General features: G+C 35.5%; 5 protein-coding genes and 2 long non-coding RNA genes across 8 annotated transcripts in view; 6 read left to right on the forward strand and 1 right to left on the reverse strand.

Annotated features, from left to right (window-relative positions):
• Nucleotides 1-12,744: 12,744 nt before the first annotated feature.
• LOC122417751 (protein 5NUC-like) lies at nucleotides 12,745-17,074 on the forward strand. Its single transcript, XM_043431547.1, has 8 exons — nucleotides 12,745-13,001; nucleotides 13,540-13,771; nucleotides 14,195-14,794; nucleotides 15,120-15,284; nucleotides 15,407-15,511; nucleotides 15,603-15,770; nucleotides 16,719-16,908; nucleotides 17,064-17,074. Exons 1-8 carry the CDS (start codon nucleotides 12,745-12,747, stop codon nucleotides 17,072-17,074), a joined length of 1,728 nt encoding a protein of 575 aa, XP_043287482.1.
• Nucleotides 17,075-29,941: 12,867 nt separating this feature from the next.
• On the forward strand, nucleotides 29,942-31,998 carry LOC122417961 (uncharacterized). Its single transcript, XR_006262410.1, has 3 exons — nucleotides 29,942-30,206; nucleotides 30,288-30,415; nucleotides 30,562-31,998. It is a non-coding gene; the product is annotated as an uncharacterized lncRNA (long non-coding RNA).
• Nucleotides 31,999-34,590: 2,592 nt separating this feature from the next.
• On the forward strand, nucleotides 34,591-39,294 carry LOC122418250 (venom allergen 5-like). The gene is made up of 5 exons (XM_043432376.1): nucleotides 34,591-34,774; nucleotides 34,985-35,155; nucleotides 36,641-36,722; nucleotides 37,101-37,233; nucleotides 38,718-39,294. Exons 1-5 carry the CDS (start codon nucleotides 34,649-34,651, stop codon nucleotides 38,887-38,889), a joined length of 684 nt encoding a protein of 227 aa, XP_043288311.1. The 5' UTR covers nucleotides 34,591-34,648; the 3' UTR covers nucleotides 38,890-39,294.
• An 8,249-nt stretch (nucleotides 39,295-47,543) lies between these two features.
• On the forward strand, nucleotides 47,544-52,408 carry LOC122418268 (uncharacterized). Its single transcript, XR_006262480.1, has 3 exons — nucleotides 47,544-48,110; nucleotides 50,466-50,706; nucleotides 50,787-52,408. It is a non-coding gene; the product is annotated as an uncharacterized lncRNA (long non-coding RNA).
• Nucleotides 52,371-54,654, reverse strand: LOC122418266 (odorant receptor 13a-like). Its single transcript, XM_043432400.1, has 9 exons — nucleotides 54,511-54,654; nucleotides 54,326-54,445; nucleotides 54,007-54,124; nucleotides 53,659-53,920; nucleotides 53,410-53,535; nucleotides 53,228-53,318; nucleotides 53,024-53,160; nucleotides 52,798-52,930; nucleotides 52,371-52,725 (listed from the first exon to the last, which is right to left on the reverse strand). Exons 1-9 carry the CDS (start codon nucleotides 54,652-54,654, stop codon nucleotides 52,675-52,677), a joined length of 1,182 nt encoding a protein of 393 aa, XP_043288335.1. The 3' UTR covers nucleotides 52,371-52,674.
• Nucleotides 54,655-59,063: 4,409 nt separating this feature from the next.
• On the forward strand, nucleotides 59,064-59,756 carry LOC122417752 (uncharacterized protein K02A2.6-like). The gene has a single exon (XM_043431548.1). It carries the CDS (start codon nucleotides 59,064-59,066, stop codon nucleotides 59,754-59,756), a length of 693 nt encoding a protein of 230 aa, XP_043287483.1.
• A 3,076-nt stretch (nucleotides 59,757-62,832) lies between these two features.
• Nucleotides 62,833-72,089, forward strand: part of Eogt (EGF-domain O-GlcNAc transferase) — a 13,105-nt gene continuing 3,848 nt past the window's right edge. For both annotated transcript variants that reach the window (XM_043432052.1, XM_043432053.1), the window contains exons 1-5: nucleotides 62,833-63,240; nucleotides 66,548-66,780; nucleotides 68,206-68,412; nucleotides 68,773-68,921; nucleotides 69,007-69,170. In XM_043432052.1, coding sequence (XP_043287987.1) covers nucleotides 63,237-63,240; nucleotides 66,548-66,780; nucleotides 68,206-68,412; nucleotides 68,773-68,921; nucleotides 69,007-69,170 — 757 coding nt within the window. In that variant the 5' untranslated portion in view covers nucleotides 62,833-63,236. The remainder of the gene's footprint in view (nucleotides 63,241-66,547; nucleotides 66,781-68,205; nucleotides 68,413-68,772; nucleotides 68,922-69,006; nucleotides 69,171-72,089) is intronic.

Here is a 72,089-nt window from a genome sequence, read left to right on the forward strand (position 1 = left end):
ACTCTATAATATTTATTACGGAGGTTTTCAAGTTCATGAATCTGTTCGTTGTCGGGGTCAAGAACGACGAGTTCATCATGTTTATCTTCGTACGCGTGGAACAAAACTGTCAATCTTTCCAAGCGAAGTTTCGCATTAACTTCATTAATTTCAGCACGATCGAGTCCACTGATTATCGAGTTTAATTGTTCTTCAAGGCCTTTGCCTTTTTGTATGATAAGAGCGATTTTTTTTACTTCTCGACTCATTTTGAATTAAGAAAAGAAATTACGAAATTGAAAGAAATTAACCGTGAAATGTGAAATAACACAACGAGAAAATAATGAACATATTAAATTCTTTAATACAAATAGTTTTCAAATGTGATGACTACTTATCTTTCTTCTTGAGCGATTCTATCCTTGTTGAGTGCTGCTGGTGGAAACTGAGCGGGTGTTGTTTTATGGTTGAATTCTTGACCAAATCCGTTGACGAGCAAAGTCGTATTTCCGATGGAAATGGTGATCAGCATTCTGACTAGACAAATCGTTGCGATTGCACTCACGTTTTTTTTTTTTGAGATTCACACCTCACAGGAGGCACCAAATGTTTTGTCGATAAACTTTCTTTTCTTTTTTCTACGTATGTTTTATCTAATAATAAATGAATCTACTGAAAAGAACCAATAACACGATTTTTTGGGAAAAAGCCTTTATGGCATAAAAAACCCAATTTATTTACAAATAAGTTTGAACAACAGTTTAACGAACTGAACAAAATTATGGTGTGAATCACAATAGAATGAAAAAGAATAACGACAATTAGGAGGATCATTTTCGACTCCTTGAATGATTGTGAGGAGGAATTAATTTCGACTCCTATTATGATTGTGAGGAGAAAATAATTTCGACTCCTATTATGGTTTGATAAATCGTTTCAATCGAGGGTCAGACCTCGGGCTTTGGATCGGCTGGCCAGACCGACCGCTGCCGTTTGTATTGTTTTTGTATGAAATGATTTTATGGAAACGTGTACTTATTTTTTACTGTGGACTTTACGTTGAAATGTTGCGTGTGTAAAGCTCGATATCTCGCGGAGAACTGACTTGTTTTTTCTTCTTGTTACTAAAACAAGATTATCTTCTTTTTCCAAAGCCTATAAGACCTTCTTTCTATAATGACAAAAGACTCTCATGGACTGTACGGATATCCTCATCTCTCCGACATATATATATATACTCTACTTCCTACGGAACAGTAGTCAATTTGAGATATAACTGGCATTTTTTTTATTATTCAACTATGCTCAGCCAAAAACCAGATTAACGTAACTAATATTCAGTACCGCGGCGGTGCCGCGACGACCAATCAATAACTTTCAAAAATGATGACAGGGGCATACGTCATTCTATGGAAAAGCATTACAGGTAAATTTGATATGAATGCCAACTAATGATTTATTGATTGGCAATATTACTAGAATATTTAGTCTAGAAATTCAGTCAAATGGACTAGTGTCCCTAGATGACAGGACTCAATCACCCACATTGCCGCAGAAATACTCAAAAAAATTTTAATTTATTTCTTCGGTGTTAGAGAAAAAAAAATATCTTTGAAACACATATTAGTTTCATAAATTACATCGAAAAATAATTTTTACTTTTAGTGGTTACAATTAATCCCAATGTTGTTGCATCGAAAATAATAGAGGTTGATCTTTCACAGTGAATCGTGAACTTTATAATGCGCAATCCCTCACTCCATTTGTTTTTGCAAAATGTCAAGTATGCGACTAGCTCGGAATATTGCACTCTACATTTTTATTTATTCTTATCTAGCTGTAAATGAGTCAGTTCATATTAATTTTAGTGATAATAGTCTCATTTAGAAACTGATGACATGAGCAACAGTTAAGGACACTACTGTTTTTGATTAGGTCATCAGATTAGGTGAAAACATGAAGGTATGGAACCGTGATATACATTGTCTCCTTAATAAATTTGCTAGTGCGTTGCATCTGTTGATATTAATTTCATTGCATGTATTGTCTGCGATTGTGAGTGAGCATTTGGACGACGGACGTAAGTAGGTCATGTCTGACATCGTACAAATACTCCAAAATCATTGAATATTCTCTTCCTCCAATTCCACCCAAAAATCCGAACATAGTGTCAAATACACTATCAATAACCATTTCATTCATCAAATCTCATTATGATTCGTATTCATAATTTTACTTTGATCAATCAATTAAGCATCTAGACCTCGTCATCTTACAATTAAGTAAATGCAAATCCCAAAAAGACGTAGCAACAAAACTCCTCGACATCTCTATGATCACAAGCATAAGCGTTAAGGACGAGTTGAAAACCGACACCAAATTCGGGTCTAGCAAACCCCTAAAACTAACGAACACAATCGAAATAAGAAATGCAATATTCAAACTCAAGAACGGCAAAGCTCCAGGCTCGGACGGCATCACAGCTAAACCACTAAAAAACGTACACTCCACCATTTATATAACACTCGAAAATATCTAGAATTTCTGCCTCGAAACAAATTACTTCCCACACGAATGGAAAATGGTAACATGCATATTCTTGCATAAGCACGGGAAACCACCCGAAAACCCATCATCCTACAGGACCATAACATTAATCAACCTGCTGAGAAAAACATTCGAACGCTTCATTCTCAACAGAATGGACGCAATAAAATCTCTAACTCCAAACTCCCAGCACGGCTTTCGCGAAAAACTGGGCACAGCAACTCAACTAACCAGAACAGTCAACCATACACAAAATGTAAAGTCTCAAGGTAGAACCGCATGCGTGGTGTCGCTAGATCTATCAAAAGCGTTTGATAGCATAGACCATCTCGCCCTAAACACAAAATCAATGAGAAAAGAAATAGACTCGGGACTTATTAAAATGCTACAAAGCTATCTGCAAGGCAGAACAATCCGTGACAAATACCTAAATGAACTCAGCGACCCAAAGACGCAAAAATGCGGCGTGCCTCAAGGCTCGGTTTTAGGCCCGGTAATCTTTCAGGTAAGAGTCGCGCGACTCTATGGTCAAATGACTATCGAAATAAAATAGGTTATAAGAAAGGTTTTCTGTATTGAATAAATCTTAGGGCAATTTAAACTGTATACGTATAAATGTATACAAGATCATATTTAATAATTTATTATTAGAATTATCTTATGATTGCTTATTTGACTCGGTTTTTCAATATATACGTATATAATACATATATCGGTTCTCTTCTTACCTAACAGTCGACAGATATCCAAGCCTCTAAACTCGCCTGCTATCACGAAAAGTATACATATATGTATGCATTCTTAACGTTGCCAAGTATATCGAGCCCCTTCATGCCAGTCGATTTCCTCCTGTTTTCTGAGTTTTCATCGAGATTATTTTAAAAATTCTCTTCGAATGAGTCGATGGCCCTATATTTTTATGGTCAGATTGGAATCTTTAATAATCTATGAGGAGCAATTTTAACATAAACTAATCGATAAGGAAATGAATTCTGCAATCATAATGTTGGCTGGATGGGTTTCTCATAAGATGCCGTGTTATATTTCTATTTTTCATCGTAAATTTCTTGATATAATCTTCGGTAACCTATTAAATCCTTTAGCCATGTGAAAGTTTATCACGTAAAAATTATATAATTTAAAAATCACTAGTTCGTCTAATATCGATTGTTGCACGACTCCTACCTTAACGCATACATATCCGATATACCCGAAGAATGCAGCATGCTAGCGCAGTTTGTCGACGACGCCTGCATAATATCAGAGTCAATAACCGCGGGACGAGCAAAATCGAAAGCCAAAAAAGCGACACAGTCTCTTTCAAAATACTACGAGACCTGGGGACTCAAATGTAACGCCAGCAAAATACAGGTGATGATAGTAGGACGAAAACAAAACCAACGTACTATAGAAATAGGCGACGAACACATATCCCGCTACGCAATTGTATCAGATACCTAGGCATCGAACTTCGCTGTATACTGAATATGGCACGTCACACTGAAATAATCATAGACAAGGCGCGCAAAACAATATATATGCTATCCAGAATTCTAGGCTGGAACAGTAAAATAGACGAATACATAAAATATAAACTCATCACAGCCTGTATACTGCCGATACTAGATTACGGCTTAGACTGCCTCTACCCACTGTACAGCGAAAACAACCTAAATAAGCTAGAAATAGCCTTTAAAAAAGCGATTAAAATAGCAGGAAACCTACCAAGAAGCTTCCCTATCGCTGACCTGTATGAAACGCTCGACGAAGTAAGTTTCAGAGAAAGAGCCATAACCAACTTCAAGTCACACTTAGAAAGAATAGCAACATTAAATAATAATCTAACCGGAATTGACAACGAGGTCCCTCGACCACGAAACTCCGTACTTACTCTAATACGCTAGTATCACTCATATCATATCATATGTAAATAAAACTTCATCCTATATAACATCACCATCAAAGTCGCGAAATACCGCACCAATAAAGCTAGTCACCAAAAACCATAAACAACGCAGCACTGTCGCAAGACAAATCTAACACAATTACCAGGGTTTCATCGCACTGTTTGATTAATGAAAGCCAAATTGGCACACTGTAAAATGTAACTGGGAAACACTGAATAAAATTATTTTCATCATCTTCAAGTAAATGCCAATAATTTGAAATCTACTCGTATTCCGTATTCATTATTTATTTCCCATCAATTCTTTGCGGTTTCATGTTAGCTTATCGGATTACTAACTGCACCCACGCGTTCTTGGTTTACCAATTCTCTTCAAATTAATAATTAGATAGTTTTTCGCTTACCTATGTGATTCTGATTACTGTTGCGTTTTCAAAATTTGAGGAATGAATAGAATGATTCTTTTTCTTTACTTCTATACGAATGTAAAATGACAAGCAGGATTTGAATCATGATCTTCAAGCTTGTAAAAAGTTAATTGAAATGAATTTTTATAGTAATTAAAAAACATAAAGACGAAAGGAGTTCAGCGGTTTTCAATTGAAGAAGTCGCAACGTAACTAGATGCTGGCTGTGATAATTATTATTCTTAGGCTGGTGTACGGACGTGCATGCGTGTGAACGCATTTTCAACTTTATCGAGTTATAAACTAATATTTATTTAGCAATAGTAAATTTAGTGTCTCGTACATCATGTTGCTTTTCCTCATTTTTGACATGATGCATTTATGTACCCTGTTTTTATTTCGAAATTTATCAAGCGAAATTCCTTATTTCGCTTGATAAGCGATTCAAGGAATTCAGATAGGGTTTATAATCGGCAACATTGGATGAGATAAAACTTTTCGGTAAACTTTTATCTTCTCCTGCTGAAGACAGTCATGCGTTATGATAGTTTTTTGATTGATATATACAAGAAACATATTCAAGGCTTCATACTATGGTTGATTTTATGGCCCTCAATCAAAAGACGTTAGGAATTTCATTGGCTATATAAATGAAATATTCTCTAGCGTGATAAATATTCAGTATCACCTATAATCGGCTTTAAAATTTTTTTGGAGATATGTTATGGCTATGACTAGAAATCACCAAAATTTCACGTATTATGATGACGCATGACCTTCACCGTAAAAAAAAAATACTAATTGAGATTCCAGAATGGAGAAATGAAAATTCTGTTCTTGCTAATTCTAAATTGCTTGGCTAGAGACGGATTTGTAGGTCACAATCTTAGGAGTAGGTGCTTGCAGGTTTCGAATTTTATATGAGGTCAGTTTTATGAAATTGTATTTTAATGAAATTCTTCTTTTTTGATGCTCAGTAAATGCCAAGAAAAATATCATAATATATACGCCAACATAACATGACTAGTTATGATGTTTTCAAGTCATAAAGATGTTTGAAATAAATTTACAAGCCGATTATACGCGATACCGTGATACTAGATATTAACCTTTGTCATGCCTGTGAAATATTTCTTATAACGAAAGGATATTTATATATAGTGTGACGTCCCGGTATAAATTGTTATTAACGATTAAACGAACTTACCTAAGTGAAGTTCTATCGTGATTGTATGAGCGCCTCTTCCTTCAGAGATCAATGTGTAGTACCCTTCACTTTCACAGTGTCGCCACAAGCTTTAAAGTAAAATTTTTTCTCTCCCTATGGGTTCCATAGCAACCCATAGTCTGCGATATTGTTTACTGTCATTCTTTTAAAGTTCTACTTGATAAGCCGTAACTGAAATACATTTTTGGGGATCGCGTACGAGATTAATGGGTGGGTGGGACTGATCTCTTCGGAAGAGGCGCTCATACAATCACGATAGAACTTCACTTAGGTAAGTTCGTTTAATCGTCAATTGTATTTCGCGCCTCTTCCTTCAGAGATTAATGTGTAGCTGTTTAAAGCTAGTTACGGCTGATGAAAAAACTGTTATATTTATTGATTTGTTCAAACATTTACAAATTTATGTAACAGTTGAAACAAAAAAAACGCAAGAGTACATGAATACGCATATAATATTATGCACTGCACATTCAAAGAACCAAACAAGTCCACAGACAGACAAAAAACCTTTAATCTCTATTACCGAGAATACCTTCAGCGAATTGCATTTCGTCCGGCAAAATCTCTCGATCGTAGAATCGACCGAAGGTTGCGGACTCCCGTGTCCAACCCGCTGTTTTTCGTATTAAATCGACGCTTACGCCAGCCCGTTTTGCTGCCGACGTAGCGGCGTGACGCGTACTATACGCGGAAAAAATGTTCACATCTGGGCCGCTTATGGACAAAGTCTTTTTTATCCATCGAGATAGCGTCTGCGACGAAACCGCCTTATGAGGTTTCTTGAAGGAAATAAAAAGGCTTAAAATTTGTTTACGTAAAACTTTTGTTTTGTCTAAGTAACTTTCAAGAGCCGACGCTAAACATAGAGCCCTGTCTTCAGTGAAAATTGGTAAACGCAATACCGGTTGCTTTTTATTTGGAGCCGAAGTTTTTATTCGGTCTGGAATTTTTATCTCATAAGATTTTTCGTCAACTTTTCGGATATTACGAATATCTATTAACGAAAAAGTTTGCAATCGATGACCTGTCATTAACGCTAGTAACGTAACGAGCTTCATCGAAAGTTGCTCCAACGAAATTTTTTCATTTAACCCCCAGCTCGAAAATAATCGTAACACGATTTTCGGGTCCCAAGTCGAATCGTACCGTGGTGCAGAAGGCCTTAATTTTGAAACCCCTTTAAAAAATCGTGTTATCCTCTCATCTTCTCCCAATTTTGAGCCAAGAATGAGTGAAAGCGCTGATCGATAACAGTTCAGCGATCCGTATGACGCGTTATTTTTAAATTCTCTTGTAAGAAAAGATAAAGCGTTTATTGGGGAGCCCTTTAATGGATTGAGACCGGTGGTTGCGCAGAAACATCACCATTTTTTCAGTCCACAATCATACTGCCGAATAGTTGCGTCTGCTAGAGACGCAATGAGAATGTCGATTGATTCCAGTGGGGCATGTCTCAAGATGAGCGCTTCCCTGATAGCCTGCCGGCAACCAATGTAAGTTGCTTCGACAACGGGTGAGGATCCCTGTTGGAAGAATGCAACAGATTATCATCTGGTTTGAAAAATACAAGATCGCCAATGACTAACGAGGAGAAAAGGGAGAACCAAGGTTGACCTTCCCAATATGGTACAACAACAATTCCCTCTGCGCGATCCTGGCAAATTTTTCGCAAAGCTCTCGAGATGATTGAGAATGGCGGAAAAGCGTAAAAAAACCATCGATCCCATTTCACGGTAAATGCATCAATCGCGAGTGACTCGGAATCTGGTCGCCAAGAAACATATTGTTCGCATTTCTTATTTGTTCGTGAGGCAAACAGGTCGATCCTTGGCTCACCAAATACCTTTACCATTTTTCGAAACGCATAATCCGCGAGTTCGAATTCCGTCTCGGGCTGTAATTTTCGCGACTCGTAATCTGCATCTATATTTTTTTCCGATGCAATGTATCCCGCAACGATCCAAATACCTCTAGCTTCGCACCAATCCCAAATTTGTTTCGTTATATTGCTAAGATTATCGAACCGACTGTCTCGCATACGATTTATGTATGCTATCGCGGTGGTGTTGTCGATACGAAGAAGTACGTTGCATTGATTTTCATGACTTAGAAAGCATTTTAGTCCGAAAAATGCGGCAACCAGCTCAAGATGATTAATGTGAAACTTTAAATCATCTGTACTCCAGTGTCCGTTTGCCCGCCGACCTTTACAAGCTGCTCCCCATTCTGTACGCGAAGCATCGGTAAAAATCTCGTAATCGAAAACTGGCTCATTCAAAGGAGCGCTGGCTGAGGCTATATTAACCGTCCACCACTCGATATCTTGTTTTAATTCCTCCGGAATAACCATAGTCATGTCGTAATTATTATTATTTTCTTCGAGGGCTAACAATCTGACTTTTTCGAATCGTCTATCGTCTCATATGAATCATACCATATTTCAGCGCTGGACAGCACGAACCGAGAGTACCAATGCAGGATGCAAACTCACGAATCGAACATTTTTTCATTTTTATAAATTTTTCCAATAATTTGAGACATCTTTGAATCTTGTCCTCGGGCAATTTGATCGTCATTTTCGCCGAGTCGAAAATAAGCCCTAGATATTTGCATCGCTTGGCAGAAATCGAACAACATTTTTTATGATTTATTATGAACCCGAGTTCTTCCAAAATAGCTGCCGTAACTCGAAAATTTTCAGCACACTCAACGTATGATTTTCCGATAAGCAAAATATCGTTCAAGTAGAAAACGGATCTAAAGCCTTGTCTTCTCAGATATGCTGCCACTGGTTTGAGTATTTTTGTAAAATCGAAAGGTGCGACATTTAAACCGAATGGTAAGCAATTAAATTCATAATATACGTCGCTATATTGGAATCGTAAGAACTTACGAGAACTCTTTTCTATCGATACGTGATAATACGCGTCCTTTATATCGATTGACGCCATAAAATAATCAGACTCAATTAATGACTTTACCACTCGCCAATCTTCTATCTTAAAATGTTCCGTATTTATGAAATCATTAAGTTTTTTCAGGTTCAAAATGAATCTTTGCGTACCGTCGGCCTTTAGTACTAGAAAAATATTCGATACAAACTGGTCCGGGGACGGCGTAACCGTCTGTATCGCACCCTTTTCTAATAATTTTCTGATTTCGCACGCGATTGCGAATTTTTCATTATTCGACCAATCCGTTTTTTCCCAGATTCGACCCTGGACAGGGAGTGATATGAAGGGAATTCTAAATCCTCTTATCCATTCCCGAATTACAGGATCGACCGATATTTTTAACCATGCGCGATAAAAAAACCGTAATCGGCCCGCAATGATACCTACGCTGGAAATTAACGGCGTCGATCCGGGAACCGCGTCTTTTGAGGATACGTTTTCTTCGTCCTCGAGCCGAATTTGTCGTTCGTCGGTCTCTTTGGCCCGCTCGACGTCCAACTTTTCTTGCGCATTAGCTGTCGCTGCGCCGGCGGGCCCCTCTGGTTTTTTGAGTCCTTGAATTTTGATGGTTTTTCCCGTTGAATAAGGTCCTTCGATACACGTTCAATCGTCTTTGCAGTCTTGATTTTTTCTTCTAGATTCGCCCCGAACAGGAAACCGTCGACTGTCGAACACTTCAAGATTTCTCTCACGGATGAACTGAGATTTGCGAGGATTAAACTCCTGCGAATTTCTGATTCCTCCCTTTGAAGAAACGCCAGGAGTCTTCCTGTGTCACTCAGAATTTCGAGCATCTCCAATCTTTCACGATTGTCCGATCTTAAAGTAATCGAAATGGCTTTTGCCATGGCTGCCATACAAGAAGCACGCGTTCCTGTTTTTCAATTATCCGCTTATCTCTCATCTTTACATTATCTTGTATTGCGGCAATAACCTCCGAGTTCAGCACCGGGGCAACTATGAATTTACAATTTTCCGGAATATTATATTTTTCCACGAGGTTCTTGCTTTCTTCCTTGGAAAGCCCTTTTTTAAAGATTTCCAACCATCGAATAACAACATCTTTGTGCAGTGATAAGGGCCCTTTTTCTGGTCCGGTTCCAAACGTGGTCTGATAACGTTTAATACGTCTTCGTGGAGATAAGCTTCATGCTCTGGCTGATTTTGATCATTCTTTCCGGTCATACTCGTCTGTTGTTTCGTGTTGACCGGAGGAGGTATCGTTTCAGGCGCCGATAAGCCCCCTAGCAACTGCTCATCGACGATTTCCACCTCGTCGTTTTTTTGAGCCAGTATTTGAGACCCATCTCGCTCTCCCTCCCAATCCTGCGGACTTCGTTGTGAGTCTAAGTCCAATTCTCGCGAGCGACTATGCCCTTGGCGACGAGAATGACCCGAGCGACTACGCTCTGAGCGGCGAGAGTAACCTGAGCGGCTACGCTCTGAGCGATAAGAGTGATCTGAGCGACTACGCTCTGAGCGACGAGAGTGACGTGAATGGCTGCTCGAACGTTGTGATCGACCGATAAACTGTCGTAAGCGACTTTGAGACCGACTGCGACGTTCGGATCTTCGTCTGCATTTTCCGTCCGTCCTGTGACGGGTCCGAGAGCGATCCCGACGATGCGGCGATCTTATTGCTCTATAACCTAAAAGGTGAACGAGCATAATGCCAACACCTGCTTTACATCGTTTTTTCAAACAAAAAAAATTTGTTCTATTTTTCATCAAATCAAAATATCCCTTTTCGAGGGTCAGACCCCTAGAGACTGAACAATGCGTGTTGTATCCCTTCGTCAAACGAAGGCGTGCGCCTCGATCAGACCGAAGGCACGATGCCGAGCAATCAAATCGCTAGCACAACAACCAGGTATAGAGACCAAAAAATCTTTACAGCAATTGATCTTTCAGAAAGAGTCAATCTGTTTCGCATCTCTTTTTGCCAAGTAAGCATAAGTTATGCTTTGAACTTACGTTTTTTATACCTCTGGTCGATGTTCGTCACTATTTCTTTTAATCTCTCTACCAAATCCTTATTTTCCTTCTTCTCCCTCGACGCTGAATGATCGTGACTCCTCTTCTTTCCCATTTTTTGCGTTTTTATTAATATTTGCGTATGACGATGCTGACACAAAGCGAAAGAATGACAGTAAACAATATCGCAGACTATGGGTTGCTATGGAACCCATAGGGAGAGAAAAAATTTTACTTTAAAGCTTGTGGCGGCACTGTGAAAGTGAGGGGTACTACACATTGATCTCTGAAGGAAGAGGCGCGAAATACAATTACCGTGGTCGTAAACGATGCTTCAGTTTCGGTCAGCTGGGAGAGACCGGGGATTGAAGCGATGTCGCTTGACAAGCGGATCCTTTTTGGTTATATTTTGAGTAAAACCCACTTACTTTTACGCTGATGCTTAGGGTTTACGTGGATTGTGCTCGACGTCTGCAAGACGGTCCGATCCCTTGTTCTCGGGTCACCCGATATGTAGCCGACGGCGATTAGAGAGAGATGAGTAGAGGATAACAAGTGGAACCGTTGTTCGCGGATATATTCGCGCGGGTGCAATAAAAACGGAACTCCGCGCGTTAAGTATTTAAAACAATAAAATTATATTCAAAATAATGAGTTGATGATGCGATACAATTTTGAATGGGTTTTAATATTTGTCAGTGCGACCAAAGCCGGAGGAGAACCGATCGGTTTCGTTCGTGAATGAAGAGACTCACTACTCTTTTGCATTTTTCTCACTGACTCCGGCTATCTTGTCCGAGTCAGTCGAAAATGCTTAGGCCGAGGTTCCCATGATCTTGGATTGATGCTTCAGCATTTTCTCATGGCAAACCGTCTCACGGCGTTCGTCGCTGCTGATTTGCGTTTTCTTATCGAAGAGACGGACCGCGAGCGGTTCGTCTCTTCGAATAATTATTCTATTAACGTAATTTACTACGTTAATTATTTATTATATTTCTATAGATTCCGTTAGGCAAAAATCAAAACGAATCTCCAGGACGTAACAATAGAGATCGATATACAGGAACATTTTATACGTAACCGGTGATTAACTAACCGTCGACTAACTTTTATGAAAAGTGAAGTTTTTGGAAATGAGACAAATAAATAAAAAGATACGTCTAATTTTTGAACATGTTGAAATGGATCACAGACCCAAGCCCGTACAAAAATCTTTCGCAGTAATTACGCTATGAGTTAAGCTGATTTTGGGTCCAATTTATAACACAAATTGTTATAATTTCAATATTTATGTCGGTCGATTCTGTATGTTTAGCTATGATGCACTGATTTCATAAAATTAATAATTCGAGAGACGCACACCCACGGTTTAATTCTTACCGGTGGCGGACTTCTAAAAATAAACGTATAACACAACTCATGGACAATCTCACGTAAATAACGAAGGCACAAAAAAATATAACAAATGCGGCGGCGGGAAAGCGAAGACACACGTGATACGGCATTTTGTTTATTTGCCCCAAACGATTTGAAGATAAAGATACAGATGTCAAACCATTAAATATTAAGCCACGCCCGAAGGTCGCACAATAAATCGCACGGGACGGGATAATGTTATAGTTTATATGAAAAACAATTGTTCGCCCTGCCTACCGTCAACGTTAGTATTTGATAGCGCGGTGAACTTTAACGAATCGTATTGCTGGAGAGATACAACCTCATAGGTGACCCCATTGGCGACGTCCACGTATGTCCCAGCCGACTGAGATTTCCATAAAAGTGAGCTGGACCCACAAAAACTGCGAATTATTTCTTCTACAAGACTCCAGGAGGGCGATGGAAGCCGAAATGTCCCCGGATTGCACGGCAGATGGTCTTTTTCTTCGTAGAGTAATAGTAGGTGGTGACGGCCAGTTCCGTTCACCGATGATAAAAGGTATATTTCTCGCTGTCGGGATGTCGTATCTCATAGCTTTCGCAGAGATCGCTCACTACCTTCGAAGAGCGTACAGGGCGAACTAATCGACTACCGAAAATCTACCTCGCCGTCTCGTTGAACCGTCAGATAAGTGGGGATGAGAGAAAGACCCAGACTCATTACAAATTGGAAGAGCTTCCTTGAATTAGCTTAAAGCTGGCTTTGTAGGTTATATACCCTGCGAACTCGATAGATGCATTAGCGATGGAACCGGCTCTGTAGTGTCCTCATCATGCAGCTACACCCATCGGTAAACAGTGCATAATGGGAAAAATTTTATCTATCGAAGCTGCTTCTATTGAGTTCGTAATGTAACGTCTCTTTGGCTCCACAGTTTGTTGAAACCGAGAAAAAAATGACCCCTACTACCGTGAATGGCTCTATTGAGAAAAAATATAGACTCGGCGAGTTTCAGGCGAGCAGATAACAGAACTGTCAATGTACCCGTCCCTGGACTCTACGGAGTTTCTGATACTATAAAACTTGTTTCACCGAATGAAATACTTGTTTTCTTTTCTTTTATTTCATAAATAATAATGTGTTTTGCTTTACTATTTCAAAATAAGATTCGAGGAGACACTTGCAGATTCTACGAAGTGCTCAAAAGGTGACTCTGCAGCAGGAAGATGTTACGGTGGTTTCGCAAGAATATCAACGGTCGTTAACCAAGCTCGAAATTCCTCAATGCCTACACTTTTCTTAGATGCTGGTGACACTTACGATGGTAGCATATGGTTTACCGTTTACAAGTGGGAGATCGTATCAAAGTTCTTAAATATATTAGCACCAAATGCGAGTGTAAGTTAATTAAATTTATATCACTAACAATTCTTTATGAGGCTTGGACGAATATCGGTCAGGATCAGAAGAATAATGTGATTGGGGAGACTTGTCTAAAATCCGCACCGTAAAGAACCAAACAAATATTGCGACATTTTAAGTCGTCGGCGATTTACACGATTTACGACTCCGAATGTCATGCCTCAGTTTCCTATTTTAGTTTATACAAATATGTCAGTTTTTAACAAAAAACAAATATGCATAATTATTCTTATTGATATTCTTATTTTTGGAACATTGGAAATGAGGCGTTGCAGGAGAAAAACGCCAAGCCTGTATGATATTGAAAGATAAACTGATTCCATCAAACCCTATTGCATAGAATTTTATTAATCTATTGATCATAAGAATAACTGGTTAATTATTCGTATCCTTATTTAGTCACTAGGCAATCACGAGTTCGACCAGGGGCTAGAGGGTTTAAAGCCATATCTAGCAAGGGCATCGTATCCCATAGTAGCGTCTAATGTGGATCTAAAAAACAACGCTTTATTACCCCGTTCGTCATTGTCAAATAGTACGATAGTGGAATTCAATGGAACGCGGATTGGTATTATCGGATATGTGACGCCAAACACAATGTACGAAGGAAATCCAGGAAATGTCGATTTTTTTGATGAAATAAAATCAATACAGCGTGAAGTTGATAAATTGCGCGCTAACGGCATTGAAATCTTCATTGCCCTTGGTCATTCGGGTATCGATATGGACCTACAAATTGCACGCGAAGTTGATGGTCTTGATATGATCGTCGGTGGCCATTCGCACACTTTTCTTTATACTGGCGAACCACCTGACAGTGAGAAAACTAATTACACATATCCTATAAAGGTCGAGAGGGAAGATGGCTCAATAGTTTATGTTGTTCAAGCCTACGCGTACACAAAATATTTGGGTAATATAACAGTAGGTTTTGACCGAACTGGTAATGTCACAAATATTGCCGGAAGACCTATACTCTTGAACAAAGAAATTGAACAGGTAATTTTTCAAAATTCTTACTTTTCATATAATTCTTTCAGCTCTACATCATATTTTTTATTATGAAAAGTTGAAGGTGTACTTGGTGTGTGTCATATCGCTTCTAATCATTAGTATTCATGGATGCGAAGCAACGAATGTCCACAATAAAATATTTTTCTAGTTTTTGTTCTTAATAACTTATGGCTAGTGATGAAACTGTCAAAGTTCATTCGAAAGTATAAACAATCTCATTTATCGAATGCTCAACATCCTTTAGAAGCTTGAAGGCACCGTAATTAAATCGACGAAATGTTTTTTAACATGAAGTTACTAATAATTGTAGGATCCAGATGTTCTCGCAGAATTGGAGAAATGGCGGGCTCCCGTTACTACTTTGGAAAATACCATAGTAGGTAAAACCAAAGTTTTTCTCGATGGTCAGTGGAATAGCTGCAGGAAACAAGAATGCAACCTGGGGAATCTTATCACAGATGCAATGATCGATTATGTGAGTTTCATAACTATGACTTTTATGAACTTGTTCGGATATTTCTTTGGAAATTTATTCTCCGTGCATATGTATTTCTCTAATTAATATAGCAATCTTATTTTCATAAAATTTAATTGCAGAACCTGAAACATTTCAATGGGTCTGATGCTTGGACCGATGCTGCTATTGCTATTCATGAAAGCGGGTCAATTAGAGCTTCAATACCTAGAACTAATGATGGCAAGGTAGTGAATTTTCATAAAAATACCTGAGTCCATTACTTTCCATTATTCTACGGGAAAGTTTAATAGAATAATGTTTTTCCACATTTTACAGATCACCATGAGCGATATTTGGACAGTTCTGCCGTACAATGACGAGATGATGAAAGTTACAGTCACCGGAAAAGAAATCTTACATGCTCTGGAATGGAGTGTCTATTCACTAGAGCAAAATCAAACTGCAAACTTTAAAGGTGCTTACCTCCAAGTTTCAGGACTACGGGTAAGAAAATCAAGAGATGCGGTAGCGTGTTGACGCCAAGTATTGAAAGAAAAAAAAGAGCCATCGCGAGGATTGCTGCACTCTACTGTACACGAATATGTCGGTTTTATAACTTCAAAACGATTTCAAATCGTATAGCGAAGGTGCTAAACGCCGTGCTATAATAGAGCAGCTTAATTCACGAGTATCGTATACTATAAAAGGTATTATTGAGCAATGAATCCCGGTAACAAAAGACATATAAATTCAGAAATGGCATTTGATAGCGCCGTTTTTTCTGCAGCATGAAGAAAACCAGATAAGCAAGGATCTAGAAATTGTCAAAATTAAAATTTTCCACGAATACAATCCAACCTAATAAAAAAAGGTTTTAGCAAAATTTTAATGACACCATTGAAAAAAGTGATCTCAAAAATAGTTGACAAGGCAGCTTATGAATTTCTTCAATGACGTTTTCATAGTGAATAATCCCCTAGAAAAGGGTACATGCGAAATGTGTCTTTCAAGCGTTAAAGTGTTAAATTCCCAGTGATTACAGTTTTTTATGCGATCAAAAATAATTTTTTATCTTTCATACACAACAAAGTTATGTGCGAAAAATGAAAAATAGTTCGGGATCACTCCACTATCCTCTAAGCCATCCTTATCGGTTAAATCTTTGAGTTACCATTCATCGTCTTCGAAATGCGATACAACGATACGTATGAAAAACTTCCTCAGGAAAATAATAATTTCGGAACTGAAAATAACTTACAAGGACAAATTTTGATTCGTTCAGATGGGCTCGTAAAAACAGGCGAGATTTTTTGTTGGAGCAATAAAAGTAGAAATTATCGACTTCGACGGGTGTCAACTGTCAACCAGAAATTATTCTCAAAAAATCAATGAAACGATTAAAACGTTATATGATACGTAAAATTTTAATAACACTTTTATCTGAATTTTTAGGTGAAATATGATCTGATGCAATCACCTGGTTCAAAAGTATTATACACAGAAGTGCGCTGCACCATCTGTGATATCCCAAGTTTCAGTGAAATCAATATTGAGGCAAACTATACTATTTTATTAACCGGTTATTTAGCCAGAGGTGGAGATGGTTTCAATGTGTTTAAAAAATCGTTGGTTTCTCATACGGGTAAGTAATTGATCAGCTATTCGGTGTAGAAGCATTCATTGATTTTATCTGAATATCAAATCTATTTAAATGTATTGGAATTCTTCATCAATAAATCGAAAAATTTCGGTAAATATTGGATTTGCTAATTGATCAACATTGAATGCCTTTTGCAGAACCCAGATGAAATGATCATTTGGATTTTTCATTACTTTCTTACTACTGTCAGAATTGTTATTTTCAGTATAAATTTCTATTCAGTTTTGGTGTGAAATTTCGAAGAATCCTTCCAACAACCAAAAGTATTTCTTGTAAATTCAAATGCAATAACTTTTTTAAATCAACTTTTAGGCAAACGTATGGACGAAATTCTAATCGAATATTTGCAAAAAATAAGTCCCGTATATCCAGATGTGGAAGGGAGAATAGTAATGAAAACCAAGGAAGATGTTTTTGCTTATAAAAATTGTAAATCTATAAAAAACCAATATGGTAGTTTTAAACAGACGCGTTTCAACAGGCTCGGAGATAGAGGCTGAAAAAGACGAGTAAAAACTTGATGATCACATCTGACAGTTTGTTAAGTACGAAAGTAACAAGGTGGGATACAAGATAAAAGAGTAGAAGATATTTGGTTCATTGTATTATTATGAGTTTATATTTGTAATAAAGTGTGACGAGAGCAAGGTATTACGTGATCGTATATTATACGGTGAATGTTTAATAATCATTAATGTGTAACCCGTCTACTCTTGATGGCATTGGAGTATGAGTGGTGCTGGAGCGGAGCTGAGGCAACAAACGACGAAGAGTCTATAAAGAGAGACTGCAGGTAGGGCAAGAAGTTAACGGTATTCATCTGTACTAGTAGAGTCCTTAAAGTTTCCTTTAATTAAAATTGAGAAGCTCGTTATTAAAAAATTAACACTGACGCAAGAACAAATTTTAAAATAGATGAAAAAAATATTTTCCAATAAACTTCGTTTTGTTGCTACTGCTTTCAGTATATTGTAACTAGTGAAAAATTGAGAGGTAAAAAAAAATTATTGCAAAATGTTATCAATTTTTATAAGGCAACATTTAATTTGTTAATGTTAATTGTTCATATAAGAATTCATTTTCATGATATAATAATAATAATAGCCAATTGATATTATTTCCCGGGAAATTTCTTAGACAATTTCTCTCGGATTACCTGTCAGAATTTCGACAAGATACAATAATTTTCTTAACCTACGAACTCCGCGGAACGAAAAAAAAATGAATTCCTCTCGGCAATTTCACGAAAGATTACGGCTCTTCTTTAACCGAAATTGGACATTAATAAATTCTCTCTCAAAAACGAATGTATTGAATCGATAATTTTTCAATACGAATTCACAAAGTTCAGAGCTCTTTTTCTACACAAAAATTTAGGAAATTAAAAGCAAGATGACGGCTCACCACTATACAGATTCTGATGATAGGAATCCGAAATAAAACCATGGATTTTCTCCACTCGAAATTTCCGGCGACGTCGAACTCGAGATTCCTCCCCTTTGCTATTCGCCAAATTCCAAGTTCATTGCAGCATTGCGTAATTAATTACTAAATTGTTATTCCCATTTATTTTTGTTATTGATGTAGCCAAAAATACGACGAAAAAAATATTATTTTATCAATTACAAAACTATTTTTCACTACCTGTGACGGTCATCACAGTTTCTGGTATTTCAAAGAACCATTTCGATCGAAGAAAAATTCCTACCTACATGGGAATCGAACCGATCTGCCTACCTACCTACATGGTACTAAAAGTTCGCACGCTATCCACTATACTACCACGAAATTGCTTAGAATTAATCCAAAATGCATTATATAAGTTGTGACTTGACTCTCTATAGTGACGAATGGTTCATTTCCACCGATTTTGATGAAAAATGGTATTCGAAAGTTTTTGCAGTCACTGATTACGAATCCGATTACAAATTTTCAAAATTTGTCAAATAAAAAATGGCGGATCCAATAGAGCGGATGACTTTTTCAAAAATCAATCCATTAAGCATAAAACTTGTAACTCACGGGTTTCGGGGTCGCTGATGACGAATCCATTGTCAGATTTTCGAAATTCAAAATGACAAATCCAATCTGGCGGATGAAAATATGATGTTCACTTGCGCTCCAGAAAAATAATGAATTTGAAAAAAAATATGTGATCAGTGTTGCGTAACCTCTCCGAGGTTGATTGTGGTAACTATGATCGTAGATCCTGTTTCTGACTATTTCGTCCGCCATATTGGATCTGATATTTTGAATTTTTTAAATTTGACATCAAATTCGTCATCGACGACTCCAAAAACCGCCAAGTAACAAGTTTGAGGCGAAATTTGATTGATAAGTGGTCTGTCATATTGGATCCGCCATTTTGAGAATTTTGAAAATCTGACATCGCACTCGTCATCAGCGACGCCAGAAATTCCCGAGTCATAAGTTTTATGCTTTATGGACCGATTTTTAAAAAGTCGTCCGCCATATTGGATTCCCCATTTTTAATTAAAAGAATGTTGACAATCTGACATTGGAGTCGTTATCGGCCAAAGTAGCCAATATAAATGACGGTAACTGCGTTACTGTAAAAAAAGTCGGGACTGAAAGGGTTAATAACTTGATTACGAATCCGACATTAGATTTCTAAAGTTAAAAGTGACAGTACCAATATGGCGGTAGTCAAATTCTGAAACCTCTTCAATATTTTTCAAACTTCCAACCTAGAGGTTTTTGATGTAATTTAATTACAAAAAGAAATGTATTGGTAAATCTATTAAAGGGTCTAAAATTTTTGAATGTGTATATTAATTTTTGTTATTATTCTTATTTCTCATTTTTAATAGGCCATTGTTGGAACAAATCACGCATATCCTGCTTTTCAACTTCATATGTATCTTTTTTTCCAAACACCTGCAAATAAATTCCAAAGTTGTACTGTATTTTCAATGTTTTGTTTTCGATAAGTAAATTCATATACAAATGATGTAATTTCCATTTGACAATAGGGATATTACATCATTAGTTCGAAAAATTCTCAAATTTGTTTTGAATTATAAGTATCATTTAAAGTAAAAAGTAAAAAAGGCAGGCCAAGTATTAAAACGTCGTGACCGTAGTTGTAAGTGATTTTCTATATTTGCATTGTCAATAAAAAAATTTGAAAAAATTTTTGACTATGAAAAAATATGAGATCTATTGTAACATATACAGTGAATGAATTACGTTTCCTGAAGGAATTCAGAATTTTGGAAATAAAAAAAATTAGATCATTTTCTAACGTAGCCAAGTACAGTGCATGAATTAAGGTTCCTGTGGAATTCATTCGTATACACTTTTAGCCCTAATTACTCACTTCTTCAGGAAAATTTTCTAGCAAGCGTCACAGAGCAACAAAGGTTTCTAGAATGATTCTGCAATTATTAAGAGATTTTCATCTGCTTTTATGCTACCTCAGGTTATAAACTTAAAACATTTTACACATCATGTTAAAAGAATCTTTTATAAAGAAAAGTTCCATTACATATTACCATAATCAAAGATAGGGGGTGATACTTAGCACACATATATTGTAACGTAACGCTCTTGCCGACCCGGCCTGAACGCCGCCACGCGTCGGTTCGAGCTACCTTATTTTTAAAAGGAGCAGGTATGAACGAGACGAGTGACGAGAATTATGTTGATAAAATAACAAAATGAATGTATTAAACAATAATTTTGTGTTTTTACAAGAATGATACGCGTTTTCAATTTTAATTTTGATTTGTCCGCGTTATTTGACCGAATTAGGCGAGAAAAAACTCGAAAGACCCGGAAAAACGGAGCGTTTTTCTGTATGAAAATCTTTGACCGAATTTCCAAATTTGTTTTCTTTTCTTATTTGTACAATAAAGAACGCTTTATGATTTATCGTGCCCCCTGCTTATTCTATTTTCTTTTCCTGCACACTTTGCATGAGATTTTTCAGACAAAAAATGAAATTCGCAACTTTAACCGGTTGACTGGTGAGCTTTTTTCCAGTTTTTGTGCCAAATCTGGTACGAGCCAATATGTTACCGAAAATCACGATAATTTATTTCTGAGGGTTTTCGAAGTTGCTGATTCCATTTTTATGTGATAAAGCATGAAATTTTCGCAGTGAAAAATTAACAAATTTCACCCTGAACCCTTATTTTTCACATTTTTGGGGGTAGCGAATTTTGCTTGATTTCGATGAAAGAGTGTAGTGTGATAAAAAACTAAAAATTTTCATGTCATACAGCATGAAAATCCATTGAAAAAACGAAAAATTTCACCCTTAACCTTCGATTTTCCCCATTTCCAAGGGTAGTAGGTGAAAATTAAGTTCAAAAATCGACTCAGCGACCCAAAAACCACTGTATACCAATTTTTGTCCAAATCGGTTGAAAATTGAAAAGTTATTTCAATATGTACACTAGAGTGGTCCTTATTTGGGGTTGAAATTTTGTTTCTCAAATCCCCCCCCCCCCTGGTTCGATTCTAAATCACTAAAAAAGGCACCACAACAAAGCTGTGGTCAGTGGGATGATGGGAAAGGGTGCCGGCAAAAGCCCGGTCGTTGTTTCTACTTCAGTCAAATTTGTGTTTGCTTTATCTTTGGCTCCTATTCTTTTTCTATATATAAATCACGTCGAGCCATCCAAGTGTACTCGAAACCCTTGTCAATCGTCATTAAGAACAACCATTCAAGTATTTATTTAACATATAGTCGTTGAAAATTCGAACTACAATATTTTCCCGTATACCCAGGAATAAATCATCAGATGATTTTTTATTCTTTCCTCCTGAATTTCGATAATAGACAACTTTTCTATCGTTTTTCTATTCGTCGAGAGAATTATATATTTAAAAATTTCTAGATCATTACTTCCTCTGATATTTTCTACATGACCTAGAGGTAAACGGTTCTATTTGCATGCTATTACTGAATTTATATATCTGTCGTTTTCGGGATCCATTATTCAAGAACAGCCTTTTTTGAGGGCCGATGAAACGAAGTAGTCTTGTTTCGTAGGCTTATGTCAGTTTGTCGGTGTTTTGATGTGAATTCTTACATCTGAGGAATTTTTTTATAATGTGATAGTCAGGCGCTATGCTGAGAGACACGGAATAAAAGAACTGTTTTGAGAATTTGTTTGTCAAAAGAAAGTCGAACGCAACGTCGAAAGAGTTTTGATGAATAATTCGCAATAAGATGCAATTCCTGAACCATCGGATGATTTATATCAGCATTTTATATGAAAGTTATTAAAGAATAATGATTATTTAAGAAGATTAATATTTGAGGATAGAATTTGTAGTTAAGGTGGCTTGGGCTATGTCAAGAAAACTTAAAAGATATCAGGAAGAATATCGTGATAGCTGGATGCTGTGCCACGAAACATGATATGGGTAGTTCTACAAACGAGGGAATTATTGGCGACTCAGCTTATTTAGAGTCGTAGTTTTTCACAAATCAAAATAAATAAAAGTCAAAATTACTCATTACAATCATTTTCATCTGAAAACTTAAAATTACCCAAATCTATGATGTATTTCTCACGGAGAATAATATTCTAACTATCAAATTCTCAGTCCCCTGTCATGTCCTTTTCGAATGGTTCGAGTGAAAATTTGAAATTATAACTTTAAATAAGGATTAAAGTTGAATTTTTCACATCATTCTGTATCCGAAATAATAATTTTTAATTAAACGACAAATAACTTCTCCATAAATTGAAATTTTATTGAAAAATTTCTCTAGTAAATATTGTCCTTCGGTTTCCTTATCAGTCCCCTGATAAATCAAAATATGTTGAAAATACGAAGAATACTATATACACACATTGCATTATCGCTTTAGCAGCGCGAAGTCTCGAGCGAAATTAGCGCATTATCATGTGTTTTTTTCAATTGTCGGTTTTTTCAATCATTATATCGAATTTGAAGTCGGAGATCGTCTACCAATCAATCAACCTCTCAGTTCCCTGGTTAGTATTTTCGTAAATAAATATTTTATAATTACAAAATTTTCTCATCCTACGGTTCGTAAAATATATAAATTTCAACGTCGGAATGATAAACTTTTTGATAAAGTTTCGTTTTTTCATTTTTATTTATCGAAAACTGGAAAAACATCAGTCCCCTGGTCTCAGTCCCCTGAGTTTTTGAAGAACAGGGGACTGAGAAAAATCCAGGGGACTGATCGAAGAAACAAAAATCAAAAAAAATACCAAAGCGTTGCTTGAAAACAATTGTTCAATCTTTTTTGGAAGACGACAAGTATAGCAGATTGTGCGCAGGTAAAAAAGAATTTGTAACAAGAAAAAAAATTAGAAAGCAGAAACGCTACCGATTAGATACGTTAAAAAACCTCCACAAAGAGTTTTTAAAGTTGGGAAACGTTATTATCAGCTACTCTATGTTTGCCAGATTAACACCATTTTGGATAGTTTCCCCAAAGGTTCCCCACAACTCCATCTGTTGTGACCGGCATAGGGAATCATGCGTCGAAAGAACATGTGAAATCTGCTCTGGAAAATCTATCCCTTTTCATGAAGAGTTTAATGACATGTTGTTAATCCCATACAAACAATGGACATCTTCCAAAGAAAAATTTATTGATTTGAGAACGAAAAAAGAAAAAATTGTAGTCAAACAGAAGCAGAAAGGTTTCGAAATATGTGCTAGAGAACTCGTCACGAAATTAGAGAATGATTTGGGCAAAATCTTGAACCACGAGAGAAATATTTTGCACCAATATCAGTGCATAAAAATGAAAAAAGAATCTCTTACTGAAAAAGAAGTCATGATTCACATGGACTTTTCAGAAAATTACTGCACCAAATATGGTGAAGAAATTCAGTCTTTCCATTTTGGAGGATCTCGTACACAGTTGTCATTGCACACGGTTGTTGTATACTTGAAAGGATCGACTAAATCTTATTGCACCGTTTCATCAAACTTATTTCATAATGTGCCGGCTATTTGGGCTCACTTAAAACCAGTTTTGCAGCAATTGCCAGCAGATATTGAAAATATTCATTTTTTAAGTGATGGACCTGTGACACAATATAGAAACAAGCTCATGTTTTACATTCTGGCTTCCAAAATTTCTGATTTCTGCCCTGAAATTAAGAGTTGGACGTGGAACTACCATGAGGCGGGTCACGGCAAACGAGCACCCGATGGTGTGGGCGCCGTCTGTAAAAGAACTGCGGACAGTGTCGTGGCTTGTGGAGGTGACGTAACGAACCTTTCAAAGTTTTGCCGTGCAATTCAAAATCGTTGCCCTAACATTACTCTTTATACAATAACCAGTGAAGAGATTGAGGACACTGAGAAATTCATTTCGACTGATCAACCAAGTTTGATTGCTTTTGGTGGTACTCTTAAGGTTCATCAAGTACAAGGCAATGCGTTTCGGCCAGGAAAACTTTTCATGAAAAGTTTGAGCTGCTTCTGTAGTACTGATACATGCGAACATTATCGATTGGGCGTTGTAAAGTACTCAAAAGAAACGACATTAAGGGTGGATGATGTTTTTTCAAACAATAATTCCGAAGAATCCGAATGTGAAGATCCCCATAAAAATAATAGTCGAAATTCACCTGTGCCTATGTCCTCTTTGATTGATTCTTCCCGAAACGCAATGCACGAGCAAAATTTGGAGACGCAGCTGACTGAGTCTTTGTCCGTTAATTCGGAAAAATCAATAACGGCCCCTGTATCAATTGAAAACTCCAAAACATCTGACGAGGAAAAAACTAATGTAGAGTTAGAATTGCGAACTCGAAAACGAAAACGGAGTGAGATGAACAACTCGACAAACACCAATGATAAGAAAACGAAGAACCAAAGAAGAGAGAAAAATTTGAAGGCAAGTTTAAGCCCGAAAGAAAAACGAAAACCGAAGGGTAAAGGCAATAAGAGAGAGAAAAAGACGAACGCCAAAGAGAAGAAGAGTACTTCGGATGATTGTCGTTGTTTGATTTGTGGAGCGTTGTATAGCGAAGATATTACGAGGAATGATTGGATTCAATGCATCACTTGTCGTCGATGGGCACAATTTGACTGCATTGAAAGTGACCCTATTTCATTTCAATGTTTAAAATGCTCCTAGGTATCTAGGAATTAAGAGAAAATGTATTTAACACTACTGTTTAATGTAAAGAATAATAAATTCTTAGACTTGTCTACTCTTATATCAGTCCCCTGGACATAATCTCAGTCCTCTGTCTACTAATTTTTTCAAAACAACGATAAAATTATGAGTTTTTTTTTTATTGACTGACCAACTTAATTTGGACTAGAAGACGTTCTACTCTTGATCTTAAGCTACTTTTTACATCCAATATGCACAAAAAATGTCATGCCGGAATAGATTACTTTTCCTTCTCTCGTTTGTAGAACTACCCATATTCGGAACGGTATCGGCTTTCCCAGGGAAATTGTGATAGTTGGACTCTATGCCGCAGAGTCTATAATAGGAAAACACGCAGAGATTACAATAGGAAGAAAGATTCGAATAAAATGATAAATAACCGGCCCCAGCAGAAAAACATCACTTTTATATAAAATGCCTTTTTTTCAATCGATTCGAACTTGCCGGCACCATTTCTCATCGTCCCATTGACTCCAGTTTTTCGTGGTGTCTTTTTTTAGTGATTTAGAATCGAACCAGGGGGGGAATTTGAAATTAATGATTGACAACCGATGTCCTGGAATCCTAACCGCTTGAGCCTGAATTTTTACGCTTCCTGGTAATTCAAGAGTGTTGTACGCTTTTGTTTTTACAATTTCTCAATTTATGATCGCTTTGATGCTATACAAACTTTAGTCTTACCGCAGCCTCTTGAATTAATGCTTTCATTCGCTTGTTATTTGTTTTTATTCGTTATAATTTATTATAATTTGTTCGGATGATTTATTTTGACTTTGGTGTCGTGCAATGGCCCAAATGGACAACGGATTATTGATTTCGTCAATTTATAATGGATTCTAAAACTAATTAATTCATTCGACCCAACCAAATCGGATAATTTCCACAACAATCTTGAATTTAATAATAATAAATCATAAAATCAATTATTTATCGCCTCTATTCTCAATAAACCCAAAAAATGCTAGGTGGAAAGTTTGTGCTTGACCACGGCCCTCAAACGTCGCCGAATGGCGCCAATGTTCAAAAATACAAGACAGGTTAGGATGTGAACCCCAGACCACGGGCTCGATACGTCGCCGAGTCTCGCCAATGTCCCGTGCAACGAAATTCGGAGGTTTTTTAGGTTATTTGGAATGGACCCTGGACTACGGGGTCGATACGTCGCCGAGTCTCACCAATATCCCAGGCATCCAAAGGAGTAGTAGGAAAAAGGATTTTTTGGTTGTACTAGAATAGAGTGTATTTTTCTATTTGAGTCTGGTCTAGTTCTTCTAGAAGATCCGAGTTGGTTCTAGAGGTAGGGTGAACTGCCTGCCGAATGAGCCGTCCACCGACTCTTATACCCCGTTCCCCACTCTAAAATCTCTCAAACGCCGAATTTCCCTGTTTCGGACGTGTTCTGCGCATTCTTTTGTAACGGGCTTCTCTATTGGCTCGCTACCATATTTCGCGCCTTGTTATTGGCTGATCGCTATTTTGTCCGATGCGCCGAATTCCGCTTCTAATGATTTTTAGCTCAGCGTGACTTTTAAATAATAAAATTTCAATGAAGATTGCCATTATTTAATTATTTGCATGATTTAGCCTCATTGTTTTATTTAATATCGTTAATTTCAATTTTATTCGTAAAATCGGGAAAAGTCACGTTCGGGTTTCTATAGCCCATGAACTCTTACCCCTGCGCATGCGCCGTGAGCACGCGTCTTGCTTTAATTGAAATATTACAAATTTTCTACAAGTTTTCATCTTTTCATTAATTTTCCTTGATAGCGGCTATTTTCCCCGACATTTTGAGCCTAATTACGCTCATATTGATTAATAAAAAGTTTGAAAACAATTAGAATAATAAAAATATAATTTAGTTTGAGTTTTCGTCAAGTGGCGCTGTTCAGAGCGTTGCCCACCGGCTCGCTCGGGTCTTTGTATCAGTAGCCAAGATGGCCGCCGGTTGGGACGCACGCCTGTCCATCGCTCCGCGATGTTTTGTGTTCGCGTAGTATTCGAGAGTTCGAGCGGGTTCGGGCCGCTCCGCGGGCGTTACGTTTCAATATTTATCCACAGAAATTTCAAAGTTCGCAGGTATCTGCTGCGATTCAATGTATCTTCGCAATGAGTTTGGAAGACAGCAATTTCAAATCCATCTATAAATGAGCAACTTAAGACTTTTGTAATGAATTTTTCACTTCATATCTATGTTACAATCAGAGTCGAAAAGTAAAATTAATGGCACAGTGTATAAATTTTATAGTTTGCACATTTTTACTGTATTTCAATGATCCAAATCTATAGTCTTATAGTGAAAAGTTGTTAAAAGTCATGATGTTACATTAAAATGACATAGCCCACATAACATTCAGAAATTCTATAGGTTCCCATGGATGTTGGCAGGCATTATACTTAATCGCATCCAAAACTGAGCAACTGTAGACTTATCGTAATGAATCTTTTCACTAATAATTCCATATTTGCAGGTTGCGGAATAGGAATACTCAACATACATGTCATTTCATAAGTATTGTTGTCAAAATTTGTGTTTGCTCACCGCATTCCGAAGATTCGACTTTTCATATTATTAGCAAATAAAGCATTCAAAGACTTTTTGGAACAAGATTCAAAATTTATTACTCAACAGACCAGGTGGAAAAAGAATAACTACATTTATATCAATACCAGAAACTGTTTTGAAAATCTGATGTACGAAATGTGCGATTGATGATCATAGTTGGAAACCTCTTGAATCACGTTACCACAATCAGCATGAAGAAGTAGTATAAAATCATAGGACACATATTAGGCAACGAATTAATAATATGTATCGATCCGCTGCAAACCGATGGAGTGAAAACAAGGATCGGAAAGAGCAGAGCCAAACTCAATAGAAAGCAAAGTATGGGAATATTCAAAAATAATGATGACACAAGAAGTAAATTAGAAAACATTTATTCAATTGGAGTTTCTCACGTTATACTAACAGTTCCGTGTATTCTTGTTTTATTAATTATCAACCATAATATTTCAGATCGCAAAAAGAAAATTTGACGTTATAGGTTGACGAACGTTTTTCCTTATAAATTCCGGACCTATTTTTGATAAACTGATTTGCCTTATTTATATTATTCACTAACTATGCGAACGTTTGTTACATTTGTCCCGGCACTTCGTAACGTCAAACCCCGGCCGGTTCGTTACCACACAGCTATCAAAGGGAACTCGTATATATAACCCACATTATTATATTGACACGACATAATATCACATGACAAAATATCACACGACAAAATATCACGGACAAAATATCACACGACAAAATATCACCGCGACAAAATATCATACGACTAAATTTCACTGGGATATAAAATATCCCACAACAAAAAATAACAATGACTATTCATCGAAGCCAGGCATGAATTTTTCAAATCGATTGATGTTTGACACTATATAGGGTAATATGGGGCAAAATGGACACTTAAGGATTTAAGCAACTTTCATTGATAAGCATATGGTCTTTCAACTATTTTTGAGTCCCAAAATTGATGCGCAGTCCTTGGTTCCCCAATTTCGTAAAAAAAAATTCGGGGGCAAAACGGACACGACCCCTTAGAGGCATAAAAATCGAAAAATCAACATTTTTCGAAATACAGCCGTTCTAAGCGACTGTTCCCGAATAGAATGTCAACTCGGTAATATGGGAAAAGAAATGGGACCACTGAGGCTCCATTCCTTGGATGTAAATGAAAAAAAATGAGTCAAATCTTATATCCCATTTCTGTCATGTTTTTGAGAATGCAAAAAATCAACTTTGGGTCCATCGTGCTGGTGTATATTTCGTATCCGCACTATATCGGAGTCCCACCATTGATTCATGGCCCTAGTTTCCGGAATTTCTTCAAAAAAATTTTCCGGGGCACAACGGACACAGCTTCCAAGAGGCATAAAAATCCAAATATCGACATTTTTCGAAATGTAGTAGTTTAGCTACATTCAGAAGACAGAAAAAAAAGCTTACCAAGACAGCCAAGTTCTCGTTTTTTGAAGACGTTTGTTGCATTTTTTGCGAAGCGTTATATTCGTTGTCCCCTGACGATTGGATTTACTGTGTCACATGCAAAAAATGGGCACACACCTTGTGTACACGTGTTGAAGACGAATATGTCAGCTATGAGTGCGATTTTAGTAAAAAATGAATAAAAAACCTATTTTCCTTATTCGTACTTTGATTACTAATGTGGTTTTTAAAAATAAGTCAAAAAAGCGAATAGATAGTGAAAAAATAGTTTGGGATCTATTTTGCTCTGAAACTTGAATTTTTTGGGGATGTCACCGTAGAATTGAACAATTTACCATGATTTATAGGGCATGATTTGGAACCGAAAAAAAAATTTTATGCATTTTAGGAAATTTCAGTTTCGGGAAAGTCCATTTTGCCCCGGAATTCAACTTTATGGGGCAAAACGGACACAGTGTCCATTTTGTCGCGGTGATATTGTGTCGTATGATATTTTGTCGCTGTGATATTTTGTCCGTGATATTTTGTCGTGTGATCTAATGTCATGGAACTCATTATTACACATGATATACAGGGTGATTCAGAATTAGTGGAAAACCCGTTACTGGCGTGTGCGGAACGCAATTTTAAGCAAAACTGCAAAAGGATTTTTTTTTTTGGTGCAATAGTTTTTAAATGAGAAGCAATAGAATTTTAAACTTCTAAGCGAATCAGAGGGTCGCTTGCCGCCATGATGTGCGACACCTCAGTAGCGTAGAGTTCGGGTGCGAACGTGTTAAAAAGTCAACCTCGCGCCGAGCCTAAGTTCGCGCGAAGGACTGTTTCGTTTCGAGTAACAGTTAGCTGTCAGCACTGTCAGCAGTAGGCTCAATCAATGACACTCTCAGTCGATGATCGAATCCAAATGGTCGAATACGAAAACTGCTCAACTTCAACCAATGATTACAAAATGGAGCTCAGCAAGTGAAATCTCAGGTTGGATGGTGAGCTCGTAATCCTGTCAAGTAAGATAATTCAACGAGAAACTATTCATTTCGGTCGACGACAGAGAGAGGTTATTGATGACGACTGGACTCGTGAAATTTACAGGGATCAAATGTACGCGTCGAATAAGCTGCAGAACAGGTATGTTACTCCAAATTACTCCTTATCCTCGACGTATTGAAAGTATCGATCGAAATAGCTTTATTGTTTTATGAATTTCAGACATTTATCCAATCGATATTAACTGTGTGCGTCAAATGGCTATTTGAATATTCCCTCCGCAAGACGTTGCAATGAACGATGACCACGCGAATGCGTCCACGTCGACGATCAAGAAATTTTCGATTCAGGTGAATTCTCAGATTGTTATCTGCGTGATACATAATAATTGTGCAGATTTATGTAATTTTTAAACCGAATAAAAAAAATATTAATCAATAACTTTGTTTCGTTATTAAATATTAATTCATTCTGATTCTGCATTTCCATCAACGAGAACAAAGACGAGGACGAAATCGAGAACGAGAACGAAGACGAAGACGAGAATGATGATGAGGACTACGACTAGTACGAGTACGAGGACGAGAACGAGAATGGTGACGAAAACGAACGCTGAAAACGGGGACGAAAAGGAGCAACGAAAATGGCAGCGAAAAGCAACGACGAGGACGAGGACGGGAACAAAACCAAGACGAGAACAACGACGAGGACGAGAACGTGAACGAGTACGAAGATGAGAACGAGAACGAGGATGAAAACGAACGACGAATATGATGACGAGGGTAGAAGACGAAAACGAACAATGAGGACGCATACGAAGGCGACAACGAGTACGAAGATGAAGTCGAAGACGAGGACGAGGATGAAAACAAGAACGAGGATAAAAACGAGAATGACGAAAACGAGTACGAAGATCAGAACGAGTACGAGGACGAGTACTCGTCCTTGTCTTCATCCTCGTCTTCGTCCTCGAACTCGTTGTTCATTTTCATCGTTTGTTTTCGTTCCCGTTCTCATCGTTCGTTCTCGCTTCCATATATGACACGACAAGTGCCATATATGGAAAAGGAAAGAAAAGCCTCTTTTCTATTCTTAAAAAGAATTCAGATCTACAGAATATTGTACAAACGTTTTACAATGCTGAGAGTACAATTGAAAGTTTATGTAAATCCGCGGAACAAATAATTGCTCATTTATATAGCTTTAAAAATTCGGACCAATCGCTCAGTGATGCTCGATATCAGAAATTTACAACATTAGCTGTTCATGCCTCCGTAGAAATTCGATTAGCACAATTGCCACCAACACAACCCGTCCTGCGTGAACATGTCAAACGCACTTTTTACCAGATACAATCGTGGTTGAGCAATGAATTAAATCCAGAAGAATGGGGCTGGGAACGAACGAGCACCATGATAGTACCTGTTATGAAGCCTAAGAATTGAGCACCTGACAATTTGTTGACACTGGCGAGTTCATCAAAATGTTTAAACAGATATTTAAATATTAAAAATAATCTGACGATGAATTAACTAAACGTTGAAATTAAAAAAAAATTAGGTTTTAAATGAAATTGTATCTTTGGACTGTAAAGTATTTACACGAAATGTACTAAGTTTATGTTTTCATCAATTTTCCTGAGTATCTATGTTACAGGTATCATGTTCGTGTGCTGGAGACTGCAAAACTGCTCGTTGCACTTGCCGAAAATTGGGATTACCGTGCACTCAGCTATGCAAGCATTGTGAAGGTCAATCATGCTCTAATATTGCCGTCAATAGCATCAGAGATGAAATGGGAAATATTGCTGGAGAGCAAAATGAAGATGACGAGGGGCTACCAGTCAGCGAATTCCTCAATATACTAGAAACTATTTTTGTATTTTTTTTCTAAAAATATATTCGAAAACAAAATTTTTGAAAAAAAACGTCCCGATAGGTCAATTTTTGAAAAAGTTACAGCTGTATAAAATAAAATAAACCTTTTTTTTGAAAAATCCATAACTTTTTTGGGTTGCGTAAAAAAATTTGAAAAAATTCTCATGAATGTCTTCAATAGGGAAAAACGAGATTACGAAGTTTCAGCCAAATCGTAAAGGGTCGGGTTTGAAAGTGGTCGGTTTGACATGGAATGATCCATATATAAAATTCCGGAATGAAATAAAAGCAAGAGGAAATTTAAAACTGTATGGAATTAAAGCGTTTCTGCTCTCTTGATATAAGGGTAGAGGGAAAATAATATAAAAATAATGCTGCTTCCTTCATTATATCAGTGACACGCATAGGGTCAAAAAAAACGTGCCATTTTGTGTCATGACACGTATAAGGGGAATTTGAAAAACAACATATTTCAACTCCATCGATTCGATTTTTCGAACTTTTTTTCCAGCAAAAAAATAACACGGAATCTCATTTTCACTTCACTACGAAGGGGTTAAAACAAAAAAAAACCGTCACTCTTTTTACTATCCCTGGTTGAGTTTGAGTCAAGACTGCAGTAAGCTAGCAGTAAGTCGCTCGAGCTATGCTGATTATGAGTCTGATGAGCTAAACTATCCTGACCGTTGCACAAGGTTCTTCATACCCTGCGTAACCAAGGCATAATAATTATGATACGGCTAAAAATAGCTCGAAATTGGTTCGTTAAGTAAATATAATCTAGAACCCATTTTTTTTGCTACTGAAGCTCCGCTATCGCTAGGCGAGTTCTTATTGAACTGGCGCAATTTTTATTCGCAATGCCCACACGCCGAAATTCTTTTCCAAATTAAATAAATTATTATTGAAGTTTTCATTAAAATTTATGCTGGCTTATTGCGCAGTAATGATAATTTTAAAACAACTTGGCGGTATAAATGTGGAATAACTTGACCACTTTTTCCTGTGCCAAATTGCGAAAACATGTTGGCATATATACTTAATAAGTGCTATCGTATTTTCACTTTTCTATGATACATATTTACTATTTACAAAGACGAATGAAATTGAGAATGAGCCCCGGTGCTTATCGTAAAGGCCTCGATTCTTATACGGTTATGCGATTTATGTGCGTGGCTTACATTGAAGTGATTTAAAGAGCATGAATCAGTCAGTGTAGCGCAATCGTAAGAATGAGAGAGATAGCTACAAATTTTGAAAGGAAAGAAAATTTTGAAAAGAAATTTTTTCTACACCGTTCATCCGATCGAAATAAAAATGAACCAGCTCATTTTTGCCATTGTCCTGCGTGGGCTGATCCACTTTTATTTCGAGCGGACGAAAGGTGTCAAAAAATTTAAACTTAGAAAATTCGAGGTGAAATTAGGTAACTGCTCCATCCCCTCAAAACTATATCTCACTTTTTTGTTTAAGGAGATACTGTAATTTTTAAATTATTATAGGTTCTGGCTTGCTCTAGCGAAAAATTATTTAGGTCTATTTCAGTAAATCTGATTGCTATTTTTTTCGAGTTTCTCTTTATTATGCTAATTTGGTCAATTTATACAGTTCAAGTGTTGCCTCTGAGATATCTATACATTTATAGGATAGGGTATTGATTGCCGTTTTGGTTTGGCCAGTGTGAATGTGTTTAAGATTGAATGATATTGGATTTAAGAAGAGTTCAGAACTCGCCGATAATTCGAAATGTCGAAACTCAAAATCTATTGATTCTCCGTTCTCTATTAAATACCCAATGAGAGTTATTTTATTGAAAATATTTCACTTCATTTGAATAAAAAATACAAAACCGTGGTAACCTAGTGTAGGATGTCGTCAATGGGAATTTTATTTTATTCGATTTTTTTCGGCCCATCCGAACAATACACGCATTAGCTAAATGAACAAAATGCAACTGTCATTTTTAATTAATATATAATCTGTATCTGGTGCAAAACTGATCAGATTTTAATCAATGTGTTCGCGTTATAAGATACAGAGATAACCAATTAATTCAGATTTTTAAATTGACAAATCGATCATTTTGATGATCCAAAAATTATTGATGAAATATCTTTAGTACAACTCATCGCCCATTGGCGAGTTTGAAATATCTGCCCAAAAACCTTTTTACAAATTGTACATTCACTTGTAGTTATAAAATTATGTCAAACGATTCGATTTATTTCTTAATTTAATTATTCTCTTCGGGTTCCTTTCTTTATCTGAAACGTTACATTTGTGTTTTTATCGCGATTGACCAGCCAATTTTTTCTGACAACTTTTTTTCGTGAAAGAATTTCTTTTCTGTAAACGAAAGAACTAACAATTCAGTTCGTTATTAAGTTACGCCATCAACAATGTGTTTCTCGTTCTCATTCTATGATATAACTGGAATGCAGCATAATTCAATGATCACAAACATTTCGCAAAAGAATTTGTATTGTAATTATGTTGTTCTTCTATAAGTAGCTTTGACTGACGTAAATCTCATCATTCTAAACGCGTTAAAGATATGCCAGTATGAATTAGGGAAATGCAAGACAATCATAGATAAAAAATAGCTCATATAATAGGTAAGTCTCCTCACTGCCACTAGTTGTCGAGGAGTTGGCGAGAAAAATAGTGGGACAGAGACCGTCAGTTGCAGTAAATATAGTCCATAAAATGGCTAACATACTTGTCGTTATCGCATTTGTAGCGACCCTCGCTCTTTCAGTAATGGGTCAGAAACGCGAGTTTTGCAGTATTAAAACTTGCAGGCCAAACACACATACTCTGTGTTTGTATCCGGTGAGCAATCAATAATATTGATGTTGGTCTATTAACCGACCTTATTACGAATATTGAAACGAAAAGCAGGGGTGACAGCTTATCGTAAAGTAGTGAAAGTAAAAGCTTCCGTGATCCTTGCCTCTTCTATACCTGAATACAATAGCTTTCAGGTATATCAAAATACTATAAACGTACTGTTGATCATTATATATTTTACGTTATTTACAGTTTCTTAAACCCAGTCAACAGTGCGGTACTGTTTACTCATCGGGCTTAAATCAGAAAGAAATTAATGAACTTATCAACATTCATAACTACTATAGAAATTACGTTGCAAGCGGAAGAGAAAGGCGTGGTAATCCAGGACCTCAGCCAGCTGCTAAAAATATGGTACCTCTAGTAAGTACAATTTTTTTATTGTTGAGCATTTTAAATATATAAGAAAGACGGTAACGATTAATCAATTGTTCTACTCATCAGCATTCTTTTAATGATGACTTTTCTTGTACTTGAAACGAAGAATTGGTTTTGACTTACACTGCCGTTTAAAAATTTGGGTTCACCCGTTAAAATTTCTATCCACACTAACAGTTCGATAACTCGGTCAAAAATCAACGATAATTCAATTTAGTAAACGTCATTTTGAAGAGGACTAATTGAGCTTTAATTTGCCGCTTCTTAAATTTGTTTACGATTTCTTTTATTTATCTTGCACACGCTTTAGAACAGCGCCGTTTTTCGTTAAATAAGTAAACAAATAAAGCCTTCGTAAACGGGCTGCCAATGAAGTAAACATTTTTTTCTCTATTTTTTTCCATGACAGCTATTAAGGTGATGGAAAAAGCTTCATTTTTTTTTAAAGTATCGTTCGATTTTTTTCGCACGGTTATCCTAATTTTAGCTAAAAACGAGGAGTTTCAGAAATTGTGGCGTATTTCGAAAACTATGGAAGTTTCGAGAAAATGTCAAGAGGGTTGTGTCAGTTTATAAAAAACTTGTTTTAATTTTATTTTAGATTTCTTTTTTGAAAAAAAAAATTTTTTATCTTTATGGTCAGGTCTCGACTTTTTTTTCAAAACAAGCGAGGGGCTTTTGATAGATTTTGATAGATTTTATCGTAATCCCCATATAATTCTGATAGAAAAAATTATTAATTTGATCTCTTACCCTATACACCTGTTTCACATTAAAAAAGCCACCTTTGGCTTTGAGGACTGCGTTGATGAGTGGGGGCATTCGCTCGATTAATTTGCTTTGATTATTGCCTAATCCAAACTTGCCCAAGCATCTTGAAGCTTTCGGCACAAATCGCTGTCAAAAGAAGAGCAGGTTGTTCTAACTTTACGATTGCTCCATTATGGCTTGGTCACCACAATCATGAAAACGAACTTTTGTGTATATCATGGTCGAGACTATAAAATTGTACGAATTTAAGGTTATATGGAATAATAATTTGTTATTGTTTAAACTCAATGATACTCTTGAATTATCAAATATTTTTGAATTCTCATTTTCAAACGAGCAATTATAAAATATTTTTGAATTTTCTTCAAGGTGAGCGAAAAACTCGTAATTAAAAATCTATTTAATTCATCATGGCGAGCGCAACATAATTTCTGATAATCGGCAAGAGTGATTATGAATAATACAACAAAGACAAACCACAAACAAAATTTTCGTGTAAAAATCGCTTTAATTTGAATAAATTTGAATTGTTAAATTTTTTAAAACACAAATTCCGCGTTCTCACGTTTCTTTCGTACCTGCTCCTTTTTATTAAGGTAGCTCGAACCGATGCGTGACAGGCGTTCGGTCAGGTCGGTAAGAACATTACGTTACAATATATATTTCACAACTCGTAACTCTTTCATCCTATCATTACAGCGATGGTCCAATGAACTGGCGGGAATAGCTCAAACCTGGGCTGATCAGTGTAAATTTGCTCATGACAGTTGCCGAAACACTGGTGGGCCTTTTGATAAGTAATGCTGTAGAATAACCAAATTTTTATAAAATCAACTGAGAAAGTTATGGAAACAAGGTCACAAACAACGTTTTGTAGATTATTTTTATATTGAGTTAAAACTGCAAAAAGGAAGTTCACTTGTGCTGTACAAATATTTTGTGCAAATATGTTGTGTATATATTTTTGCGGATTGGCTAGTGATAGTAATTAATGGTCAACAACACGTTTAGAACAGAAATAGAAAACGACGTGTTTCCAGTCAACTTTTACATTATACTATTTCATATTTATAGAAATCAATAAATGAAAACTTGATGTCTATTGATACACGTGTGCATAAATGATCAAATAAACATGTCACATGAAAATTGTTTTTAGGGAATACTCAAATCGGGCAGAATATCGTTATCACGTCAACGACAGGTAAACTGACCTCATCGCTAAGTGATTTGGTTTCGAGCTGGTACAATGAAGTTTCACAATTCAATAAGAACGAAGTGAAGAAATACGTGTACGTAAATACTATTTTTATAATAACTTCAAAAAAAAGGGAATCTGGTTCGATTTATCGAATTTTAATTCTTGATCAATTGATTTAGAATAAAAACAAGCCTACATTCAAAGTTATTCGATTATTCCTTAAAATGAGAATGTAAGTTCATTCCAAAAAATACTCAGTAATCATGAAAAAATATTTTCTTACATTGTATGTAAACTATACCTGAGTCTGAATATGAATTGGGTCCAGCAAATTATAAATTGGAAGAATGTACCTTCTTTCCGTTTAGTTAATCGGACAACCAAGTCCAGCCCTTCACTTTTGCTTGAATGTTATTTAATTATTTGGTGCCAAGCTTTTATTTTATTAAGGGCACGTACTCAATTAGTATGAAGTAATTATGTTATATTATAAAAAAAGAGAAAATGGGCACATGGTTTCTTGAGGATTTCTATGAATATTTTTATGAGCCTTTCTGAAGGTTCAGAGAAGTTCACTGTTTAGTTCAATTCTTCATTCAAACCCAAAAGTGTAGTTAAACTTGACAAATGACCAGTAACATATGTGGGAGTAAAAAAATATATCTGAAAAATATATCCCTAATGTCACCACCTGGGTGTAAGACTCCTTCTATTAAACGGAAACAAACAAATAAAAAATGAAAGAAATAGTTATTTCGCAAGTTCAGTTCTAAAATAAAAGCCAATACAGAAAAAATACAGAAATAATTTTCTAAAGGTTTTAGAAAAAATGAGCGATCAATAAAGATAGTTTCGTAAACGTGGGTTAAAAAAAGGCTGTACTTCCGAAAAGCGGAAACCGAATTTTGAGCTGAAATTTTGCATACTGCTTCTTTATAACAATATAAGACTTCCCCTAAAAGGATTTTTGGCGACTAGCAATATTTATTGAGAAATTGAATTTTTAAGTTGCTATTTTAGCCCGAGCGAGTATATCTGTATCGCTTATCTCACTCGGTCGGTATCCTCACTTCGCTAGTGCCTTTAAAAGCTACATGGATGGCAAACGTTGCGCTCCTTGGCTGGGCTACTCCGGGGATTTTTTCCTTAAAATTCCGTCTCCCGGGGTCTTCCTGCGAAGCGCCGGGGAGACCCACCCATTTACTTTTCAAGAATTTTTTTCTTTTATTTTTTTAATTTGAACAAAGAAAAAAGAAAATTCTTGAAAAGTAAATGGGGCGTTGAAAAGCAAGGAGCGCAACGTTTGCCATTCATATAGCTTTTAAAGGCACTAGCGAAGTGAGGATACCGGCCGAGCGAGATAAGCAATATAGATATACTCGCTCGGGCTAAAATAGCAACTTAAAAATTCAATTTCTCAATAAATATTGCTAGTCGCCAAAAATCCTTTTAGGGGAAGTCTTATATTGTTATAAAGAAGCAGTATGTAAAATTTCAGCTTAAAATTCGGTTTCCGCTGTTCGGAAATTTATCCGATTGTGGTTTGAATCTAATCAATACTTCTTTTTGTTTCAGTTTTTCGCGTAACACTGGTCATTACTCTCAATTAGTATGGGCCAAAACAACGCACTTAGGTTGTGGTGCTATACGCTACAATCCAGATGGGAGATATAACACATTGTATCTCGTTTGCAACTATGGACCAAGCGGTAATTGGCAAGGGCAACCTGTCTACGAAACTCGTTAAGGACGAATGACAATATTTTTTTTCTATTTTCGGAACCTCGGATTAATTACATATGAAAGTGTGCGGAAAGTATACCCCAAAATAAACTTGTATGGAATCAGAAAAAATTGTTGTTCTCAAACTCTTCAAATCTATAAACTGAGTGTTAACAGCCGAAATTCTATTTGTTACGAAGTATTACAAAATTCCTTGAAAATGTAAATCATTATTCAAATAAAAAAAAATCATAAAAAATACAATATTGAAGGGAGAGGCAGTGGCTCAGTGGGCAGCACAACAGCTCTATGTTTCATTTCTTTATTTTCAATCAACTCTATCGGTAATTAGTCTATTGGAATAATCTCTATTTATAAATATCTCCTCTGGGAATAACTGTATGACTAATTAAACTGACTTGGGAAATAACTCTATCTATATCTATATCTATATCTATATTTCTATGTTAGATCATCTTTTTTAAATTATCTTTATGTTGAGTAATTTCTATTCGTATACAAATCTCTGCTTAATTATTTGCAAAAAAAATCTCTATTCCGATAAAACTATGTTTTTTCATCGCTACTCCTGTACAACTTCATTTTGATAAAATTTTACTCACATGAAATAATCGACAATCACGTCGCGCTGCTATATTCGACGAATACATTATCTTTTGCCGATATAGTAGAGGGAATAAAATTTTGTATACTGGTAACCCGAATGATTACATCGTCTCGATCACGGCGTCGTGTCTAAATGTTATTCTGTTAAAACTTTTTCTTTATTTATAGGAATAAAATATGTAAATTTTTGTTTGATAGAAAGAAATATTGGAAATACTAACTGACTTTTTAAAACTTAAACGCAGCAGGGAGCCTTCAGACACAGCGCCGAGTATCGTGGTTGTGTCCGAATACATTTTTAAAGGGGATTCGTTTCGAAGCACTCGTTTATAAATGCTTTTGATAAATTTTGAAACCACGGTGTAATTCAACACATTCGAAAAACGAATGTGGCAAATTCATGAATGTTTCAGGCTCGTGCAATTTTTTTTCAGGAATGACTGATTTATTAAAAAAAAAAAACAAAACATTATATACAAGGGAAATAATCGCAATCGACATATTTTTGCTGATTCAACAGGTTGGTTCATTTTATTTTATTATTACCAGTAATAGAAATCAACACATAGTACCGATAGTGAATTACCTTTGGACACATTTTTTGTTAATTGTGGAAAAAAACTTCCCATCCTCTTACAAGAATATAAATTGGACCGTGAAACATCCCTCGATTAAGTTCTAATAGTTACGAAGCAAAACACAGATCGTAATAGTTAATAAGCAATACAGGTATTGGTAATACTAGCGAATGAAAATAATCTTAAGCTGGTAAGAATGAAGAATGAAAAAAAAACTTCACTGTTTCTCTTTCAAGAAGAACCATGTTACTTGTTTATATTTCGTGGTTGGAGGCGCATTCTTTCAGGGCTGCAATTACCGGTTCACGGATATTTATGGTTGACTTTTATGTGAATCCATTTACATTTAATCTGTGTTTTCCTTAACCAAAATCGTCACAGGAAATTTGTGTTTCCGACTATGTGGAGCACATACATATGTAGATGGTGTAGATCTTCATGGTATGTGTATTTATTGTATACATATCCCAAGAATTCGCCCTCTGACTAGGAATTCCATTCATATTTCTTTAAGCTCGGAAAATTTCATAACACTTTTTAGCGGGAGTGATTTCTTATGTCCGAATTTTTTATATGCCGAAACAATGTCAATTTTTCGAGTCAGTCCAAGATCAATGTTTCAGAGACATTCAAAGAGTATCTGAAAATAGCCAAATGGTTACGTGGCATTTCTCAATTCTCGATGCACGGGGAAAAAATCATAAACGATCATGATATTTTTAGTAGAATCAATTTTTTTCCCCCGTATATTGGAAATCAAGAAAAAACAGCCGCGTATCTAATTGGCTATTTTCAGATACTCTTCAAATGTGTCTGAAACATTGATCTCGTATCGACTCAAAAAATTGACACATTTTCGTAATATAAAGAAGTCAAAAATAAAAAATCACTTCGGCTAAAAGAAGAAAAATGATTAGAATTCCTGGACAAAGACCAAATTCTTCGCGGTATACGTATGTGCTTCGCATAGTAGTAAACACAAATGTCCCGTATCGATTTTGGTTGGGGAAAATGGTGATTTAAGTGTTAATGGAATTCACGTGCATCCAAAGCCAACCATAAATGTCCGAGAGCCGATTATTGCAATTCTGAAAGAACACGCCTTGAACCACGAAATACAAGCAAGTGACATTGTGGAGGCAGTCTTCGACGAGTGAGTTTCAAAATGATATATTTCAAATTCCTGTTTTTTGAAAACTATGGAGTCTTTTGCAACTTTTTGCAATTATCTTTTGCAACTTTTTTCCTCCTTGATAATTTCAGTTGTATTTCGAAATTCTCAAGTTTTGAGGTTTTTTCTAGAGATGCTTTTTTTTTTAAAGTTCTTATAAAAAAAATGTAGAGGGGAAAATTTCGTCAAGTTGTATGTTATTACGAATCGAGATTAGGAGATATACTCTCGTTCAAAAATTTGGGTTCACCCATCGAAATTTCTACCCACGCTAAAAGTTCGATAATTCGGTCAAAAATCAACAGAATCGAATTTAATAAATGTCATTTCAAGGAGAACAAATTGAGCTTCCATTTTCCGCTTCTTGAATTTTTTCACGAATTATTTTTAACTGGCATGCGCTTTAGAACAGCGCCGTTTTTTAACAAATTTTTGGCCTTTGTAAACGGGCTGCCAATGTAGTAGAAATTTTTATCTCTATTTTTCTCAATGACAGCTTAGAAGGGGATGGAAAAATCTTCATTTTTGTTTTTTTTTTTAAATATCGTATGATTTTTTTTCGCTCGGTTATCCTAATTTTAGCTGAAAGCGAGGAGTTGTAAAAATTGTGGCACATTTCGAAAACTTTGGGAGTTCCGAGGAAATGTCAAGAGGGTGTAAAGTCGTGTCGCATATAATAAACTTGTTCTAATTATTTTAGATTTTTTTTGAAAATTTTTTTTCGATCTTTTTGATCAGGTTTTGACTGACAGTAACTCGAGAATTATGGAGGTTGGGATAAATCTTCGAGAAGGAAAAAAATGTTCATTCTATAATTTTGAACTCACTGACATTTAAAAAAAAATTTTTTCGATTTTTTCCAACGTCATTTTTTGTCACGTCATGGTAGGAAAACAATCAACAATTGTTTTTGGATGGAAGCTCAAGATTAATTCCCACAGATAATAGTGTAGCATTTAACAAAATAATTATAGATTTCCGGAAATTATTGGAGTGATGAGTCGGAAAGCAGCGCATCAAATTATAAATCGACAAAGATTAATCATTCGGCTGCCCATTCCCGATTCAATGAGGGATCTCGGAACTATGCTCCAAGATTGGACTGTTTCTAGAAATATATATAAGGGCCATTTTACAGCTGATGATGGCTCCATTGGCATTGTGTTTTATGATGATGATATGCCTCAGCACTTTAATCTTGCCACGGAACTCCATATAGATGGAACTTTTAAGGCAATTTAAAAATGGACAATCTATGAGAAATACATTTAATTTATATTGATTACAAAATGTAATTCATCACTTGAAATTTTAATATTTTCAGTGTGTTCCAAGGTCACTAAGAGCCTGTCAATTACTTTTAATACATATAAGACGAGCTGATATTGTAAGCGAATGATTGTAATGAATATGCATAAATATTCTATAGGAAATTAGCAACTAATCATCGGTTGATGATTTTTAAAGGGTTTTCCAGTGATATTCGTGCTATGTGAGAGGAGGACGGCGAGTTTTTATAAAGCGATGTGGGATTTTATAAAAATCAAGGCACCTGGGCTGGTTGATCACTTAAATGTCATAAATTCAGACTATGAACGGGCAATCCTTTCAGCTAGTCACTCGGCTTTTGGTGAAAGAATTCACATAAGAGGCTGCTGGTTCCATTTTATCTGAGTAACAATTTGAATAAAAAAACTATGAGAGATTTAGAATATTGATATTTGGAAATTGTGAAATGATAATTATTAAAATCTCATTACATCGTTCTGAAGGCAGTAACGAAGAAATGGAAAAAGTTGCGCCTACCAAGGAACGAAGACGGGAACAGTGTTCTTCAAAAAGCATGGGCGATCGCTTTATTGCCCGCTGAGAATTTTGCAGGAGCAATCCAAATTATTTCAGACAGTGCAAGGCAACTCCAATTGGATCGCGCAAAAATAAATTCTTTTATTGCTTACTTGAAAGGGTTTTGGTTACGCCAAGCAAATATCGTTTCTGTCTACGGTTCGGCTGTTCGCACTAACAATATAAGCGAGGCGTGCCATCGTCACCTAGTAAGAAGATTGGGTGGCATCCATCCACCGCTCTCAACTTTTATACGTATGTTTTTACTTGAAATTATTCTCCCTTCAAGTTTTGCAGAAAGATAACCACATTATTCCCATATGCAGCTCTACTTGTCAAATATATGAAAAAGATCAGCATTGATTGGCAAGAATTAAATGCAGGCATAATTCATAATCGTCGACGACAGGATGTCCAACGACCCAGAGATCGTCATATCAGTCATCAGCAAGAATTACTGCTAAGCAATCGGTAAATATAGTTCAAATACATGAAATAGTTTTTCGGAACAACTGTAAATTTTAAAATCAAAAATGTTATCATGCTTGCAGTATTAGCATCTTAGATTTTCTTACAATCAGTGTGCCACGTACAGAACGAGAGGAACTCGACGTGGATTTAAATTTGCAAGAAGGTAAATGTTATTCATCGACTACAAATATTTTTTTATTCATAATATAATATAATACGAGAACCCGTGGCAGTGGCTCGAAAAATGTTGCGGAAAATATGGCCAGCATAAGCATCGCCACACTCTTGTATGATAAAATATGACGGTGTACGGTTATTTCTTTCAAATCTCTCACAGAGGAACAAGTACGGTAATGAATACTAATACGCCAAGGATACTTTTTATTTTAATAAAAATTTTTTTCTTTCCCATTGGTAATTTTATGAATTTTATTTCTTTTGGGCCCAATGTAGATGATGAAATTAATGAAATAGAAGATGAATTAATGGATGAAAACTTGATCGGTCCTGTAGAACAGGACGATAGAAATGAACCGAGAGTGAATAATATTCTCCCCGGTAAATAAATATTGTTAGTTATTGGGGTGAAGAAAATTGAAACAGTTGATAGAATTAACAAAAAAAATAATCAATGAATTATGAGAAAAATGGGATAAACACGATATGATGAAGAAATTTTACCTCAAAGAGAAATGTTGTGTTTTACTTTGTCTACTAACGTTATATGTTTGTACTGTTTTTATAATTTTTTCCATAATTACGCCGACAACCACGAGTACGTAGAGCTCGTCAAGAAATTGCAGCCATTCCGGGTCCACCTCGTCGCCGTGGACGACCACGGCGAGGAATTCTGGTTCCACCATTGGAACAGCTGCCGCAGCCACTTCAACAAGAGCAGGAGCCACACGCGAGGAACGACCAGTTAACCAGCAACTACCGCAACTACCAGAGGATCAGTTGGAACATGTTGGAGATGCGGTGCTGGAAAGAGAACAACCAGGCAGGGGTGGGCAGCAGTCGATTTCAAAATATGAAAAAATACTATTAGTTGAAATTTAAAAAACAATCTGAGTTCAAAACTTAATCTAATTGTTTCTGTGACTGCACTGACTTCCTGTTTATGTATTCGTAATATCTCCCAGCGTGTTTACGACAGGCACTCTTTCTTAATACACAATTGTACCATTTACATGGGAGCCAATGGAGACTGTGGCGAACACGCTTTTTTTGGAAGATCACTAAAGCCAGAACATAACCGCGCATTTGTCATTGCCGTTCGAATTCTTATATTCAATTCATATTACATGGAAATATAGAAGAAGATGATGCACGACCTCGGATAGATCCCAAGCAAGATTTGTCTGAACGCACCCGCAAATATAGTGTATCTTCCCTGCGCCCATCGGGTCGAGGAGGCTCTTTTAAATGGCGAAGAGTATCCTCAATTTCTGAGATGCCCTCTCTGTCGAGGACATGTGCAAAATACTGTACAGGTTTATACTTAAGTAAGTTAATGTTGAATAAAACAATTGATTTTTCTATTTATGGTATATAGCAGACGTTGATATGTATCCTGATGGTTCCAACTTTTTATTGCTATACTTGGAATCGAGACCATATTTTTCGATGTTTTTTAGAAAAGGAATCATTTATTGCTGCTGTTTTTCTACACAAGAAATTATTTGTTGCTAGAATCTGTTATTTTTTAATTCGCAGAAAGTTACTTCCGGACTGCATCCAAAAGAAGAGAAAAAAAGTTCAAGGGAAAGATAGGCCAGAGTCTCTCGAAGCCTTAAGATTGGGCTAAGCTACAAATGGCAGGAAGAAAGAGAAACATCTCGTATATCGACGATCCAGATTTCACCCCCACTATTTTTCTCCGCCATCTGCTCCGTACCTTTTTTTCCGACGCCATTTTATTTCAATTTGTTCGATAAACCTTGTTCTTCTTGAAAGAGAAACAGTGAAGTTTTTTTTTCATTCTTCATTCTTACCAGCTTAAGATTATTTTCATTCGCTAATATTACCAATACCTGTATTGCTTATTAACTATTACGATCTGTGTTTTGCTTCGTAACTATTAGAACTTAATCGAGGGATGTTTCACGGTCCAATTTATATTCTTGTAAGAGGATGGGAAGTTTTTTTCCACAATTAACAAAAAATGTGTGCAAAGGTAATTCACTATCGGTACTATGTGTTGATTTCTATTACTGGTAATAATAAAATAAAATGAACCAACCTGTTGAATCAGCAAAAATATGTCGATTGCGATTATTTTCCTTGTATATAATGTTTTGTTTTTTTTTTTTTAATAAATCAGTCATTCCTGAAAAAAAAATTGCACGAGCCTGAAACATTCATGAATTTGCCACATTCGTTTTTCGAATGTGTTGAATTACACCGTGGTTTCAAAATTTATCAAAAGCATTTATAAACGAGTGCTTCGAAACGAATCCCCTTTAAAAATGTATTCGGACACAACCACGATACTCGGGGCTGTGTCTGAAGGCTCCCTGCTGCGTTTAAGTTTTAAAAAGTCAGTTAGTATTTCCAATATTTCTTTCTATCAAACAAAAACTTACATATTTTATTCCTATAAATAAAGAAAAAGTTTCAACAGAATAACATTTAGACACGACGCCGTGATCGAGACGATGTAATCATTCGGGTTACCAGTATACAAAATTTTATTCCCTCTACTATATCGGCAAAAGATAATGTATTCGTCGAATATAGCAGCGCGACGTGATTGTCGATTATTTCATGTGAGTAAAATTTTATCAAAATGAAGTTGTACAGGAGTAGCGATGAAAAAACATAGTTTTATCGGAATAGAGATTTTTTTTGCAAATAATTAAGCAGAGATTTGTATACGAATAGAAATTACTCAACATAAAGATAATTTAAAAAAGATGATCTAACATAGAAATGTTCAAGATAGAGTTATTTCCCAAGTCAGTTTAATTAGTCATACAGTTATTCCCAGAGGAGATATTTATAAATAGAGATTATTCCAATAGACTAATTACCGATAGAGTTGATTGAAAATAAAGAAATGAAACATAGAGCGGTTGTGCTGCCGCTCAGTGGTAACGGGCCCAGCTCTCACCCAGTGAGCCCGGGTTCAATTCCCGCCGCCAACACCAATGGATTTTTCTAAGTGTCCCAAGCTGTACTCTCTGTGGTTCGGAATCCACGTAAAAAAGTAGGTCCACAGCGTGTGTGTAGTGGAGAAAAAACAAAAACAGTGGGAACAAAAAGAAATAGTGGAAATAAATAAAAAATATAGAGGAAATACAAGAAGCACACCATGTAAAAACCCGACAAGGGTATGCATGAAAAACTCCACTACTACTACTACTACTACTACTACTACTACTACTAGAATATTGAATTAATACGAGGAAACGCGGAAACTATGTTCACAGATTGATTTATTGTGTTAAATTATTGATCAGTGTTCTCGCGAAGTTTTTCGTATTTTACGTATTTTAAAAAATGAGTTGAGCGAGAATTCTATAGCTATATTCTTTCAACGTAATGTAACGAGATATTCCTTTCCACTGAAACGATTTGCAGTGCAACGAACATCTGATGGAGAACTACAATCTATTTTTGTTCATCTTCAGAAATGTTATTATCCTTTCTCCTTCTCATGTGATCCATATTGATGTTATCATGTACCTTCCAGAAATGTTATAGAACACAAAATGACATGACTTAGACTTGGAATCGTTGAAAAAATCGAGAATACCTGTCTCACCCCGTAGAAAAATAATTCATGTATCAACAGATTCAAATATGCATAGAAATCTCCTTTTATATTTATCAAGATTTTTTTTTATTAAGGCTCGAGCCCTTTGTAAGATTTTAAATTTCATAATGAGTGAGGCTTGTGTCTTCAGAGGAAGAAGGAATATTGTCATGTCCCGCGTTTAGTTATCATTAAACGCGAGACTTGACGACGATTCCTCTCAACTTTAAAATATTTCTTTTATTAAAACTGCTAGAACGTTCTTGATTCGGTCAATACGCGCGATGCCTCGTGCCTTAGCAATTCGAACAAGCCGCTTGGAATCCGCCGATTCGGCATCGCCTGATCGCGACCTCCAAGGTGGCTCGTGGATACCCTTAGTAACGACTAAAAATCCCGTCACGACGATCGCTTACGAGCTCTCGTCGCCGTGGCGAGGATTTTTGTACATCAGTTGCGTTTGCTCGCTCTAGACTGTCGGTCGTCCCCGTGGATAACTCCGTAACTCACTCAGCTAGCTCGCGGTGGGGTAATAAATCCTGGCACAATTATACAGGCGAACCACACACATAAGTCTGGGTTTCGTCAACAAACGTGAAGTGACGCATTGCCTCTTGACTCACGAACGTTCTATGTCCGAGTCCCACGACTCATTAGTGCTAAAATTCCAAATCTTCTCGTTTGACTTTGTGTATGTGTGTATGTGTGCGCGGGCGTGTGTGTTAGGCCGCGCGTTAATTGTAGCGTGGTCCTGTTTTTTGTGTGTGGGCGGAAGAATCGTTTCCGCCGGAATTGAAGTAAGTTTTATCATCGAAATTATAACGTTGTACCATCCATTTTCTGTATCACCCAAATTGTCAATAGCCTTAACTTTCTACGACTAATAAAAACCGATTTGTTCCAACTTTTGTGTAGAATTCCCTTTTGAGCGATCCCGTCATCCTATTTCGGGGCCCGTACGCCGGGACCACATAGCCCTTAATAAATTCGCCAATTATCTCGATCAGTTCTAGTACAAAAATCCTACACTCTGTGTAGGTTGGTGGCAGCTCGACCGTCTCTAACGTTCGTCCCTTCTGGACGTAACAATATAAAAAAAGTATGAAATTAAAAATTAAAATATCCATCTTTTGGGCTTTGCCATGAGCTTTGTTAGGGAACCTGCATTAACTACTCCTCGGAGAAGCGTGCCGAGCCATACCGCTGGACTCGGCAAAATTAGTAATGAAATCAACGTAATTGAGAGAAGTAGGGCATTTATCAACAGAATACACCCTCACAAAAAGTATCAGCTGAGAAAAAAAAATGTTGAAAACATTTTCTTCGTATTAAAAAAAAAAAAAAAAAATTTCGGGCAAATTTTTTTGTTCAGATTTTTATCAGAACTAGCTCAGACGCGCGCTAAGCTCGTGTTCTAGCAGGTTTTTCTAAACAAATATATCATGTTTGTCAATTTGTTAACGAATAAATATTTAACCGAATTTACACCAGGTGATTTTGATAAGAATGCTCGTATAATTTCAATCAATAAATGCTGCTTTCTAATGTATTTTCATTTTCCTTTAGTCAAATTTCTGACAAAGTAATTTAAATAAATCAACTCATTAATTGCATCCAACTGCCTGTACATCAAATAAGCTCTGGATAAAATGTAAGATTAGGATTGTATAAGGAAACCATTAGAGATAATTTTATAATGCATACTATGAAAATTAGAATTAATATGTAGTTGTTTTAATATTTAAAAACGATTTTATTCCGTTTAGCTATACTTTTCAGACACTTTAAAAATCGAAAAATAACTTCATTATGATGACTAAATGTTGGTTTTTTCTTACGTTCTTGTCATTTCCGAATAAGCGTATGGAATTTTACAAATTAATAAGGATCACGCATTTTCTAACATGTCTTATGTTTATTCAGAATTTTGGAATCACCAATTACTAAAATTCTAATCGAATCCAGTAAAAAATTGGGAACTGAGATACTATGTTTGAAGTACTCTTTAAGCAACAGTAGCCAATCTATTTATAAAATAACCTTTCTTATCTATATGTAAGTGTACGAAAATCAAATAAAATGAATATCTACAAATCATGCTGACGTTTGAAACGTTTAGTGTAGTATTTATATATAAAAGGTTGCGACCTTAGTTTTAAATGATTTTTTGTATTTGCATTTTCAATAAAATAATTTTAAAATATACAAATAAATGAAATCATTTTCTGATCTCATTTATAAAAAAAAATTAGATCATTTGCTATAAGCCAAGTAGAGTGAATGAATTAGGGTTCCTATAGGAATTCATTCGTGTACACTTTCAACCCTAATCACTCACACTTTTTCCGGAAAATTTCCTCGTAATATAAAATTTCGTATAACACGCGTACGAAAAACTTTTTCGTCCTAGTGTTATAATGTACTATTAATATTGTCATTATTTAAGACAAATTATTTGTAAATACTTTTTGGGGAGTCGCAGTAATATTAATCATTTGTTCGGGCTTCATTGTCATTCCCGCAGATTCTATAATTGCAGCCCCATTCGCAACGTGTAGGTCTGTATAGTTGTCGCTTTTTAATATTCCGGTCACTTCAACTGCCTGCCCTTTCTTAAAAGCTGAATTCATTTCAGACCAGGCGGTGATGCACACCTTCAGTTTCTCTTTTCCGTCAGTCACCGCTCCTATTCCGAATGTGGCTTGGCTACTTTTATGACGTATTTGCTCGAAAGTGGATTTAATCCAACCTTTAATTTCTGAAAAAAAATTCAAAAGTACATGAGTCACAAAAACAATATATCTATACTTTTATATTATTCAATCAATAATTATTCTAATTATTTCAATGTTAATTAGCTTACTTATCTTTTTGCCCTCCATTTCTCCAATATTTTTCCATTCTGTTTCCATCGTTTTGTCTTGTCCACCCTCATTGCTTTCGTACCACCCTTTCTCTATAATTTCCGTGGATTGTTTGATCGAGAGTTCGAAGTCAACATTCCCAAGATTGTATTTTGGTTTAATTTTTTTTGCCGCAACTCTGTCCAGGTGGATGATCTGAAAAATATATTTGGAAATAAGTAAACTTAATTTACATCACAATACTGTTATTCCATTGTCTTATTAATATTTTCATACAAACGTGACAAGAATGAACGACATACAGTTCCGTTCGGATCTTCATCATAAGGTGTCCAACAACAAATCGATCACGTACCATCGATTATGCAAAACGAGGTACAGGAACAAGGCTGAGACTCACCTCACCACACCACTCAACACGAAGTGGCACGAGAAACGAAATATACATGCGACCGCGTTCTCAAAACTCAAAAAAACGGCAATATTTTATCCCCGTCGGATGATGAAGAGGATAGAAGTGAGGAACAAGGTATGCAGTGGAAACGAAATTTATTATACCCAAACTCTTCGACTCCTATTCTCAAGTAATATAAACTCAACAATTTATAGATGCCAACATGAGAAGCGAGGAAGACAGCGAGGGTGAAAATGACGAAGATAATGAGAATGATACTGAGGACAACAGTGGAGATTCCGACACCTGAATTGTTTGCATACGAAAATAAATTTTAAAAACGTCGAAAAAGTGCCTACAATTTTTTTTCTTAATAGGGGAAATATGCGTACGTTCTCGTCGTATGGCATACCTATAGCACTGCACTGCCAGTATGGCTTTATTTTTCGCAAATATGGTTTGACATTAACTTTCGAAAAATTTAAATGCAATCGTTTAAACATTTTTTTTTTTTACATTGAAACTCGAGTGTGATATATTACGGATCCATGGTCAAAGTATAACACATTTTTTTAGGTATATTCGTGTTGCCACTGAAGAAATACGACAACACCATACTTTAATAAATAATTTTACATTTCATAAATATTTATCTCAAAATCAGCTGATAAATAACCGTTTTTGAGGTACGGCACCATACTTTGACTTTATTAAAAGTATGGCAGGTTTTTCATTTTGTTTCAAGGCATTATAAGCTATCCACGATTCAAGTGCCATACTGTAGAAAATCGGTTTGTTTAAATAAAAAAATTACACCTTTGCGGTTGTATGGCAACTACTTAAAACCGTCATACAGGTATGGCATTAGAAATTTCGTGAATATTTACTTGAGGGTTGTCGTTTAAAAAAAAAATCAGCCTGTGCAGTATGATTAAAAAAACAATACTTCATTAACGAGATCTAATTAGTATGGCGGGCCATTAGCACCACCAAAAAAGTATGGCATTATGCTAGCGCCCACTTTATTTTTTATGAACTCCAAGAATATGTCTGAGTTTTTGTGTCCCGATTTGTTTGAAAACCGTAATTTTTCTGATAAAATTGTTTAATTATTCTGCAATAATGCCCCAACGGTGAACCCTAGGATTGTCATTTTCACTTCTCGGATTGCCTAAATCGACCTTCTAAGGATCGCCATACAGGGGTAAATATTCGATATCGCTGCACCAGCGATAATCGGACTGAATTTTTTTTCCTGTTTCCTAATAACTTGGTTAAACCATGGCCAGTCATATTAAGCAGGCGCATGGTCTTAAAAAAAAAATTATTTTTTCAGTTGTTTTACAAATTTGACAAAGTTTACAAATTTTGTTCGACAAATTTTGTGTGTGCGCGTGCGCGTGGGTGTGTGTGTGTGTGTGTGTATCAGGAACTGTCGGGTTTGTTTGCACTTCATTGACGATGATGAGACTATCATTTGAGTGGCTACATCGCCGATTTCCTTTTCCGTCGTGCACATCCATCCCACAGTTTTGGTTTATTTGGGTTTGTTCGGTTGTTTGCGTTTGTTCGGATTGTTCGGGTCATGATTGCAGAGTTGGAGGACGAGTGGAAGTGAGACTGAGAGTCAAATATGTGTTAAATATAATAATAATAAGAATAATAATGTTTTCTACCTAAAAAACGTCATGCGCCTACATAAAAAACCTTTTTACATTGATCACAGGTCATAAAAAAGACGTAAAAAAAATTTCAGCCCGATTTTCGCTGGTGCCGCGATATCGAATATTTACCTTCATGTCAAGGATTTTATGACGGCCAAAATTTGAATTTGCGGGAGAAACTTACAACCTCCATCTTTTTAAGCCATATAGACCCAAACAGTTGTTACATAGTGTTTATATGAAAACGCATAATAAAGTGACTGAATTATGCAGAGGATGTAAGTATAATGAAATGTGCAACATTGCTTGAGCCTACTGTAATAAACATTTTATTTATAGAATAACGTTTATAAAATAAGATTTCTTCTTTAAAAAACCGTTACTATTTTTCCATAAATACTTTATTCCTTTCGCTGCTTGCTCCACACTTGAAAAAGATCTATCTCAACGACGCTAGAACAGTGAAGTAGGATAACGAAGTTTGAAGTATCTGCATTATGAAGTACATTAATTGAAAGAAACATAACAATCAATCTTGAAGATGAAAATATCAATAACAAACCGAGCCAAAATTCTCCATGGAGAGATCATAGAAATTGTATGCGGTGATTTTCAATGGCTCCCTTGCACCCGCCATAATGATTTTCAGTAGACTCCTGCTTCTAGAAGAAAATCCATGCCATCCTGAGTAGTAACTATAAAAGTTCACCCCGTATTATTTCAAAAAATATCTTTCACGAATAAATCATAATTCGTGAAATAATTTTAAAAGTAAAGAAACATCTTACACGGATTCTCTGAAACGAACACTAGAATCAATAAGTTTTTGACCGGGCCAGCTATTAAAGAAGAGATGAAAAAATTGGGCAGCATTGAATTGTATGATCCTATACATTTCATCGTACTGTCCTAGTTTTAATAAGAGCTGTAAAAATAAACCACTTATTCCTACTAAACAGACTGTTGTAATTTATTTTAAAAAGTATACATACCTGAACTAGGGAGACACTTAAAAGAACCATGACAATAACCAGCTCAAAGAGCAATGAGCTAGAAAAGCTCGATGCTATGAGTTTAGCTAAACTTCATCCATACAGATATGAAAAATAAATGAGTAGCGGCAAAAAAATTACGTTCCAACAAAAATTTGTATTTCATTTATGGGACGTCTTACTCGATAGCATCCTGATGTTTTCTGATGCAGCACTTAAGCTCTTCATAAAAGTCATCCTCTGCCAGCGGAATGTTTAGATCAAATTTCGCCCAGTTTATTTTTTCTGATGTTTTTTCTATCTTTTCACTATATAATCATTGGATAATGGGAAAAAGTATACGACGTGTTGTGAAAAAAATTATTTGCTGTATAAAATAACAGACGACAGGGCTGTCAATCCCCCGAGACTCTACCGAGTCTCTTGATTACCTTACGATTGCAAGTAGGCCACAGACATGGTGAATGTATGTGAAAAACATTGCATCTACGGATACTACAGTGCATATTGTTAGGACCGTACCAAAATAAGTATGCAATGCAATCCACCAAAAATATGTTTCAGAATCTACGAAGTATTCGGTTTGATACAAATAAGTTCGTTGTCGACTAGTGTTCAGAGGTAGAACAACATTTAAAATTGAAGGCATCATCGGTATGAGTAAATAAATAATCAACGATCCAAATAAAAAAGCTGTTGACAGAAAACAGAGGAAGGAATGTACAGTTTGTTGTATTAATGATCGTTGATTCATAAAACAACTATGATGTTGTACCCACATGAGTATATGATAGAGATTTTTCTACTCCCTTCAGCAAATGTTTTAAGTTTTGCAAGTTCAATTTCGTTATTTAAAGTCGCCCAATCATTTAGCATGTGATCAGCAACTAAACGTATCTAAAAAACATGAAATAGACACTAATAGAAGCAAAAAAATTGTGTTCCTTTTCAAATAGCATGAAGTATTTTTCCGATAGACGAACGAATTTTCAAATTACTTCACGAAAAGGATTCTTTATGGTTTCAAACTCCTTATTGACAAATAATCAGCCAAATGAATAATAGCCGATAAATTATCTACTTTAAAAATTACCTTACCTTGCGTCGATTTATCATGCAGTTGACAGATTTTATAACAGCTATTAATTGCACACCTACGGGCGTGAAACATTCAATCATAATATCAACGTCACCCCATGATTCGAACATCTTAATCACCTAAACAATCAAATATTCGTTTCACTCGGATGAAAAAAAAGTTTTAGCGTAGATGATTGTACTACCTGTGGGAGTATTACACTGAAAATAGATAAATGAACAAGGAACTGATGCACGTGATTCCTTATAGACGTTTGATAAGGCCACTGCCCAATAATTATTAAAAGTTTCGAATTATATCGATAGTATGGATTGCGAGCCAAGTCCATATTACTCATGGAAATGCGGAGTTCAGAGAACATTTCCTATCAAAGTAAAATCAAGACTGCATTGATAGTCAATTCTCAAAATTCTCTTCACCCATTCTGTAAGCCCCCTCGCATTATCATGCGGTTGAGCTCGCCACTATACTCGTTAAGAATTCTTTTGTTCATATACAGCTACGTATTGATTATCACGAATAGCTGCCGACATGATGTCAAACGAATAATCAAATATTCTCATAGAAGGCGAGACTGAGGTTTATGAATATACCCCGCTGTAATTATATTGCGTGCTGTTTCCGAGAAGATCACAATTGAAAAATCGTGGATGGCGATAATAAAGAGAATAGATAATTGCGGCAGAATACATGATAATGAGAACATGCTTAAAATAAAAAGGAAACAGTGTTTGAAGTTTTCTGTTTAGATTGCAGTTTTGCATGGAATTGTGATTATTGTCGTATTTGAGGATATTTTATACCCTCTGTTCGAGTAAATGAATGTTATTCCATTGTTCGTCATGGCTGTTGCAGTGTTAGCGTCATTACTCCAAACATTAAAATCGAGAGGATAATTTTATCGAAATAGGATATTCGCTTTCTTTTCAACTATAATTCTCGAGCATATTTGTCGAACGAAATGATCGAACTCTATAAATCAAATATTTTTAATATAAATATGAGAAGTCGCATTTTGATGATTATGATTAAAAACGATTAATATACTATTTTACCACGCCTCCGTCGAAAGTTCAGTTTTCTTCCCTGTTTTGCGAGAGGAAAGTAAAGCTTTTCATCCGTCTAGATTTGTTGAAGCATGCGCACAACGAATGCAACCTTACTTCACAGAAAACTATAAGCCTAGCAACGAAACTTGTTGATGTCATTTTTTTCCAAAGTTGAATCCGGTGTTAACTCAGAATTGATTAAGTGCTCATTAATTTGTGTTTATTGAATTCGTGGAAAAAATTCAACATGAGTTCTTCCTTGGACTCCTCTGACTTCGAAAGTGAACAAGAAACTATAAGAAATATTGCGGCTGAGGTGAAAGGCATTGCCGACAATTTGTTTCCAGAACGATCTTCATGGCGTGGAGATCGACAAATAAAACGAGTTCTCTTTGGGAAGATGTTTTTCTCGCTTATTTCAATGAACTGTCAAAGAAAATCAAGCCGTTTACCATGTGGAGTCGCTGGTCGATGTTAAAGAGCGTAATGCTGATTAACCACGGGATCAACATTAACGAATATAAGCGATTGAAAACTTTTATGAAAAATAAATCGAAAGGATTCTCCGCTAAGAAATCTCAAGTGTTGTTGTGGTTCGACATCATGACATTTATAAATGAAGCTCCGGATAACATTTATCTAGCAACAAAGGTGAATATTCAAAATAAATTTGCATTTATTCATAAAGTAGATGAATTTAGTTGGCGAATAATTTGTATTGATCCAATCGACGTCGAATTTTGTGAATAATACCAGAGGATCCTGAAAGTCTGAGAAGAATCGATTTTCTTATAAGTCTCTGCCATCATAGAGTAACAAATGACTAGCTTTCATGTAATTTTTTTGGATTTAAAAGCTTCTTAGAACAATTTAATAATGTCAAAATTTAGAGTTACTAATAAAATACTTGTCCACCGATTGATATCATAAATTTTAGTGATGCACATAAATTAGATGGAATTTTTTCAATTGATTTAGCTGTTTGAATCGAATAAGAAGAATGAGGCATCGGTTTCCAAAATGATTTCAAGCGCGATTTTTCGGTTTTTTATTTTTTACTTGTTATTTGATTTTTTTGACACTTTAATAAATAGATACAGATTAGTTTTTTTTTAAACATAATGTTTTTTCAAGATTTGCGAAATATTTTTCCAATTGTTCTGTATTTTTTTTTATAAAAGAATTTTTTTTACAGTACTTAAAAAAATTTTTTTAAAGTTTTTTTTATGGATGGAATTATCAGCAAACGAGGGACCAACAATGTACTTGTCCCAACCTTTTTTTTCCTAGGGGAAGTTTATGATTTGATATCACATCTTTTTTCTCAAAAGTTCCTTATTTATGTTCAGATGACTATAGGATTTTAGTTTAAATTTCTATGAATTATTTATGATTTTCGGCTTATAACGTTGGTTTTCACGAAAAAAGACCTAAATTTCGTCAAAATTGTACTGAAAATATTTCGGCACAGGTCTGTCCTTAGACTTTGGCGATTTTTTTCTTCGTACTCTAAAATGTTTTGTCTATTAGAAACCCAAGAGCACGGTGGAAAGCGGGTTGGACGCCGCGATGTGATTTTAGGCTTATAACGTTGGTTTCTACGAAAAAATTTCGTCAAAATTGAACTGGAAATATTTCGTCACAGGTCTGTATTTCGACTTTGGTGATTTTTCCCCTTGTCTTCTAATATATTTTGTCCATTAGGAACTCAAGAGCATCGAGCAATGCGTGTTGCGGGCCGAGATATGATTTTCGGCTCATAACGTTAGAAAAAAGAAAAAGGAAAAGAGGAAAGATAGATCAAATCCAAGACGGGTGGAGTTCAATATGTCGAATAACTGAATTGTAGAACGGTCGAAAGCGCTGAAGCCCAGGCATGTACCGTACGCGATCAGGGAGAAGGTAGAAAAAGAATTGTGACGCCTGGAAAAAGAGGGCCATCTAGAGAAGATCGAAATCAGCGAATGGGGCACACCGATCGTGCCAGTTATAAAGGAAAACGGACAAGTTAGAATTTGCGGTAACTTTAAACTCACGCTCAATCCGCAAATAATAATAGATAAGTACCCACTACCACCTGATAAACGATATTTTCACGGCTTTACAGGGAGGCGAAAGGTTCTCAGAAATTGATTTAAAACATGCGTACATGCAAATTGAAGTACACGAAGACTGTAGAGAGTTGTTAATAATTGTAACGCATAGAGGATTGTATCAGTATAAAAAACTCCCAGAGGGGGTAGCATCGGGACCAGGGAATTTCCAAAGAATTATAGAATCAGTGTTAAACGAGGTAGATAGCGCAGTTGCCTACTTGGACAATATATACTGTACGGGAAAAAACGATAAAGAACATATAAAGAACACTGAGAAAAGTTTTTTCAAGGCTAAAATCGAGTGGATTTAGAGTCAATGCAAAGAAATGTCATTTTTTTAAAGACAGTTTAGAATTACTGGGATTTGTAATTGACAAAAAAGGCTTGCATAAATCGGGGGAAAAAGTAAAAGCGATCATAGAAGCGTCAGCGCCTAAGAATGTGAAGCAATTACAAGCACCGCTAGGCCTCGTTACTTGTTACGATAGGTTCATAAAAAATAGAGCAGAAAAATTGAAACCGCTATATGACTGCACAAAAAAAGGACAATGGAACGGGCCAAAAGACTGTGAAAATGCTATAAGTTGGCTGAAAAACGAAATATCATCATCACGAGTACTAGCGCATTTCGACCCTAAGGAAAAAATAGTCTTGGCCACAGACGCGTTGGACTACGGCCTGGCGGCAATTTTATCACATCAATACTAAGACGGCTCCGAGAGGCCGGTAGCATTCGCATCGAAAATTATCCCAATATCCGAGAGAATTAGAGCAATAATAGACAAAGAGGCAGCGGCGATAATATTCGGATTTCGTAAATTCTATAACTACATATACGGGCACCAAATCAAACTGAAAACAGATCACAAACCGCTCACGTATATATTCAACCCAAAAAATGAAATACCTCTCACGGCCGCTAGTCGACTGCAAAGATGGGCTTATTTTCTGTCCGGGTTTCGATACACAATTGACTATGTAAACACGAAAGAAAACGGCAATTGCGACGCGTTGTCGCGACACCCGATAGACGACGAAATACCAATCTTTCAAGGATCGTTAAATAATGTAAACATGATAGAAACAGAAGTAGAAACAATAGACAGTGGAAAGGTAGCGAAAGAAACAGATCGAGACGAGGTGCTAAGAAAAATATGCATGTATTTACGAGATGGCTGGCCACGAAAAAAAGACAAACTAACAGCAACGGAAAAAATATTTCATCAGAAAAGGGAAAATTTGCATCTAGAAAAAGGATGCATTTTGCGGGGCTTCAGAATCGTGGTACCATCCGCTCTGCGCGGGGCAGTGCTAGCAGAACTACACGCATCGCATTTCGGGATTGTAAAAATGAAAATGATTGCCCGGTCATATTTCTGGTGGCCACAACTTGATCAACAAATAGAAAATGTATCCAATTCCTGTATCATTTGTACACAGGAAAGAAAAAAACCACCGAAAGTAGCTCTCACGCCGTGGCCATGGCCAGAAACCGCATGGTCGCGATATATAGTGATTTTTTAGGCCCACTCTTCGGCGACAAATATATGATAGTAGTAGATGCTCACTCTAAATGACCGGAGGTGATAAACATGGGGAACAACACGCAAGCATCAAAGGTAGTAGAAAAATTCCAAGAACTTTTCGTACGTCTAGGCCCACCGAAACATGTAGTGACGGACAATGATAGACAATACACTAGTAAGGAATTCAAATTATTTTTGGACGATAAGAATATAAAGCATAGTTTTTCTCCACCTTATCACCTCGCCACCAACGGAGCAGCGGAAAATTTCGTAGCTACGTTTAAAAATAGCGTCACAAAAATGGTAAAAGGAGGAAAAAAAATAAAAGACACCGTGAATAAATTTCTCGAGGACTATAGGAGCACCACTCACTGTACCACAGGTAAGAGCCCCGCCTGGCTCATGTATAAACGAGAATTTCGTACACGTTTCGACCTCCTTCGACCAAGCGTGGTGGACAAGGTAGAAAAAGAACAAATGGCACAAGTCACCGCAGTGAACGGACACAGAAAAGTAAAGTTCCAAGTAGGGGACGTGGTAATGGCGGACGACCATCGCGTTAGGAGGGAGAAGAGAGCAAAGGCCGTAATAACTAAACGTCTGAGACCAGTGACGTTTGAGGTGCAAGTCCAAGAAGGAGAGACCTGGAAACCCCATGCGGATCAGCTAATCAAAATATCCTGCGAAAACAGGGCTCCGAGGAGATCAGCACGTCTGCAAGAGCGACCAAAGGGCCTAGAGGGTGTCGCCAGAAATTAAAGAGGAGAGATTTGTGATGGATTAGAGGCGTAGAGGCTTAGGGAAGGGAGCGCGAGAGATAAGGAGCGGGCCTAAGAGCGAACTGCGAGAGGAAACAGTGAAACCACGACGGCATGCGCAAAGAGTACCTGAGCTCTGTAGTATTCTGGTGAAGGTTAATTAAAGTATGTTTAAACAGAGATCTGGTGTTTTCTAGTTTTGCGAGTTCTCCTCCCCGTCCTCCGCCCCTGTCAGACATTACAGAAATAAATTTAGAAATTCAGAAATTTAGCATAGAATTTAGGAAAAGGAAAATTAAGTTAATTAATAAAGCTGAAGACTTTTGTGATGAATTTGTGAGATTACATGTTACGGTTGGAGTAAAAAATTTAAATGATTGGCACACATATGCTGCGACATAAAAATATGAAAGTTTGAAAGTATTCCCTCCATACCGCAGTAATACAAACTTCAATACTATTTAAAAAAAAAACACTTTAAAACTTGCTGAATCAAGTTCTATTACATATTACCATAATCAAATATTTTTATGCACAGAAATTTTTAGTTAAAAAGAGGGTTGAAAATTAAAAAAAAATGACCCGTATTAAGAGACATTATAATAATTATAGTCAGAGATAAACATTTTTAAGCAAAAATCGATGACTTTGGAATGGGTGGAGATAACGAGCTAAAAATTTAGCTGAAGACTTCTTTCAATATGTATAAAAACATATAAAAAAATTTTTAAAATCGAAGAGAGTCACCGTCACAACGTCGTTGAATTGACATGGAATGATCCACATATAGGTATCTGGTATATTAGGGTGTGTCGAAAAAAATCGATATTTTTTTTCGGGCTCCACAAGCATTTTTCTTCTTGTTATGCCAAACGATGAAGCTAGCCGAAAGGACAGCCTGAAATAAAATTATTTCGGCCGGCCCACCGCATACTTCAATTTTCCATAAGAATAACACGTGAAAAAAAAAACTTGGGTGAATATTGTTCCATACCATCTGTAAAAAAAAATTGCACAGATATTCTACTGACGTATTTTTTTAGAAAATTGAATTCCCTACAAAAAAAAGTCCTTAGAGTCATTGGCCTAGAACCAATCGTTCAACGATTACAGCAGTTTGAAGTTTCTAACGTCACCTAGCCAGATTTCGCATGTATCATTCCCTATTTTCGAGGTCGCTCCTTTTAATGGTACTGTTTAAATTGGACTGAAAACTATTTTTAAGTATAGTTTTTCAAAAATAGCTTCTAGGATCGTTATCTAGGCAAAAATATGTACATACTGTTCTCATTTGTTTGAACGAACGACATAAATTGTTTGTCTTTCCTCTATTTGTTTGAATCAATTATGAAATTCAATTAACCAAACCAAATGCACAGATACAAATATACATAGGAAAAGAGAAAGACAGAGAGAGAAAACAGTTCAATTTATTTCCCGTGCTTACAATTGAATTGATTAACTTATTATAATTACATGTTGGCGTAATACCGAACCGTTTGAGCGCTGTAAGCGCACACGTTGGCGTAATGCCGAACTGCTTCAGTCTTAATTTTTTTTAAATATAAAAAAACATAGGCTTTAGCCCAATTTAAACAGCACCGTTAAAGGGAGCGACCTCGAAAATAGGAAATGATACATGCGAAATCTGGCTAGGTGACGTTAGAAACTTCAAACTGCTGTAGCCATTGAATGGTTGGTTCTAGGCCAATGACTCTACGGACTTTTTTTGTAGGGAATGCAATTCTCTACAAAAATACGTAAGTAGAATATCTGTGCATTTTTTTTTAAAGATGATATGGAACAATGTTCACCGAACTTTATTTTTCACGTGTTATTCTTATGGAAAATTGAAGTATGCGGTGGGCCGGCTGAAATAATTTTATTTCGGGCGGTCCTTTCGGCTAGCTTCATCGTTTGGCACAATAAGAAGAAAAATGCTTGTGGAGCCCGAAAAACAAATATCGATTTTTTTCGACACACCCTATGGTATATACTTGTATTGTGACACCAGAAAAAAATATATAGGTATACAAAATTTATTATGGCACCAGATTTGTCACTAAATGAAAAACAAATAAACATCGAAAATGTGTGCAAAAACCTGACTCATTTTTTGATGCAATTAAAAAATAAATAATTAATATCTCTTCAACGCGTTAAGCTACACAGTTCGAAGAGGTCGCAATCGAAAGACAAAAAAATAAAAAATACACCAACTTATAAGATTTTCTAAAATATCATAGTTAATTGATTATTAAAGAAACAAATTTTGAAAATTTTCGAAAACAATTGGAAACGCTATCGCACCGGTAAAGAGTCTTTGGCAGCAACTCGTCATCACATAATGTACTTGTCTCCGAGTCGCTGCCGCGACTCTAGATATGAATGTAAAGATATATTACGATAGTGATCTATAGCTGGTAAAAAATTACTATGGACGTGGGAATTATTTGGTTATTTCGGGGTGCTAATTTCTTTTTGTTAATTGACATCTTTTGGTTGAAATCAAGCGATAGAGATTCTTGAGGGTAGACTCTTTTATGGTAGTCTCGTAACGGTGTCTTTATTTTTCATAAAAAGTGCTAACCTGGGAAACCTATCTTACCAACAGAAGTGAGGTAGTGATCTATATGATAGAAATGTTATGTGGTAGAAATGTTTTTCTAGTAGAGATGTCACGTGGTACATTTAAGTTATTTATTTTCGCGATAATGTTGCGTTTTAAACATTTACCAATATATACGATTAGGTAGAAAGTGCTTCTGTTGAGTTATGCTTTCGAATTAAATTCATTTTTCAAAAGCAGTTTTCACATTTGATAGAGTGTTTGATCCTGGTAGAAATGTTATGGGACTTGGTTTTTTTGGGTAAAAGTGAATTTTGGTAGAGATGTTTTTGGTATCAGAGATTTAAGTGGGGTTCCCATTCTGGAGTTATAATTTCGTCAGGGTTGGTAAGTTACCGACGTGTTTCTGCATCAATACAGTTCAACGAACAGTCGATAAAGTTCCATTTTTTTTTATACAGTCCACTCTCCAGTCGCTAGAGTGAAAGCATTCCACGATTGTGAAGAGTTCGTAAGTGGCGTGGATTATTCAGTTTGCTTCCAAAAACGACCACGCTTCGTTTAGTAACTACTATATTTCCATGTCAAAAATTGTTCGATTACTCGTTAATTAAACATAATTCATTCGAAATTCTATATTTTTTCTTCTCTATGTAAAATATAAAATGTAACAAAATTGATACTCCAAAATATATTGGAGTAGTGTGCTTAAACTGTAGCCGGCGAAACAGCTGATCGCGTATAAGTTCCGAAGTGGTTTCGAAAGAAGCGTGAAAGTGAAAAAGAAAGAGAAACACGGAAAAATCAGATGCTGGTCGAACGAATGAGAAACAAGCAGCAACTCCAGGCCTGTGTCAGAATTATCATACGAACAGTTAGAGATTCCTCCACGACTAAAGAGAACTTCGAAAAATGAGTAAGTACTATCAAATTATTATATGCTATTGATTCATTTAGATAATGTAAAAAAAAACATTTAATTCTTGGAAATACGAGGAATCTAGACGAAATACCAGGAGTAATAGAAAAAACTCATGTCTGGAATTTTATTTAATTAATAATATAATTTCATTCATTTTATTGTACGTAGAAAGTAACAAAATTTATTTGTTCTACGAGTGTGAATGGTTAAGGCAAACCAGATGCTTGAGATATGTATTGACCCGAGTTTTTCAGGATCTCACTATGATTTATGTGGTTTACATTTTGTTTGCCCACGTTTTACTCTGATCGCATATTCGAATTGAATGAATCGAGAAAAAAACCGTAAATGGTTTTGTGTAACTTTAAATATGTAAAATTTGCCTTTACTTGAAATAAATTTAAAGTTTAGATAAAATAATATAAAAAAACTACCACAAAATTCGACCTTTCGTCGGATTTCACTATGTGTGCGTTAAAACCATGTAGTGCATAAATGATAGAATCGTGGCAAACGACGGATCAACATGAAGCGCTCGCATTCATATAAAAATCATAGTATATGCGAAATAGTTTTTCAAAATTTTTATTCATTACCTAATAGAGTACGAAGATAGAGCGAACCTTCCGGATGGGTGCAATATGTTACGGAACTGCGCGGCCAGATGCTTCATTATTATAAAAAAATGTACTCGATTTCTTTTAACCCTCTCATTTAGCACCGGCATCAGCTCAATCCAAAACGCACCACGTGGAGGTTGCATGGTCGAATGTAAATTTCAAAATGACTTTTATTGACTCTTTCAAGTCTAAATCCTATACCTGGGATTTCTGAACAATGACATGCATGCAGTGTGTTTCGAAACATGCCACGCTGATAATTGAATGCAATAGATGTGGATCGCATCGTTGCCCACCTTTAAGAGGGTCATAGTCTTTCTAAAATGGACTTTCTCTAGTTGAAAAAACAAATAAAAATTGAAAATTGCTCGTTATGGTGACTTTCGGTAGAAACAAAAGAATTGGACGTTTTGGGCACTAAGAAAAAAAATTACAGCGCATAGAAATTTTCAGGATTTTTTCAGGACAGTTAAAGGTTGAATATCTTCATATTCAAATATCTCCATTATCTTTATATTCAAAGTTATACAAAATTATCCAAATATACTTAAATTTTCCATTTTGCTTCCTCATAGAGGAAGCTATGTGATGATGAAAATTTTTTTTTCCAGTTTTCAATGTCAATGTGCTTAAAATGTCCCAAAACATCGAAAAATCATATCTAGAAAAAATATGTCCGGATGCGCTCGCGCGCGCGTATGCGTGTTTGTGTGTGTGTTATGGCACTGCAAAATTCAAACGCTTATAACTCGGAAACGGTTTGAGATACAGGGCTACCGTTTTGCACAGATGTTAATCTATACAAGCTCTTCATTCTCTGATAATTTTGTCAAAATGTGTAGAAAATTACGAATCCTACGACGTTTTGAAATTTTCATAAAAAGGGTGTCGACGCTCTAACTTTCGAAAATTTTCAGATTTATTAATAATTTTTTTTTTTATAAATAGACTATCATAATACGAAGGTTGGTACTGAATTTGGGAAATATCGGTTGAGCGGTTTAAATTTTATGATTTTTTAAATTTTACGAAAATATGAGTTTTTCAAAAAATTGTCTAACCCCTTCAATTTTTGGAAATTTTGTAAGATATTGTGTATAAGTCTGTACTTTCTCTATACTTTCCAGCAAGGTTGTCGGAATTATTTAATTTCAATGCAAATAGAAAAACGATGAAAATTGGAAGTTGCAAACTGTTTTTTCTGATGGCTCGTCATTCAGTTTTTTTTATGGATTTAAACAAAGAGATAAATTAAAGTTCGTAAAAGAAGGTAGAGAATAGTACATTATAACACTAGGACGAAAAAGTTTCTCGTACGCGTCTTATACGAAATTTTATATTACGCGGTGCGGAAATGGGGGTTCTGTGTACACGAAGCGTACACAAAAGCGTCCATTTACGTACCGCGTGATATAAAATACATTTCCTTGTATACAAAAAAAAATGCTTCAAATTTTAATTTGCCTTTCTTTAAGTTGAAATTATCGCTTTGAAAGTCTTATTTTTATGGATAATTTTTAAGGAATTATTTGCAATTTACAAAGCCCTCCTGTCATTTTTTGTATGATTATTATCCCTCGGGCAATCAATCACCAAAGTAAAAAATGACTTTTTTGCTTTGATTGACGATAATCCTGCGACAAATAATCGTATAGAGCTCGTGAGCAGGTCAAATTAAAGGGAATAAAATTTCCTAAAAGAGCATTATGGTAGCATAACTCGGAATTTTTTTTGAAAGCCCGTAGACCTTTTGAAAAAAAAAACAAAATTTAGAAAATTTATTCTTCGATCGTTTTTTTACGATTAGTCGAGAACCGCTAGAGCTAAAAAATCCGAGAATGGGTTCTAAAACTAGACACTTGAAGCTACAATTTGTTTTTTTTTTTTTAATATTTTGTGAAGCCTCTGGGTTACCGCGTGTTGAAAATCCCCTGACACAATTTCAAATTTTGACAATATCCTTCAGTTATTGTGCGGTTATGCCTAGTGTATTAGAATAATTGGATGAAATTAATCGTGCTCAAGAAATCACTTTGTCATTATAGTTTTTCGAAACAAATTTTTGAAATACTATGTCGAGGTCCGAAAAAACGATGCAATACGACATGCAATTTATTAAAACTCCTTCGTCATAAACTATGGTATTAAATTCATTTCATATATTTTTCCGCTCACAGTTACTGGCATTATCGTAAATTAAAAAAAGAAGCTGCGATAAATCATTTTCATGACGAGTTCAATAAACACGATAAATAACATTTCAAACAATTAACTGATAATTCCAAAATCAGTATAGATTAACAATATATTTTGAAAATAAGCTAATCCGTTAGAATTACATAGCAAGATTTTTCTAATAATACACTATGGATTATGTCATTCTTTATCATCTAAAAGATCGCCGAAGGTAATGAAATTCAATGATTACTCCCACTCTGAAGACCGTCAGTGAGGTCATACACCCACCTGTCGTGTTAACTTTTTTGCTTCTCTCTTCCCATAGATGCATGATATTCACTACCTCCGTTACTTTATTCTTTTTTCTCCACTCCTCGTGTTCGCGTATACTAAGTAAGCGTGTACTATACTTGACATACTGGCGGGATCTTAGAAGAGTGTAAGAGCGACTTCCGTTTGGTACGAGTCCATACTTAACGCGTCTTAACGCTTGGATTTTTCAGCATTTCGACCGTCAGCGACGATGGCGACAAAAGGAATATTCAGTGTCGTCGTTGGCTGGTCCCTTATCGTCAATTTTATTGGCGTTCTCGCGACCAACGTTATCAATGATAATCTTGATCATTCGGACAAATATATTTCAATCGATCTTCCGGAGACTCATCTCAAATATTATTTTCATTCCTTTCCTAAAATTGTCCAAGAGTGCCGGAACGATTCTACCTGTCCATACAAGGTAAACCTATTTCTTATCGTATCAATATTAGATCATTCCTTGTTGACACCTTTTTTTATATTTTCTCTTTGCTAATCCTCTCTGTATTATCATTACAATAGGTGTGTATTTCTATTTTCGTTTTACTTTTTGTATTGTGTTACTCGTTTATTTAATATTGACATTTTTTATTTTCATAATTATGTTTATTAATTTGAAGATTTGATTTATCATCTAAATGATTACATCTTAATTTGCAAGCACATCATGTCTCGTAATAAAATTCCGTTAAATTTTCCATTTGTTTTATTCTTATGTCTCAGAATGTAGATAGTTTTCCAAATTCCAGTATAAAAAAATATTTATTCAAAGAGACCCTAACAATGAAAAAATTGCGCATCGGATTTTTCTTAAGGTAGATCATGCTCGAAGGATCGTATTTTATAGGTGTCTAATAAGTTGGATCAATTTTTACATCCTAATTAAAGATATAGTCACTTTAAATTAATGTCAGCGTTATTATATAATTCGAAATTGTAAATAAATTTTTTCAATTTATCTTTTGGCAATGAAATTAACAAGCCATTAATTAATCGGGGATCTATCACTAACTGAACCAGAAATTTCATTCGTTCCTGGCGAAAATACTACAATTTTTTATGTAAAAAATCGCATTAGAAAGCGCAAAGAGAAAACACATAGGGAAATGGATCAATAAAAAAGTATTAATGAAAAGACAGAAGGCTATGACAGGAATGGCCCAAACCAAGAAGAAACAAAATGCCGAAATAAGAAAATGCGAGATTATATGAATGCTCATTACCAATTTCGTTCAATCTTTAACGTAATATATATTTTTTAATTGTTATTGTGTATACGTTTTTCATAAACTTCGTAAAAAGTGTTCATTCGTTATATGGAAAGATAAACGATTTTTTGCGCATAGTCCCTATAACCCTGTGTATTTTTCTTCATATTTAAACACGTTTAGCTCAATAACCAATTAAACGAACCCTTTAAAATTTGATATGCGTGTGAGTAGGCTACCCATTTAAACTCTGTCTAAACTCTATCAAGACTTTCTTAAGAAAATCGTTTCATACATGAACTGCCTTTATTATAATTCGTAACAGTCATTAACAATTAATGTGGCCAAAATTTTTTCATTAGCTCTAACAATCACTTTTTTTATTTTGTCGCTGCAAAATTGAATTTTCTCATATTTCTGAATATACACGAGCCATGTATATAAATCAAAATAACTGTTAATTTTTCCGAAGGAATTTCTATCGACTTACAAAAATATGTTACGTCAAAGATCCAACACCTTTAGAAAACATACACACGCACACTTACATCGATAAACAATATTTCGTATGATAAATCTCAAAAATTATCATAAGCTGTTTGAACAAAGGACTTTTGAATTTAAACATTTTTTGATAGAATGAAATCGACGAAAAAGGATGTTGGGGTTACGAAGAGGATTGTAAACCGGAAAACTCATTTTCTGTTCCTTACTGTCCTGGTGATCATAAGGGATGGGTTGCAACAAAAAAAGCACAAGTGGAAACCTTTTACGCGCAAGGTGACTTTGGCTACGTCAAAGATCAAAGAAACGAAATGATGATGCTGTGTGTTCCTCTGTTCTTGGTAAGAAAGATTGGAAAATTAATAAAATCCAGATTCCATCCCAATTTGGAAACTATTAGATTTCAGATATAATACTTTTCAATTACAGTTTTGAAAATTTTTTTTTTACTCGAACGCATTTTCATGAGTTTTCACGCTAAATGTTCCCCCGTGTAATACGTTTTTCCGAAAATATTTTTCTTCGCAGCAAAAATAAAAATGATTGAAAATGCTTTTGCTGACATCGTGTTTCATTTATTATTCAGTATTTCCAAATCCGATTTAATTCTTTTCAAGTTATCTCCTGTTTCCAAATTGAGCAACGACACCACCACATTAAATATTTACGTCATTTTTTACGATTTTTTGACTCGTGTTCAGGACGATTCAAGTTTTGAATGCACAGAGCATTTACGATTCTGTCGAGGAAGGAACATTATGATAAACTTTACTGATCTGTCACAAAGGAATGAACCTTTAAGATACAAAATCGATATACTTAAAGAAGGACAAATTGGGGGATACTGCAAGTAAGAAGCTCCATTTAACATAAATCGGCGATAACACGACAAAACGCTTATTTAATAAAAAATAAATGAATGTTCTAAAATGTAGATTGGAAGAGCAGCGGCTCCGAGATAACGCGGATCATATAAGCGCTCTTCAATCTTGGGGACCAGAAGTACGAAACTTTCGAGCATTGCCACGGAGACCAATCGTCGATGGTGATTGTGACGTTGTGATAGAAAAACCCACGTACATCATGAAGATTGATGCCAGTAAGCATTTTCAAAGCAGTTAAGGGTATTGAAGTATAGAAATTTCGACTTTCTAATCATATTATAAAGAATGTTGAGGTTTGAAAAATACGTAAAACCGTTGCATATATCATTAAATGTACCATATTACACCCGTGGTACTATTTCTAAACCAAATATTTAGATTTTCTCAATCCCATGTAGGCTGAAGTTTCCCATTGAAAGCGATAACTGAAAAAATGACATATTGAACTGTGATTGTGATTGAATTCTCTTGATTCGATTAAAAAAGTATTAGCGCAGGCAAGTTATTAGCTGCTGAAATTCAAATTAATCATCTTTCATCAATGATCCCATTCCCGCAAGAAAACTGGGTGAACAATTTTTCTTTTTTACGTTACGTTGACAAATCTTAATCTTGGTCGTTATATTTTCAAGACAGCTGAACTTCGATAATTTTTTTTTCTCAACTCCACATCGAAATTATTGAATTTTTATTAATTAAAAATAATCTATCAAACTCAAAAATATATCTATGCGTGTTAAACACATTTTAGAGTAAAAGATTGAAACGTTGAAAAAAAAATTAAACTATTAAACTTGGTGTTGATATCATAATTCCTTTTTTTTCAAGCACTAGCTTAAATGCTGCTTTCTTAGAAAATATCACTTCTTCAGAAATCTTCAGAAAATAAAAAGTGTTGGAATTTCTAATCATTTCTAATAAAATTTATTGATTATGGGTCATTCCATACCAAATCAACCAATCCGTAACCTCGACCATTTTTGATTTTGTTGAAAACTTTTCATTATTTTGTACCTACTGAAAGAAGTCGTTCCTAATTTTTTTAGATTTTTTCCTCAACCCATCTGATTACAATGAATTTTCCAAAATTTCGTACAATTTTTTTGTAAACGCCCATAACTTCTTCAATAACAAAGATCCTTTTTTATAAAGCAAGGTTGTGACGCGTGAATTAGCTGTTCATTGTCATCGCTTTTCCGCGATTCCGATTGATTCTTGAAACACAACCATTGTGGGGTTAAATTCATTCGGAAAAAATAATGTTCATTCGTCCTGTTCAAATGACAGCTTGAAATTCAAACCATCTTTGACATTTCGTCGATATCATTTTTTACGACTCGATTTCTCGAAAATTCTTCGAATTGAACATTTTTTCAATATATAGTTATTAATGAGTTGAATTATTAAATGTAAGTAAATTCTGGTAAAAATAAATAAAAAGTTACGCTATGCAAGAACATGACGCACGCTCCGTCTGTGACTCACCTTCTCGAAGTAAAATAGTAGGTCATTTTTTTTGTCTTGGGTTGTAGTTTTGTAAACAAAAATTAAAAAAAAATAACAATGAATTTCTATACTTTTTTTCAGTTTTAAACCAAAAATATTTTTTTATTCAGACTTGGATCATTTTAATTTTTTTTTTAATTAACCACGTTTTAATGGACCTTTTTTTTACACATGCAGAAAAATGTTTAGCTTGCGATATTCATAACTTGTTACTTTTTTTCTATTTTCTACCACGTGTAAAACAAAGAAGCGTGTTTCTTCCTTCAATGGGCAATGCAAGTATTAGAGAAGAGACATTCTGCTTCATTTTAGTTTTTTTTTTATGTCACTACATCTACGACCTTTTTTGTGGTTATTACGTCATTTCAAAAATGTCCGTTTTTTTGGCTTTTTTATTTCTTTTCTAGATACAATTTTTTGTCCTCAATTCTACAAGCGAGTTCTCGAAGATTCTCAGCTTCAACTTTGTAATTAGAAAAATTTATTACGATTACATTTTGAAGAATTATCACGTTTTTACTAAAAGAAGACAAATTTTCAAAACTGACGCGTACCGCGAGAACTATTAGATTTCACAGGATATTTTAAAAATAAAAAAAGTTGCGTTTCAATTGTTTTAGGCACTGGAAGTTTTTAAATATTTTTTTTCAGAAATTTCGTTCTTCATCATTTTTTAAGTAGAATCTCAAGTACAATGCATGTCGTAACTCAAAAACGATGGAGTTCTTTTTATGGAATTTTGACACAAAAAAAATTTTTATTTTTAGTCCTTTTCAAATTCATTAGAATTTTATCAGATTTTTTTCCAAGATTTTATCAATAAGATTTTCAAGATATTTATCAATGAAAAATTCAAATATAAAAATGAATCTTCTTTTACTTTATATATTCTAACACGATTCCATAGTTCACGAAAAACCCAGATCAATTTATCAACACCGAGATTAAAAAAATTTGGAAAATAATGTTATGAAATTCTAATAAATTAAAAATAAAGAAAGATAACTTTTCTCTGTTAAAATTTCATTTAACTTTTCTATTGTAGCGATTTAAATGTATTTAAACCAATTACTATATACAATTAAAATAATTTGGAATCAAATCACTCTACTTGCGTTCTCCATTCAAGGAGGAAACACTCTTCTTTTTTGTTTTTCACGTGGTGAAAAATAGAAAAAAAAGTAACAAGTTATGAATATCACAAGTTAAAAATTTTTTCTGCATGTGTAAAAAGATCCATTAAAACATGGTGAATTTTTTTTAAAAAATCAAAATGGTCCGAGTTTGAAAAAAAAAATATTTTTGGTTGAAAACTGAAAAAAAGAATGAAAATTCATTTTGTTATTTTTTTTTGTATTTTTTTTTTATAAAACTACAACTCAAGACGAAAAAAATTGCCTACTATTTTATTTCGATATCTCTGTTATCGAAGAAGTTATGGGCGTTTACAAAAAAAATTGTACGAATTTATGGAAAATTCATTGTGATTAGATGGGTTGAGGAAAAAATATTTAAAAATTAGGAACAACTTCTTTCAATAGATATAAAATAATAGAAAATTTTCAGTAAAATCAAAAACGGTCGGGGTTACGGATTGGTCGGTTTGGTATGGAATGACCCTTATGCTT

This window comes from Venturia canescens, chromosome 11, assembly GCF_019457755.1.
Source record: "Venturia canescens isolate UGA chromosome 11, ASM1945775v1, whole genome shotgun sequence".
NCBI classification, from domain to species: domain Eukaryota; kingdom Metazoa; phylum Arthropoda; class Insecta; order Hymenoptera; family Ichneumonidae; genus Venturia; species Venturia canescens.

Bases quoted from the DNA above. Each gene is read 5' to 3' on its own strand.
- LOC122418250 (XM_043432376.1), top strand. From the start codon at position 34,649: ATGGCTAACATACTTGTCGTTATCGCATTTGTAGCGACCCTCGCTCTT. The intron at 35,156-36,640 runs GTAAGTACAATT...CTATCATTACAG, and splicing joins CTAAAAATATGGTACCTCTA to CGATGGTCCAATGAACTGGC. The intron at 37,234-38,717 runs GTACGTAAATAC...TTTTTGTTTCAG, and splicing joins AACGAAGTGAAGAAATACGT to TTTTTCGCGTAACACTGGTC.
- LOC122417752 (XM_043431548.1), top strand. From the start codon at position 59,064: ATGGGGAACAACACGCAAGCATCAAAGGTAGTAGAAAAATTCCAAGAA.
- LOC122417751 (XM_043431547.1), top strand. From the start codon at position 12,745: ATGTCCCAGCCGACTGAGATTTCCATAAAAGTGAGCTGGACCCACAAA. The intron at 15,512-15,602 runs GTAGTGAATTTT...CACATTTTACAG, and splicing joins CTAGAACTAATGATGGCAAG to ATCACCATGAGCGATATTTG. The intron at 15,771-16,718 runs GTAAGAAAATCA...CTGAATTTTTAG, and splicing joins TCCAAGTTTCAGGACTACGG to GTGAAATATGATCTGATGCA.
- LOC122418266 (XM_043432400.1), bottom strand. From the start codon at position 54,654: ATGGACTTGGCTCGCAATCCATACTATCGATATAATTCGAAACTTTTA. The intron at 53,536-53,658 runs GTAATCAAGAGA...ATGATTATATAG, and splicing joins GGCCTACTTGCAATCGTAAG to TGAAAAGATAGAAAAAACAT. The intron at 52,931-53,023 runs GTAAGATGTTTC...GAACTTTTATAG, and splicing joins GTTCGTTTCAGAGAATCCGT to TTACTACTCAGGATGGCATG.